General features: G+C 49.9%; 15 protein-coding genes across 15 annotated transcripts; 5 read left to right on the forward strand and 10 right to left on the reverse strand.

The window, feature by feature from the left end:
* Positions 1-874: 874 nt before the first annotated feature.
* B0H18DRAFT_1108583 (uncharacterized protein) lies at positions 875-5,221 on the reverse strand (the record flags this gene model as incomplete). Its single annotated transcript, XM_048032745.1, has 14 exons — positions 4,825-5,221; positions 4,438-4,737; positions 4,272-4,368; positions 4,148-4,225; positions 3,900-4,089; positions 3,802-3,841; positions 3,591-3,746; positions 3,341-3,539; positions 3,043-3,235; positions 2,877-2,992; positions 2,473-2,816; positions 2,048-2,426; positions 1,663-1,990; positions 875-1,628 (listed from the first exon to the last, which is right to left on the reverse strand). The coding sequence occupies exons 1-14, from the start codon at positions 4,891-4,893 to the stop codon at positions 875-877; spliced, it is 3,243 nt and encodes a 1,080-aa protein (XP_047886167.1). The 5' UTR covers positions 4,894-5,221.
* A 13,735-nt stretch (positions 5,222-18,956) lies between these two features.
* B0H18DRAFT_960166 (uncharacterized protein) lies at positions 18,957-20,991 on the forward strand (the record flags this gene model as incomplete). The annotated part of the gene is made up of 8 exons (XM_048042920.1): positions 18,957-19,165; positions 19,385-19,397; positions 19,435-19,538; positions 19,678-19,737; positions 19,838-20,009; positions 20,103-20,272; positions 20,638-20,762; positions 20,897-20,991. The coding sequence occupies 8 exons, from the start codon at positions 18,957-18,959 to the stop codon at positions 20,989-20,991; spliced, it is 948 nt and encodes a 315-aa protein (XP_047886168.1).
* A 252-nt stretch (positions 20,992-21,243) lies between these two features.
* Positions 21,244-23,147, reverse strand: B0H18DRAFT_1087984 (uncharacterized protein; the record flags this gene model as incomplete). The annotated part of the gene is made up of 6 exons (XM_048032218.1): positions 21,244-21,498; positions 21,738-21,804; positions 21,836-22,005; positions 22,056-22,255; positions 22,481-22,670; positions 22,704-23,147. The coding sequence occupies 6 exons, from the start codon at positions 23,145-23,147 to the stop codon at positions 21,244-21,246; spliced, it is 1,326 nt and encodes a 441-aa protein (XP_047886169.1).
* Positions 23,148-23,727: 580 nt separating this feature from the next.
* Positions 23,728-25,776, forward strand: B0H18DRAFT_1126022 (uncharacterized protein; the record flags this gene model as incomplete). The annotated part of the gene is made up of 5 exons (XM_048035104.1): positions 23,728-23,959; positions 25,033-25,173; positions 25,235-25,294; positions 25,348-25,634; positions 25,690-25,776. 5 exons carry the CDS (start codon positions 23,728-23,730, stop codon positions 25,774-25,776), a joined length of 807 nt encoding a protein of 268 aa, XP_047886170.1.
* Positions 25,777-27,750: 1,974 nt separating this feature from the next.
* Positions 27,751-28,038, forward strand: B0H18DRAFT_833357 (uncharacterized protein; the record flags this gene model as incomplete). Its single annotated transcript, XM_048039425.1, has 1 exon — positions 27,751-28,038. A coding segment is annotated over one exon (288 nt), but the record flags the coding sequence as incomplete, so codon positions are not given.
* Positions 28,039-31,989: 3,951 nt separating this feature from the next.
* Positions 31,990-32,502, reverse strand: B0H18DRAFT_960170 (uncharacterized protein; the record flags this gene model as incomplete). Its single annotated transcript, XM_048042921.1, has 1 exon — positions 31,990-32,502. One exon carries the CDS (start codon positions 32,500-32,502, stop codon positions 31,990-31,992), a length of 513 nt encoding a protein of 170 aa, XP_047886172.1.
* Positions 32,503-36,386: 3,884 nt separating this feature from the next.
* B0H18DRAFT_960171 (uncharacterized protein) lies at positions 36,387-38,237 on the reverse strand (the record flags this gene model as incomplete). The annotated part of the gene is made up of 6 exons (XM_048042922.1): positions 36,387-36,617; positions 36,799-37,032; positions 37,083-37,377; positions 37,434-37,555; positions 37,614-37,980; positions 38,191-38,237. The coding sequence occupies 6 exons, from the start codon at positions 38,235-38,237 to the stop codon at positions 36,387-36,389; spliced, it is 1,296 nt and encodes a 431-aa protein (XP_047886173.1).
* An 873-nt stretch (positions 38,238-39,110) lies between these two features.
* On the forward strand, positions 39,111-40,034 carry B0H18DRAFT_829474 (uncharacterized protein; the record flags this gene model as incomplete). The annotated part of the gene is made up of 2 exons (XM_048039380.1): positions 39,111-39,756; positions 39,817-40,034. Coding segments are annotated over 2 exons (864 nt in total), but the record flags the coding sequence as incomplete, so codon positions are not given.
* Positions 40,035-40,772: 738 nt separating this feature from the next.
* On the forward strand, positions 40,773-42,263 carry B0H18DRAFT_887736 (uncharacterized protein; the record flags this gene model as incomplete). The annotated part of the gene is made up of 3 exons (XM_048041196.1): positions 40,773-41,343; positions 41,509-41,826; positions 41,881-42,263. The coding sequence occupies 3 exons, from the start codon at positions 40,773-40,775 to the stop codon at positions 42,261-42,263; spliced, it is 1,272 nt and encodes a 423-aa protein (XP_047886175.1).
* A 16,896-nt stretch (positions 42,264-59,159) lies between these two features.
* Positions 59,160-61,926, reverse strand: B0H18DRAFT_960173 (uncharacterized protein; the record flags this gene model as incomplete). The annotated part of the gene is made up of 13 exons (XM_048042923.1): positions 59,160-59,331; positions 59,396-59,503; positions 59,566-59,627; positions 59,684-59,857; positions 59,917-60,156; positions 60,210-60,287; positions 60,317-60,577; positions 60,627-60,796; positions 60,862-60,993; positions 61,039-61,128; positions 61,200-61,367; positions 61,427-61,588; positions 61,617-61,926. The coding sequence occupies 13 exons, from the start codon at positions 61,924-61,926 to the stop codon at positions 59,160-59,162; spliced, it is 2,127 nt and encodes a 708-aa protein (XP_047886176.1).
* Positions 61,927-62,414: 488 nt separating this feature from the next.
* Positions 62,415-62,746, reverse strand: B0H18DRAFT_830823 (uncharacterized protein; the record flags this gene model as incomplete). Its single annotated transcript, XM_048039390.1, has 2 exons — positions 62,415-62,639; positions 62,690-62,746. Coding segments are annotated over 2 exons (282 nt in total), but the record flags the coding sequence as incomplete, so codon positions are not given.
* A 21-nt stretch (positions 62,747-62,767) lies between these two features.
* Positions 62,768-63,097, reverse strand: B0H18DRAFT_833196 (uncharacterized protein; the record flags this gene model as incomplete). Its single annotated transcript, XM_048039422.1, has 2 exons — positions 62,768-62,863; positions 62,930-63,097. Coding segments are annotated over 2 exons (264 nt in total), but the record flags the coding sequence as incomplete, so codon positions are not given.
* Positions 63,098-63,785: 688 nt separating this feature from the next.
* On the reverse strand, positions 63,786-64,166 carry B0H18DRAFT_887753 (uncharacterized protein; the record flags this gene model as incomplete). The annotated part of the gene is made up of 2 exons (XM_048041197.1): positions 63,786-63,979; positions 64,028-64,166. 2 exons carry the CDS (start codon positions 64,164-64,166, stop codon positions 63,786-63,788), a joined length of 333 nt encoding a protein of 110 aa, XP_047886179.1.
* Positions 64,167-66,909: 2,743 nt separating this feature from the next.
* Positions 66,910-67,913, reverse strand: B0H18DRAFT_1047692 (uncharacterized protein; the record flags this gene model as incomplete). Its single annotated transcript, XM_048030847.1, has 4 exons — positions 67,324-67,913; positions 67,285-67,287; positions 67,144-67,182; positions 66,910-67,097 (listed from the first exon to the last, which is right to left on the reverse strand). Coding segments are annotated over exons 1-4 (344 nt in total), but the record flags the coding sequence as incomplete, so codon positions are not given.
* Positions 67,589-68,281, reverse strand: B0H18DRAFT_157835 (uncharacterized protein). Its single transcript, XM_048036898.1, has 2 exons — positions 68,007-68,281; positions 67,589-67,933 (listed from the first exon to the last, which is right to left on the reverse strand). The coding sequence occupies exons 1-2, from the start codon at positions 68,102-68,104 to the stop codon at positions 67,675-67,677; spliced, it is 357 nt and encodes a 118-aa protein (XP_047886181.1). The 5' UTR covers positions 68,105-68,281; the 3' UTR covers positions 67,589-67,674.
* Positions 68,282-68,697: the final 416 nt, after the last annotated feature.

The following is a 68,697-nucleotide window of genomic DNA, read 5'->3' on the forward strand; positions in this document are numbered from 1 at the left end:
TAGTTCATTTCCACAAGGAGTGAGTCGTCCAAAGGTATAGTCTTATTCACACAAGCTGAATGTGGTACAGAGTTAAGGGGATCATGCACTCCGGCCGGACCATCTCCTATGAGGATGAGGATTGGCCGGCCAGACTGTTACCAATGTAAATGTTTCTGTGGCAAGTGCAATGTGCATGCTGGTACAACATTTCAGTGTGACACCCAGACAGACAATAATCCAAAGTATGTCTTTCACAATATAATGCATATTCACCTTATCTTCATCCCCGAGTTCAGCTTCAAAGAATAAGACTATTCCTTTGGGAGACTTGCTTGTTGCATTGAAATGTGCTACTCTAGATTGTGGAACATTGTGGGGAAAGCATATTAGCTTCAGGAAGTGAACACAGTATGACATGTATACCCATACACCCTTGCCTTAACTCTGTACTACATTCAGCTTATGTGAATAAGACTGTTCCTTTGGAGGATTCACTCCCTATGGGTAAATGAACCATCAGAGGTTGTGAAACAGTGTTTTGAATGTACATTGTCTGCAGGAGTCAACATTGTTCAGCACGGTACCATACCTGTATACCCCTTATCTGTTGTCCTGCATTCAGCTTCAAAGAATAAGACTATTCCTGTTGGGGATATACTCTATGCATTTAAACAACACATCCTAGATAGTCAAACAGTGTGGGAAAAGAAAACTGGCTTCAGAAATTGATTAGCTTGCTGTGCAAAGAAGCCTGTGAGTAAATCTTGTTTTGCACATCCTGGCCTAACTAGACATCTTTGGTCACTAGGGAATTGATACTATAGTCTATCAATGAAGTACTACTAGTCAATACCAAATTTCCTTATATGGCAATCTGACAGCCCGGCTGTTTTCACCGAGCTTCGGCCAAATCTTCGGCCCGAGAAAATGCCCAACTCTTCGGCCCGAGGCAGTACTCAAATCTTCGGCCCGAGAAAATGGTCAACTTTTCGGCCCGAGTCGGTGAAGCAAAAGCTCGGCCGGCAAAATGTCTGGCTGCTTTGGCCGAGTTTTGGCTGTACCCTCGGCCCGAGACATTGTGTTTTCGGCCGGCAAAAAGTCCGGCCGGACCATTTGTAGTGGTAGGGCCTGAGGCCGGCCAGCTCGTTTGCAATGCTATATCTATTGACCGGCCGGACTGTTTGCAGCGTGGACTGCCTGGCCACTTTGAATTCTGCCTGCTCCGGCCGCAACGTTGGGAACGAGGGATGACTGGCCGGCATACCCTCCGGCCGGAGCATTGCAACGTTGGGTGAAAGAGGCCGGGTGGATCGTTGAGAAGTGGGGGGGGCAGCCGGGGTGTAGTCCGGCCGGAGCGTTGCAATGTCCGGTGAAAACAGGCCGGCCGCAACATTGAGGAGGGCGGCGGGGCTGGCATGCACTCTGGCCGGAGTGTTGCAACGTACCATGAAAACAGGCCGGGTGCATCATTGGGGACAGTATTCAGGGATGGCAAGGCTGGCCGCAACGTTGGAGACGAGGCAGAGCCGGCCGGCATGCACTCCGGCCGGACCACTGGCAACGTGCTGGCAATGACAATGTCTGCAACGTTGACCCAGACCCCTCCGGCTGGCGCCGGCCGCACCATTTCAGACGGCCAGATCTCACTCCGGGTTTACCGTTCGGAATGTCAAATCTTACTCAGTAGGCTCGAACGTGTGCAGTCGGCGGGCTTTGACATGACAACACTGAAGTTCCTCCTCTGCGTGAGTAATGCGGCGTGCCTGTTTCATTGCCTCACGGACCGCAGGTTCGGTCCAAGGCTTGGCGCAAATATTGTTGCGAGTATCCTGCAGCAGCTCGAACTCCTCGAGGAAGCTGTAATGCGAGACCCTCGACCAGTTGAGCGTAGGGCGCGGCGGATTGAGGGCAGAGGCAGCAGAGTTCAAGTTGTACTTCGCCACTGCATTCCGAATGGCCTTGCAATGAGTCTGCAGTGACTTTGCAATGTGAGTGCGCACGCGATATGCTGCCAACAAAGAGAATGACATCAATAACAGCATGCCCAAAGTCAAGATGCACGTACCTGTCCCCGGATTCAGCTTATGGAGCTCGAAGAGCCACTGGATCACAAGCCGTTGCAGGCTTTCCAGGGCTTGGCGATACTTCCGCTCCACTATATACTTCATTGTACTGTCGTACAGAGCGTCGCCAGCCTGCCATTGCCTACTGATACCCAGCTTTACCTCCATGGCTATGACCTCATGGTGGATGAGATCGTGACGCTCGCGTACAAGGTGCCGTTCTGACTCCAGGCGACACGTCTCGGCTGCCACGGCATAGTAGGCCTGAGTGCCCGAGCCATTCGAACCAGACGAGTTGTAGTCAGCAGGAACCGCGGCAAGCGAAATGAGAGGAGGCCCCTGCTGCCTGGCTCTCGAGAGCTCGGAGGTCTTGGAGCAGCTCTGCGTACGCAATCACATGTAAGTCGTCATCCCTTTCCTTTCCCACAGTGAGGAAGAACTGCCGCTCCTCTTCATACCACTTCTCCATGTCCTTGGCACTGAAATGGAACACTCGCTTTGTTTCGTCGAGGCCAATGGTGTCCGTGTCGATGATGTCAAGGGCCTGCTTGTAGTTGTTGTAGAGCATCGTGCTGAGGTTTGTGTACTTCCCTTTGTCCCACTGTCTAAAGAATTCCTCAATGAAGAGACGTCGGCGATATGCCGACGCGTATCGTGTGATTGGTGCGAGGTTGTTTGATGCACTGAAGACACGCTCAAGTGTCTCAAGGTCCTCGATCCCCATCTTGGGGATGACATTAGGATGGTTCTTGGCTACTCGCACAACTACGCCTGTCAATCCATGAAACACGTTCACGCAGAACCACGAGCCACTTCACATCCATTCAGCACCAAGCGAGCTGCGCCTCACGGTGCCCTCGAATGTGCACCCGATGTCATAGCCACATAGGATCTTCTCCTTGAAGACCTCGAGTATCTTCGCAGTCATCGCAAGCGGGTACTTTGCGCTGGCATTCTCGGTCAGCTTACGACAGAAGCATAGGTCCTGGCGACTTACAGTTCACCACTCCGTACCATGTCTATCAACCACAAGACGAAGCCATGTCGGCATGCGGTGGTGAAGATCCCGGTCTCGTCAAACATCGCCCATGACTTCTTCTTGTTGTCTGCCGCTGCTGCTTTCCAGTTGGTCGTGCAGAGGGAAACGTCAGTGACACCATCAGTAGGATCACCTTCCTCATCGGCACCGTCTGCAGCCATGGCAGTCGTGTCTGCATCGTCTGCTCACAGCACGACTTCCCCTGTGAGCGGGGCTGCATTCTCGGGTGCGGCTACCTCGGGTGCGGCTACCTCACTGGCCTCTGGTTGTGGCTGCTGAGGACGAATCTTGCCCGTGAATCGGTTGACGAAGGCGTCCGGGATGTAGTAGTTACTGTTGTGGAATACCCGCGCATCACCAACCTTCCGTGTGCTCAGGGCTGCGAGGCGTTTGAGGGAGTTGTTGCCGTCTACACAGAGCATGCGGCTCCATCGCATATTGGGCTCGTTGTCAAGCTGCACAGCATTGATCATCAACATTAAGTCTTGTATAACTATGCAACTCACCTTGTACCCGCAAGGCGGACATCCGTACAGCACACACCAGTTCGGAGAGTCCCGACCCACAGCTGCTTGCACCCGCTTATCAACTTCACGCATGATGGTCAAGTAGATCTCGAACACGTCAGCGATCTTGATGTGTATGCGGCGTTGGAAAGGTACCTGTAGTTCAAAGGAATTGTCAGTGTTACTGCACCGACGACGAGGCTGATCATACCTGATAATAACGACATAGTAGTTTTGTGAACACCTCGACGCTGAACGTAGGGTTAGCAATGGCTAAGCCGAGAGGCATGGAAGTCGTCGCCGACATACCTAGAGCCCGAAATATCCCGCAACGCATGGAGGAATGTGTCTCCACCCTTGTACTCGTCTTCCCAGTCGTCCTCTGCCTCAGCACCTACACCCGCCATTAGGTTCATGTCAACATCGGCACCGCTCTCATCGGGCGGTAGCTCTTCACCCCGGATTTCGGCCAGTGCACGATTGTCAGCGCCGCTCAACCCTCATAGTGAAAAGGAGGTCCGCAACCCCATGGAAACATGAGATGGAGGATCACATACCGGCTGTCAATGTTGCCCTCCTCTCCTCCGTCTCTCGCCTCTCCTGTCTGATCCCTTGTAGAGTGACAACGGTCCTGTCTTAAGCTGGATAGGGGGCAGAGGTAGAAGCTGCGCTGATCCTCACCCGTCGAGACAAGCCTTTGCAACGTGTTGGCGCCATCTTGCCAGCGAGTGAGCTTGGTGTAGTAGTGGACAACAAACAGACGAAGCGCCGCTGTGCACTGGCGGCGTGTGGTTCATGCTTATGTAATGGCTACCATTTTGCTAACAAGTGGGCATTCTCACCGTACGCAGTCGTGTTGTGTAGTCACAATAGAGTAGAACAATCCAGTATCAAAAGCGACAGTCAGATAGTGAAGGTTGATGGGAAATGTCGAGCTTGCTGTCGGCGGCGATGAGCACGCGTGATGGGGCGGCAAGCAGCAATGGGCGCGCTTCGGAAGGTGCCGTGGGGGGAGCGTGCCTTGGTGGTGGCGCCGGCGGAAGATGGCGTCCACGCGATCTACAGCGCCAAAGGGCCTTATCTCAGTGATCAGAGCAATACCGGGGGCCTTTACCTTACTAGGGAATCGTGAGCGGTATTGGCAGTGCTATTGGCAGTGTGTGGGTAAAGCGTGTTAATAGCTAAGTAAGCCTGCCATACCGGGGGGACAGACCAAGCTTATTAGCTAGGGTACACGTGCATCCCAGGTGTTCTGGTCCCACTGAAAATGAGTGTTCAACCCGGTACTGTCGAGAACACTCATTTCGACTGTTTACAACAGTAGTCTATAATCCAAAGACATAAACACTGAAAATCACTGCACATCAGTGGTGAGTAGTAGAAAGCCCTTTTATTAACATTGTCCCAATGGACAAGCTGTTGAAGTGAAAGAGGTTTAGAAGGGCTTGTTAGGCCAGTGGAAGTGAAGGACAGTAGAGTGGAGTGAACAGACCTATCCCAGAGGGAAGACTCTGATGCTAGGCAGGCAGAAGAGAGGAGAGATCGTTATCCATTAGGGGGGAATCACCCCAGTATATATACATGTCTGGGACTGATCACATGCTACATCAGTAAGCAGATCAGTAATCACTAAGTCCGAGTTTTAGAGAAATGAGTAAGCCTTAACTCCAGAGATAGGGATATGCATAAGCGTCCATGTGATCAAGGAATGTACTGGAAGGTCATGGAACATGCCGGAAGGGAGTGGAATGATCCAGAATAAGTCTGGAACAGTGTAGATCGGTCTGGAGCGAGTCACAAGATGAGTCCAGACAGAGTCCATCAAAAGAATGTATGTAATACTACATCGCAGAACACAAGTCCATATATGTACGTAACTGATAAGATAAGATAACACTGGAAAGTCGGAAGTTCAACACTCCCACTTGTTCAAGATGTCAAGTATCTCATCATGCCAACTGAAGACCTGAATTTCTCAATTCCACTGAATGGAACATTCTTGGTCAAGGCATCAGCAAGTTGGTCTTCACTTGCAACGTAGTAGATCTCCATTTCTCCACGTTCGTAGAACTCCCGAATATAGTGATAACAGATTTCTATATGCTTGGTGCGGCGATCCACAGCAGGGTTCACCGCAAGGAAAATGTTGCCTTGGTTGTCAAGACAAAGCGGAGTTGGATGAAACATATTACTTGCTGGGGAGAGGGCCATAGCTGGCAGTACGATCCCTTTGGTAGGATACATGTCAATTTATGAACAACTTCATGCTGCCCGCATCAGAAGTCATGCTTGGCAAGACTGCTAGTATATTGTCTATGCATAGAGTACTGACATATCTTCCACATTTTGCACTTCAGAGTAGCCTGCTAATTTATTAGGTTGTTGTCATATGAGGATCATAGCTTGCAATCATGAGCAACAGACATTATGGATCTGTTTCTTACTTGGTAAATTGCCAAGTTGCTTATCAATATGATCTGAATACTAATGAGCAGTGTTACTGATTTGTATTGATAGTAACATAGAGCAAATAGCTTGGGAATGTTGCAAAGAAGGAAGGAGAGCCTCTAGATCAACTAGAACCCAAGGAAGGGGAATCTGGGGGGTTGACTACAGTAACCACTACTCAGTTGGGACTTGCTGTCAGTGCTGTTGTACAAGTATTAGCCCTTGATCAGAGAAATTCTGATACCAAAGGATGTCTTTCAGTAGATTGTTTACAGTACTTCCCCAAGTCCAAACCAATCAACAGTGGAGGATGGAACCAATATACAGAGGAGAAGTATACCAGTAAGGAATTCTGAAAAAGGCCTGTCAAGAATTGATGTGTTATACAAGGAATACAACCAAAGGATGTGCAGTTTGCTCTCACCATAAGTGAACAGTTACCAGACACTGACCAGTAGTACAAAGCCATACTAAGGTATGTTACTGGATTGGAGCTCAGCTCCTGAGTCAATAGTAATGGGCTCATGTAGTACAATGTGAAGCAATGTATCACCATAGTAAGTGCCATCAAGACTGATAGAGTCATGGGCAGGATTGATCACTGATGAATTGAAGGTACACTGGCATAAGAGTACAGAAGCAAGTGGTAGATGAGATAAATGTTTGGACTTGCTCATAGGGATGCTCCTTTTGTGCATTTATGCACAGCCTTTTAGCTACATAAAATACTTCATAGAATCCTACAAAATAGTAGAAGACTCAGTACACCACTTTCCAAGGCCATTCAAGATGCACAATAAGCTCACAGGCTCATTGTAAGGCAAGGGTAGATGTGCCAAGAATTCTCACTGATCATCAAGGATGTGCTCTGTGATTCATGACACACCACTTGCATGTTGTCCTGAAACACTAGCACAGCCTTATGAACACTAGTCACTCATAGATTGCCTGCCAGCTGGGATAATATATCAATAGATAACATAGTCTGAGCTAATAGAACCCCAGTAATATCTTTCAAAGCATCTGGTCACAAGGGGTCTAAGGAGAGCACTAGAAACTTGGTAATAGTCCAGTCAGAACATACACCAATAGGTGCCACAAAGAATAACAATGTGGGAACAAAAGATCACTGAAATCTGGTCAGAAAGCATTGTGAACCCCAAATGAAGTCCATTAAAAGGATCTAGAATAAAGATAACAAAGCCCAGGAGTGATAACAATTCCTGCTGCCTACCCTATTCAAAGACCATATCTATGGAATTTCTTGTAGAAAAAGGGGTTTCAATGCCTTGTCCCTAACAACAGACTGCATACTAAGACTTGCATATGGGCCTTTCCTGGGTATTCTAGTAATGCCTACTATCAATGGTCATGCTCTCTGATCATAAGTCCAAGGATTTCTATATCTTCAGACATACTCCCAAGATAATCACCAGTGTCATTTTCTGGCTGACTGTTCATTATTTTGTGTGCACATACAATGTATGGTACTATATTTGGATTAGACAATATATTTTTCATGTTGACATTACTCCAGCGCAGATACTGCCCAGGATCAACTGCCAAATGGTGTACTGGTAGGCACACTGCCACATATTTCCAATGCTGTTCAAATATCACACATGTTCACACCTGGGTCTAAAGTGTTATATTTCCACTTTCCATATAACATGAAAGGACCCAACATGAGTAGCTGATATTTCATCATCACATGTAAAAGGAAACAGTTGCAGCAAATGAGAGTACTCCCAAAGTCATATTATTGACTAGAGATCCATAAAAGGACAGCCATATATTGGCTCAGAAGTCCATTGTAATATGCCCTCTTCACTGTTGCTTAGTAAGCAATGCAAGTCTGCATTATTTCCATGGCAACCATGACTTCTTCTGAGCCCAATCAGGAAGAAATCACAGCATACACTGCAATATGAGTGATAGTAGACATTGCACTAACAGACACCACTGTCAATACATTTTTTCCCATATGAACAAACCAAGAGCTGCCTATTCTATCTTCACATACCAAGGGCCATTGCATGAGAATAGGATGATGGTAGTGCATACAGACATTAGATATGCTCCAGGCAAAAATTATATGAGCAATTAACAACCAAGCATAGCACCATCATACTGTATAATTGGCACTGCTTCATATTGATACAATCAGTCAAAGACATGCTTATACTGGACTGGGACAATAGAGCTGCAGACATCAGGCTGTGAACTCTGCATGAGCACATCTGAGATGTACTGTCATGCATTGGCCTACAACAGTCAGCTGATTTTATCTCATTTCCTACCATTTATCTAGCATTGCAGAGACCATCAAAGCATTTGATCACCTATGTGTGGTGTCCCTACTTTATGACATTGCTAGCCTATAGACTTTCTAGCAACAGTAGTAGATGCACAACACAACTTGTACAATGTCTTTCTATCACTTTCTAGGATCAGTACTGTGTCATCAAGCTCTGCAAACCCATAATATTGATAGCTATGCCATTCACATGTGAGACAAAGCCAATATTATGAACATACTCAGCATTAACTGTGGCCTTTGTGCCACAGGTGTTCACCATTTTCTGCATATGCCATTGCCTGCCAAAGGGTTTAGACATGAGCCAATCAATACTTATAGCAAGCAGTACAAGGTGAGTGGAATCATACAGAATATTCCCTTGTTTTATCCGCATTTTCTGAGCCCAGACACAGCAGATAACTCGGACTTTCCATTTTGAGAAGGTCAGGTACCACATATGGCAGGTTTCATTCAGGTCTCATATAGCCACACAATCCATAGGCAGTTGGCAAGCATCACAGGAAACACAAACAAAGTGAAAGAACCAGTGTGTACAGAGGAATATGTATTTTATTTTGCTTTGTGAATGGTGGGTGCCATGTTTATATGAGTCCATGGGAAGGCATACTATGTACAGCCTCTCTGACATCATAGACATGACTGGGAATATTCCCAATTGTTTTTGATTTTTTGGGAGACCATAGCACAGTAAATACAGTGTCACTGATGAGCTTGTGGCTTGCATTCAAACTCAGCCCAATAACCTATTTTTACAGGGCCTATTGAAGAGTTGAACTGAACAGAATAGCCTGGGATCCTGTCTGGAGCTGCCAGTCCCTGAGAATTCCAGGTGATAATGGTGCTTACAAGATGGACCAAGACTCACTGACAGAGTGGCTTGTATCAGGCTATGCATGGGTCATTCTGCACTATCATATGTTTTCTCCCATATGACCTCAACAGTCAACCCAATACAAATCCATAGTACTATCAAATCTTTCTCTGATTTTCCTGCTATTTATCCAGTCCTGCAGAGGCCATGCATGGCCAACTTCCCAAATGGGCAGGGGACTAACCATATATGGCAGTTTTGTATGTTTGATATCCTCCACCTCACAGAGCCCATACATGTGGAACTGTCTTGTACTAGCATCATACACACACCAACATTTGCTTATATCCCCAGTATCACTTGCCAAGGTCAGTACTCTGTGAAAAAACAACAAGAACACCTCTAATCTGGGCACCCCTGTCAGTACTCAGGGGCATTCCATGGAGAAGCAATATTTTGGGATTTTTCCGCATTTAATGGGGTTCTAGTAAGAGCTCAGTTAGTGTGGCTTGAAGCCATCAAAAAACTCGGCATGAAGAGCTGAGATTGAAAGATTACTTTAAAAGGTAACATTTGTCAGCATTCCAGCCAATGGGAGTGCTCCAAAATCCCTTTTGAGTGACCGGAGTCGTCGACAGGCCGGAATTCCGGCCTGTCGACAACTCCGCTTCGGCAACGGGCGCTTAATCAAGCGCTTAGTAAGCGATGTAAGTGCATGCTGGTACTGGAGCACAATTCACTTGTTTTGGGGTCAAGAAAATGCGGATTAATCAGAACATATTCCAGGATATATGTGGAGCATCCCTGAGCATATTCACAAGTGGAGAAGATTCCCTATATAGTCATTCAGTGCTGAAACATCAAAACATGCATGTTATTACCATTTTTCCCCACCAATAGCTGTGCTGTGCAACTTCCAGACACATCCATGCATTGTAAACTATGCGCATATCTATACAGGTCATAGGCAATGTGTTTCAGAGACAACAAGCCATTCATATCTGCACAGTCACTTGTGATTCTCTAAATGTTGTCCTTTGTTCTTCATTCCTCCAATGTATGATTAACCCTTGAAATGATGGGCTATCAAATGAGTTTATCATCTCTATAACCTCTATAAGAGTTGATTAGATTTCAGTCAGTGTATCCCAGTCAAATGCCACATTCATGCATGTGTTTCTCTGTTTCCTGAATTTCAAACAACTGGGCAAGTCATACTAGTGATATATTGTGGGGGCCTCCATACAAGATGAATTGCCTTCATATACAAGGCAATACAGATGAGTCTGATTACACATAATATTCCCTGATTTTATCTGCATTTTCTGAGCCCAGACTGAGCAGGTTAAGAGAAATTACCATTTTAGGAAGGTCAGCTACCCTATTTAGCAGGTTTGAGATGTCAGAGAATCTGTGGGCAGCATATAGGCTTCAAAAGAGAGACTTTTGAGGTGAAAATGTATGCACTCATGTGCACAGAGGCATTTGCATGTTTTTTTGTTTTGTGAATTGTGCCATGACCAGTGAAGGTAATGGGCAAGTCACAGCAGCTATAGACTCTATGACATCATACCTATCACAGAGATTATTTTGGGAATTTTCCGCATTTTAGTGGGGCCACAGTCACCGGGGGCAAGACGCGTTGACCGGAGTTCGAACATTATACGGACATCTTCCGACTTATGACATATTTTCCCTCGATGTCATTCCTCAGGACATCACACGACCATGCGATGTTTCTTTAAGATGTTCGGAGAAAGGAACATCGCATGGACAGCACTTCTGTTTGCGTCTCGAACATGCCAAATGCGTATGTCATGTTCGGAGAGCAAACATTGTACTGTCACAGGGTATGCTAATAGTGTGACCTCGATTAGGACATGTGTAAACCAATCACAATGTTCGTATGCACAACATTGTGCCGACATACTATGACCATGAAGCATCATGTTATCATGTTCATGCACTGGACATTTCGAAGTTTTGGAGAGTGAACATTCCAAGGACATGTGTGATCATTGAAAGAACATGATTAAGAAGCAATGATCTACAATGTTATGACAGATGATGGCTTTCCGAACATTTGAAATGTTTGGCCTACGGACATGCACAGGAAATATATTATGGTCGCGCTATGTTCTCGTGATGTTCCGGGTACGAACATAGCACCTGTTTTTTTAATGTTCTGGTCAGGAACACGCGGAAACCATACCTTGGGACAATCCGATGTTATCTCTCCGAACATGACACGCGCATTCGTCATGTTTGAGCCACGAACAGAGGGGCTGTTGTTGTAATGTTTGGAGGCCAGAACATTACAGGGACATACCGTATGAGCTAGCTATGTCCTGAGGGATAACACCGTGGGAACATATGTCATAAGTCGGAGGATGTTCATAGAATGTTCGTACAACGACCACCGTGTCTTGCCCCCGGTGAGTACAGCAGGTACAGTGCCACTAAGGAGCCTGTGGCTGAGATTCAAACTCAGCTTGGCAGCCTGCCTGATTAGGGCAGAAAAGGGCTTGTTGCACCAATCAGAGCAGCTCGGCATCCCTCTCGTGCCGTTCGGAGGTGCAACCGTGCCAAATTTCCGCACGGTTGCACCTCCGAACGGCATCTGGGCGCTTGATGGGCGCTTAGTAAGCGATGTAAGTGCGGACTGTTACTGTGCTTAAGAGAGCTTGTTTAGACTCAGAAAAAAGCGGAAAATTGAGAAAATATTCAAAATGATCCAGGCAATGTGAGTGAAGCTGTCTATGGCATGAGTTTGACATCAAATCAGATAGCATTCTCAATAACCTGGTAAGATGGTTGCTGTGGCCCCAGTGAGCTTATATGAGCCTGCTACTTCACTCTTGGAACTGCTCATGTACTGGACAACCCTATAAGATGGTAGTGTAAGTACACATTCAGGTATGTATCCCTAGATTGTGTCTGTGAGCAAGACAAAGCCAGCAGTGGATGCATAATTACCATATGGAGTATGTGACCTTCCCAAAGAGGAATCATGCACAAACAGGGGCATGTAGGGCTCAGAAAAATGCAGAAAATCTAGGAAATATACAGACACATCAAAGACAAGTGTATGATTGCCTTGAGCTGCAATGGTTACCATTACATTGTATGCAAGGGCCATAATATGGCAAAAGATGCTCAGATTACCCATTATAGTCCTTGTTACCTGTATTATTGAAGCTACTGAGTAGTCCACAGTGTCTGAACTACACATATACATTGCAGTGTACATATAGACCATATTTGAGTCATAAACAAGCAGATTGAATCTGCAGAGGCACATGTGCATTTTTTTGCTTTGCATTTCCTGGGTTAGCCAGCCACTGTATGCACTCAGTAAAATTCCTGTATACTCTCTGAATGAAGGGCTATCAGATGAGCATACTATGTATACTATGATTTGTTACTGGCTGAGGCTATATAGGCCCTACAGTGTGTGAGTGCTTGGAGCAATGGCCCACCAAGCTGCCAGTCACATGATATGTTTACCAGTTTCCTTATTGGGGGAACTGCTAAGGCGTTTCAATGGGCCTCATATCCATAACTGAGCGCTTAGCCACTGCATTTGTTTGTATCTGTTGGTCCAAGTCGCGTCGTCTGGGAGTCTGAAATTTCAGACTCAGATAAGCAACCCATACTAACAGTTACTTATCTCTGCTTATTGGGGTGGCTGCAAGTCACGTGCACTGTGGGAACAAACTGCCATTCCGGAGGAATTGCTAAGGCGTTTCATGGTGGTCCATCATAAGAACGATACCTTCATACCTCAGGGATCGTAATCTCCCAGTTCTTCTCCAAAATGACGTAGCCACGCCATCTGACGACAGCAGTCAGAGCTGGCCTTATACTCTGCTTCAGTTGAAGACAAAGATACCGTCGGTTGACGTCTTGACACCCAAGAAACGACACAATTGGCCATAAGGAAAGTAAAGCCACTTGTAGAGTGCCTATCATCGCGATCTTCACCCCAGTCAGAGTCTGAATAGGCAATCAGACCAGAATTCGAGCCTCCGTCATAACAGAGAGCGAGTTCCTTAGTCCCTTGAAGATATCTTAGGACATAGTAGGCTAACCGCATATGCTCTTTGGATGGGTTTGAAGAATACTTTGCCAGACGTGTGACCGCGAAAGAAATGTCTGGACAAGTACCGAGCATAGCATACATGATGCTGCCAATAATGCTCTGGTAGCGGGTATGGAAAACCTCAGATGCTGTGTCTGGATTCTTCTCTAGGTCTGCTCCAGCGGGAAGAGGTGTCCGTGCAGGCTTGCAGTTGGACATCTGAAACCTCTCCAAAACTGACTCAATATAGTCTTCCTGATCAACGTAGATGAGACGTGTAGTACACTCTCGATGTATTCTAAGACCAAGGAATCGCTGAACAGCACCCAGATCTGTCATCTGATACTCTAAGGACAACTTCTGCTTGATGTTGTCGATAAACAATTTCGAGTCACCCATGATGAGCAAGTCGTCAACATACAATATGATTAGGCAGGTGTGTCCGTCAGAGTCCCGGGAGAAGACATAAATTCCAGCATCCGAATAAGTCCGTTTAAACCCTAAGTCTAGGAGAGACTTGTGGATCTTAGCATTCCATTGACAAGAAGCTTGCTTTAATCCATAAATTGCCTTCTTGAGAAGACAGACAAAGTTCTCCTTGCCAGGTACAACCCATCCTTCGGGTTGTTCCATGTAGATTTCCTCGTCAAGGTCACCGTTAAGGAATGCCGTCTTGACATCCATAGACTCTATCTCCCAATCTTCAAGGGCTGCATGTGCCAACAAGTAGCGTACAGATTCAAACCGTGCAACCAGAGAGAAAGTCTCAGTATAATCTTGACCCCATACTTGGGTAAATCCATTTGCGACAACACGTGCTTTATAGCGACCATCGTGCTTGATTGCATAAACCCAACGGCACTTGACAACCTTCCGGTTTTTAGGCCGTGGAACTAGAACCCAAGTCTTATTGTCCATGAGTGACTTGTACTCAGAACCTTCAGCAGCAAGCCATTTATCATGGGAAGACCATGGTTCGCTTCCGCCAGCATCCATATAAATTGAGCAGTTTCAGCCTCAGGTTGTTGACGGCCTTGACTATCAGTACGACGGTCAATACTTGCTGGTGGCTCGTCACCATAGGCATTGTCTCTATTCCTCTGAGGGTTCTGTCCAGCACCTTGACGGCGAGGACACTCATACTGAGGTTGCGGAGGAGCTACTGGATCAGGTTGCTGTTGCGGATTATCTCCCACTGGCTCCTGATGTTCTTCAGGTTCATGTTCCGGCGGGACAAGAACAGGGATAGGAATATCCTCAAAATCTAAATCCTCTGAGTTGGCATCCTCAGGAGGTTCATCAAACGGCTCATCCAGGGATTTCGGATTATTGCCTAAGTCCTTTCGTGCAGGAAATGTCTCTTCATCGAAGGTCACATCACGAGACACAACAATACTTCGAGTAGCCGGGTTCCAGAAACGATACCCTTTGGAACCAACTTCATAGCCTACAAAGATCATCTCAACAGCCTTCTTGTCGAGCTTCCCAGATCTCTGTTCTTTCTGCACATGCACAAATGCCTTGCACCCAAAAATCCTAAAGTATGAAATGTCCGGAATTGTGCCATTCCAGAGAGTAATGGGGCATTGCCAGTTAAGGCGTCGCATAGGTTGCCGATTATAAATATGAACCGCAGTGTCCACAGCCAATTGCCAAAAACCATGGCTTAGTCCAGCATGATGCAGCATAGACATAGCCTTCTCGACAATGGTCCGATTCCAGCTCTCCCATTCTGTTGAGGAGAGTACGGCATTGTGAACTGATGTTCAATACCAAATTTGCGCAAATGTTCGGTAAAAGCAGCAGACGTATATTCCCCCCCACGATCCGAGCGTACAGCCTTGATTTTTTCATCTGTTTGGTTCTCAGCCCATGCTTTGAAGTCATTGAACACTTGGATCGAATCGTTCTTGTGCTTGAGATAATAGGCACGACCAAGACCAGTATAGTCGTCAAGAAAACTGATGAAATAACGCCATCCACCTATTGCAGTGGTACGCATAGGACCGTCCTCATCAGTACAGTGAATGAGCTCAAGGGGCTTTGTAGCACGTTTAGCCGATGGGGGAAATGGAGCACGATGAGAATTGCCCCACTGACACCCTGCACAAGGAGAAGAAGTATCCTTGGCACCGATGGAATCCACACCCTTAGTGTGCTTGGGAATCTGACGAATAACATCTTCAGACGAATGTCCGAAGTGTTCATGCCAGAGATGAAAATTCGACTTGTCTGTAGACTTTGCCGATTGCGGTGTCAAAATGTCTAGGTACAACATATAGAGATTATTGAAGGGCTTATGGTGTGCCTCCATGATCATGTTACCACAGACTCGACCTTGCGAAATAGGTTGGTCATAGATGACCATACGACCTCCTCCCTGAACTAGGGTAAAACCTGATTGCTCAATAACACCAGTAGAAAATAGGCGACCAGATGCGGCAGGGATGTAAGCAACATTCGTAATAGTTGCTTTAACATGTTTCCCTTCAATGTGCACAACACCTTTGATGGTCCCTTCTCCATAAGCTGCAATCTTAGACTTGCTGGCTGTACCAAAAATCATGGGTTCCTCGTAAGGAGTATAGTCCCAAAAATCAGCCATGTTGTTGGTGATTGTCTTTGACGCACCAGAATCCATAATCCAGTCAGTCATTCTTCCAGAAGCGGAGTGACCCGCAGTATACCAGGAAGCAGTCATAGTATTAGCTGAAGACGACACGGAGGATTCTACAGTTACAACATTTGTGGAGTCCGAAGTAGTAGCAGTGTTGGAGGAACCAGAACCAGATTGTCCGTTACCATTGCCCTTGCCCTTATTCTTCCCTTTGCCTTTGCCCTTGTTGTCCTTTTTCCCCTTGCCGCCACCCTTATTTTGGGGGTGCAAATGCGGGTACTTTGTCCAACAATTCTCACTGCCGTGATTTCCACCGCAGTGACCACAGGGACCCGATGACTTGTGCTTGACCTGGGATGTCTTGGACGCAGACTGTCCCATACCAGACCGGCGGAGAGATTCTTCGGCAAGAATATTTGACTGAACAGAGTCGACTTTGAGATCCTTGATGTTCTGCGTCGCCATGAGCGCAGAAATCATTGATTGATAGGATTCAGGCACCTTCGACAGAAGGAGAAGAGCCTGGGTCAATTCACCAAGAGTTATGCCACCAGCCATAATCTCCTTAAGCCGAGTAACCAGCTTGTTGATCTGATCCTGCAGAGGTTTGGAATCAGACATCCGGAGACTTGATCACCGGAAGAGACTCCAGACGAATGCCGTGTCGGGTGTACCAAAGGCTGTCTTAAGGGCCGCCCACATTTCCTTAGTGGTCTTGAGTTCACCACTAGATCCCTCGAGCAAATGATGCATCGAGCGATCAGTCCACATAAATAGAACACCCTGAGCACGGGCATTCTGTTTCTTGTACTCTGTGTTGGTAGTTACTGTTGCAATAACAGCGGGCCAGGCCTCTATGAATATTAAATAACCGCACATAGCGGCAGACCAGTCAGCGTATTGGGACGCTGAAGAGAGCTTAGGGATATTGTCTGGCTTGACGTCACCCATGGTTGCGGATAAGAGAATAAATTTGCCTTGTGTGTCGGGCGAAGAAGGAGGTTCTGGTGTAAATAACTCGAAGGGTAATTCCTCCGGTTCAGGTGTTTGAGATCTCGACTCAGGGAGCGAGATTAAATGTTCAGGTTTTGGAGGTGACTCCGAAAATTCGTTGGCGAATAGGAAATTGTCTTGCCAAGCTTCGACAGCGATACCAGCTTTGAAGCCTCGAGGAAAATCACCAGATGGTGTGTGGTAACGGTTTGGACAATGAGTGTTGTCACAGTTCCACCAGGTTTGATCGTTGTCTCTAGTAGTCGTATAGATGGTAGTGGTTTGAACAATCGTGTGAGTCATCTGACTCTTCGCCTGAAGAGACCTGAGTCTCTGCAAATGTCTCCTCTTGAGACGTTGCCACAGTTGTGATGCTTCACTGAAAAATATTCCAGGAACAAAGATAAAATTTGTGACGCGACTACAAATACTTGTCTACCCAAGCCAAGTGATTGCCCTTGTGCAAGTCCCCAACTTCCCTAGTAACCTTAGAAAGGTTCTTGCTAAGCTCCTTGAAGGAGATCTTCCCAATCAGCTCGCAGACAAGCTTGACGTCGTTGAGCGCGTCGTGCAACCACAAATGACCCTCTGTCTCAAAGTGAGAACAGACCCAATTGAACCGACGTCCAAAAGTGTTGAGGTTGTCGGTGAGCAACCAACGAACAGTGTCGCGCAGCTTGTGGGTGAAGAGAGGGTGAAGGTGCTTCTGAACAGCAAAGAGACGCTTCGTGAGGATGGCGGCCTTCTCCCTCGGAGACTTCTTCTCGGCGTCAAACAGCTTAAGGGCTGTGATAGGAAGGGGAAGAGGTACGCCTTCGATGCATGCGATAAGGGAAGCCTTGGCAGCTTCTTTGGTGGTGGTTTCAGTGGCAAGCGTAGCAGCGTACTCCGCACGTCGAGCTTCAAGGAGTGCCCTAGAGTCGTCTGCCTTCAACTGGAGCTCCTCAAGCTGCTGCTCAAGGGTCTTGCGACAGGACACCTTCGGGGGACGAGAGGTGTCAGGGCGACGATAGGTGGGACGGCAAGGGCGCGGGGTAGGAGTGAGGATGATATCGATCTGGCGATCGATGGGTAGATGACCGTATAAACGCTGATGACGCTCAGCAACAGCGCTAGTGTCGGTGTCGCCTACGTCGTATCTCTCACGACGAGACGGTGGAAAAACTTCGTAATTGCTCTTGCGAGCTACCCTGGAAATGCGCTTGGACAAGGCTTTGGGCACTTGTCACAGAGCGGCTAAACAGTAGTCCAAATAAGGACAAAATATGCCAACTCACTCTTTCAAGAGTTGGGCTTTGGTTGCGCAAAAGGTACAGGTGATATAAACGATCAGAGAGCGGGGCTCATAACCTGTTGAAGTGAAAGAGGTTTAGAAGGGCTTGTTAGGCCAGTGGAAGTGAAGGACAGTAGAGTGGAGTGAACAGACCTATCCCAGAGGGAAGACTCTGATGCTAGGCAGGCAGAAGAGAGGAGAGATCGTTATCCATTAGGGGGGAATCACCCCAGTATATATACATGTCTGGGACTGATCACATGCTACATCAGTAAGCAGATCAGTAATCACTAAGTCCGAGTTTTAGGGAAATGAGTAAGCCTTAACTCCAGAGATAGGGATATGCATAAGCGTCCATGTGATCAAGGAATGTACTGGAAGGTCATGGAACATGCCGGAAGGGAGTGGAATGATCCAGAATAAGTCTGGAACAGTGTAGATCGGTCTGGAGTGAGTCACAAGATGAGTCCAGACAGAGTCCATCAAAAGAATGTATGTAATACTACATCGCAGAACACAAGACCATATATGTACGTAACTGATAAGATAAGATAACACTGGAAAGTCGGAAGTTCAACACAAGCTACTTGAGTACAACCGGCAAGTCGGCGGACCCTGGAAGTCGGCGAGTTGCCTAATTGAGGTGAGGACCAGTTCGAGAAGGTGCTGACTTCAATCCAGGCCAGTCATTCTGGTACACTGTACCACAGCCACTAGTTACAGCATGATTCACTGTTAACTGAGACATGGAATCGATTGCGTGTCGCTGTTTTCGGTGTGCATATATATCTATAGTTGTGCATTGACTTGCTCACTGCACGTGATGAAGCGTGACCAACACAACTACAACTTTGGAAGTCTGATGCGCGTCGCTCCAACACTTGTTCACGCTGCGCACAATGTTGTTCAGTCTCCTCTCCCATTCCCTCGCTGTTGCCGTCGTGGTGGCGGCGGCATCCTCGACGCGCTTCCTGACTTATTCTCATTGATTGCGGCCTCTGTCCTGCTGCGATCGTGCGACCGGATCGACCTGTAAGCTCACTGTTGCAAAATCCAGTAAGTCACTGTTCAAGTTCTTTGGTTTATGCCTTACACCGTTTCCGGCCCTTCGTGGATGGTACAGATAGGTAACTGCACACACACATATAGTCACTCTTTTCTTGGCAGATAACACGCCGGAGAACAACATCGTGCTTTGACCATCGGGATGGTGCCCGATGCATAAACTCGAGTGACGCACGTGGCATTTAGGACAAATTTTGCAGTAATGTGGGCGAGTAGCTGATGTCCGTATGATGCAGCCACCACCGCCACCAAAGCCACGCACAGCTAAGCGCAAGCGAGCTTTGAAGCCAGACGCAATAACTCCAGACTCGGACTCAGAACCTCTCGCAGTTAGGACAAAGTGTGTCAAGATCAATTACGAGGACTCCAATGTGCATGTCGCACTGATAAGCAATGAGTCATGTTCTTGTATGAGTTTTGTTTGCAATAGCGACATCGCTACCTTGATGATTGACTCGGTGGTGGCCGTCTTGGTATAGGCTCCCTCTGTGTCCGCCGCCGGGTCTCAGAAGGCTCCGAAAGAGCATCCTTGAACTGATGTACGTGCATAACAATCTCCTTGATGTCTCTGCTGAGCCGTGGCTCGCCCCTGTCCCTCCTCTGCGCCTTGTACACTGATCCATGTCTCATCATCTGCAGCTTATACCCGCCGCCGAATCATCTCGTCTTCGAGTCAGGCTCTGCAGCCTTTACCTGCCGTCTCATCTCTGCACGCTTCAACCTACCAACGGCTCACTTTTGCAAGTTCACTTCCACCGCTTTTGCATCTGTACTACTACTAGCCGCCTCTGTGCCCAAGTCGTCTCTGCAGGTTCAATCCTACCGGGCCACCGTTATTTCGTCTGTCACTCGCTGCTGTCGACCTCTTGTCTGCCCCTTTTGACTCACGGCCGGTGTCTCTCAGCGACCCAACTCACTTGCACTGCTTCTCACTTCAGCCTCTCTAGCTCGCTGCCATGTCTTCTTGGCGACCGAATTCGCTCAAGCTGCTTCTCGCCTCGACCACTGCTTTGCCTCACTGTCTGTCTTTGACCTGTCCTATGTTCTACAACTTCTGAGGCTGCCCGCCGCACCGTAAGTCCGGTGGTGCCTCCTTGACTCGTGTTTATTCGACTCTATGCCTCGTTGTCAGTCTCAAGATTCTCGACATTCCCGTCGCCTTCCGCAATCACTTGACATGATGAACTGTCAAAGTACTACTGCACATCGCCATCTAACTGTATTGCTGTCACTGTCTAACTCACCCATTGTCTTGTTCCCTATTCTGACATCGCCATGGCACCGCTGCCGTATACGTGTCGAGCTGGTGTCATGCTGGTAGATCAAGTATTACAGCTACAGCAGTAGTCATACGAGAATATGAAGCCGCTCTGTACTGCTATTAATGCTACCCATAATCACTAATATCCGGTGTGAATTCCGTGTGAAATCCATTGCAGTGGTGCTATGGGAATGACTCAAAAACATGGTGGAAAGTATGTAGATTTCACAACAAAAATGACCGCGTGTGACGAGGAATTTCAGACATCCAAACACTCATTTACAATAGACAAAATGTCGCCTGGTGAGTGTACGAGAACACTGATTTCCAACACTCATTTTCAATGTTCGACACACTTGTATTGGAAAAATGAGTGCTTAAGGTACTGAAAACAAATGTCGACAGTCACTGAATTTCATACTTCCCCCTTCCCACAGTGTGGGAGGGTCACCTACACGGTGCTAGGAGGTGGAAGTTGACAGGAATGACAGGTGGTAGTGGCGGAGAAACAGCTGTTGGAGACTGTCAGTAGCGTGACCATTACGAAAATAGAACCATATTAGCGTATGGTGCGGGACACCTAGCCACCGCTACTTTTGTACAATGGATATGGTAGGTCCACAAGGCCTCCGATTTCCGTTCTTTTCTGGTAGATCGACTCCGTTTCGATAGAAAGAATTTCCTACCAGAGCAGAATATTTTTAAATCTCATATTGGTGAAGTTGTTAATGCCGAGATTGGCCACATTATGTAATCATATCCTAAAGCAGTAGGTAAATGGGCGCTAAGTTGGTGCAGTATCAAACTGACAAGCGAGGCTCTCCGGAACACGTCTATGGGACTTATACTGCCTCGAGCTGAACTGCTTGATGTGCAGTTGAGCATCCTTTGCACCCATGCCAAGCCTGTATAACTCCATCCATCGAATCATGTGATGCTCCCAGAGACAGATCGTTCTGATGTCAACTGAAGCCATTGCCTTTGGCATGTTTGCCTGTAGGGTGTCAAATGTATAATCACAGTGCTCGCGCAAATAACACTTCACCACACCCCAAAAAACTCAATTGGGTTGAGTTCACAATGAAACTTCGGCAGGAAGAGACACAGATGGCCTGCATCTTCAATTGTCTCTTGCACGAGTGAGTGTTGCACCTTGAAGTCTGGCTGAAGATTGAGAATCTGTCTCGCACAGCATTGGGTACTGCGCACATTGCAACACTCCGGCTTTGGGCACTCCATGCGCAGCATTTGCTGCCACAATCCCTGTTCAATTAAGACCTGCTTCATCCCCTTGGGCTGTCCTGCGTACTTGTTGTGGCCAGGTGGAAAGGTCATTTGACATTGACTGGATGATTTTCTGTCCATTGTGCATATACCATCCATCACGAAGATGAGCCTGCTTGCCGCCTTCCCGAAGGTTCATGCGTGAAGTGAGGAGTGCATCCACAGCATAAGCGGAATGACCCTGTGAGTTGTCAACAATGAGCAGCATGCGGTGACCAGCGCCATGTTGCCGCTCGAATGTGGGGATTATCTTCTCCTTCAGCTGAAACAACAGTCAGCTCTGGATCTGAGCACGTCAATGAGGGTACTCACCTGTTTCACGAATAACTCTCCCGTCCAATATCCTTCATGATTTTTGCTGTATTCAAGTGTTTGGCTTGCCTTGCGCAACCAGCCATATGTCGAGCATATGACCTCGCTCTGGTGAACACCACACCCTTGGCCCTTCTTCTTCAGCGGATACTCGTCTTGAAAGACCCAGCCCTTCTTCTCTCCATCATTGGCTTGTGCAGCTGTCTCGTCATGACAGCATACGACAATTCGGCGATCAACGCAGTTCTGGATGCCCAGGGAAATCTTGTCGGCTTCTCTCTCAACATCGCCAATGACATACTCGACAATTTGGTCATGATATGCAGCCATCTGCGGCAGGAATACGTTCTGGCAATAGTCAACGACGTCTGGCCGCTCATGCCCATTGTAATACAGCACTTTGTGGTGCTCGGTATACCGGAAACCTTCGTGATGGAGCCAGCAATGTGCGGTGTGCAATGTGATGCCATTCCCCGGTTTCCAGTGGATGCGAGGGAACAGCTCCAGCTCAAGGTACTTCTTGAGGCCCTGTGGTATCTCCTTTGACATGATGTCCTTCAGGTATTCAGTTGCAACCACAGGGACCATCTTGTTCTGGCTGAAATTGGTGAGCTTCTGTGGGTTCATCGCTCAGCGATTGGATCGCACGTACGATCGCATTTTGGCACGTATGGAGGGATCACTGAGAAGGGAAAAGGACTTGACATGTTTGCCAATGACAGAACGGGGCAGCTTGTGGTCCTTGATCCACGCCCGGACCCAGGTGCATACAAGGCGGCTACCCCACTGCCCTGAAAAGCCATTCCCTTCCGCTGCAATCTCGGAAGCTGAGATTAGCTTGCGGCCCCTCTCAACATTCATCTTGAGGCATGCCTGAATGGCGCGCGCACAATATGACTGCAGACCATTTGTGCCCGCCTCAAGCAACTCGTGCTTCGACTTGAGAAGCTTTCGGATTGCTTTGAGCACCACCTTGCACTCCTTCTTCTCTGCGGCTTGCCGCTCGTCTCGTGCCCTCCGAGCTGGGACCAACAGCCGTTGTTGCTTCAAGGGCGGAGGAGGACGGACTTTGAATGCGGGCTTCCGAGTCATGGAGTGCGAACTGCCAGTAGGTTGGTGTGAGTTGCCATGCTCTGGATCCGACTCCGAGTCGTCGTTGTCAGAACTTGAGGATTCATCCAAGTCTGATCCAGGCTCGGATTTGTCGGGCAGGTCTGAAAGATAGCCGGAAAAGATGCCAGCCTGAGCTGGCTCCCAGTCCAAGTTGCAATTACTGACTCAGATCCTCTGTTGTGCAATGGGCATTGCAACAGAGGCCGTGCTGCCCCGGGCCACCTGTGCAGGCATGACTGCTGGCACCGTGACAGATGATACTGCAGCTGGTGGGGCAGAGGCAACCAACTTCGATACGGAGTGGTACGGCTGAGGAAGGAGCACATCATGTCCACTCCTGCGCTGCAATGTCTCGGTGAGCAAATTTTAATTGAGTATTGTATATTGGAAATCCTCACGTCTTACGCAGCTTTGCATCCGTCTCTTCCTTTTGGCGCGCTGCGAGTCTGCGATGACACCTGCTACGTTCAGACTGTTTGTTGTATCCCAGCCCTCGGTTTCTCTCAACAACCATCCAGTCTTTCTTCGTCATGGGTCGCATCATCTCCTGGAGCCTCGCATGTTCTGCCCAGAGCTGTTCTCCATGCTCAACAGCTCTTTGAAGGCTCGCCACGAGGTCAGTTCCCTGCAACTCCACAACCTCGTTATCCGACTGATCACCAGCTTCATCCTGGCATCCCGGGCCAGGGCACTCAGGCCGGAGGTCACTGCCAGAAGCTTGATGGTTTACACTCCCATCCCAGATGCACTCTTCGTCTGTTGTTGCGGTGAGATCAACTTCCTGGCCATTGGTAAGGTTTGTCTCTGACTCGGAGTCAGATTGCTCCGAGTTTTCACTGTCTGTGGTAGTGTCGCACCGTCTCTTTGCTGCCGCTTTCGCTTCGCGAGCTGCAGCTAGTTGTTTTCGGTTTTTCTGAGCTGTTTTTGGTTGCCTAGGCATATCTAATGAGCTTCTGTCGCAGACGAGTTTGTACACTACGATCCAGCCTGTAATCATTCTGACACTGCCGAAATAGAGTTTTCGTGGCATTGAACAATGGCGGGACATCGCGGTGACTGTCATACTGTAGGAATGAATATTTATATAATACTTTTGTATTTATGGTGCACTGCCCAACCGATTTGGCCACTGTACAAAAGTAGTGGTGGCTAGGTGTCCCACACCATAGCTCAAAGCTCGGCTATGAACGCAAGGGAGGAGGCAAGAACAATCACTTATGGGCGCTGTGGTGTATTTTTGGCGTACCTGACGAAGAAAAAGTGCGATTAAACCTAGATTAGTGTGACATGACAGTTATAGATGTCCTATAATAGCGCACCTACCCAAGTCCGAGTCCAAATCACATCCTTCCCACTGCTCGCCCTTCCCACTGCTCGAGATGAACCCCTCTGCTTGCGGCGCAACCACAGCCAGGGTACGCTCGACTCGCATCTCGTTCCGCCAGCAGCTAGTCGACCGTGTCAATGAGGGCTACAGCGCCGAATGCCAGTGCCTCATGGAGGCGTGGGCAAATTATCATTGTGCAACGATGGATGGTGTGTGACTTCGCTTACAAACTGTTCCATCCGCGCGCCCGCACGCGGATGCGGGGAAAAACATTGCAGTTGCAGTGACTCCGTGTTGAGTGCTGCGCGGCCGTTCTAAGGGATGGTTTCGTATGCTTCACTGCAGTGCAGGAAGAGTACTCGGAGAACGGCCCCGAAAGGATGGTGTGGCGCATATGGGCACTTATGGGCACTTATGTAACCAACCGACCAAAAGTGGTGTGTTGTACTGCGAATGCTGCACCACCATATTCGCATTGTAGTTGACAGGTCAATAAATCATTCAATTGATTACTGACTTCATGCCTTTATTTGGTAGCTAAGTGGGCAGCCATTAACGAGGAGGATACCGTTGACAAGGAGGATATCAACATGATCATTGAATATGATGAAGAGACAGGTATACCGGTGGATGATTCGATAATGATCATTCCACCTGACAATTGTGAATTTTCACCCTGTATGTCATCTATTTCAGTCCTATTGCTCATTGACCCAGACTGAGAGATGTGTTACTGTAGTGCCAAGTGCTATTGGATATGAAGATGATGCAGTCATGGAAGATATTTTGCCCACCAGTGGTATGTGGTTGATCTTATGTCATTGATAGTTCTTATTGATCTAACTGTGACAGACTCCCAAACCATGGATGTTGAAGATTTTACTGAAGCCCAAGCAGCTCTAAGGGCCAAGATACACCAGTCATTCAAGCATGCTCTGGACAACTTGCAGGCTCAGTGGAAGGAACACCTAGGATACATCACTGAGAGCCGCTATTTGCAGACATTCTACCGCCCTCCTGCAGAGTGTCGTGACATCGTTGCACGCCTCCGCCATCTTGCAAAATATGAAGAGCGCCTATGGCACCATGAAATGTGTATGCCACGATATGCATTTGAGGATATCCTGGAAAGGATACAGGTATGTGTTTAGTGGTATGTAGTCTTATACAAGGTCTCATACAGTCATATTTGAGGATGATCCTGTCTTTCATAACAACCCCAACCAATCCCAGATGGATGTTGAGCGTCAGCTGGCTGTCTTCCTCTATCGAGCTGGATGATATGGCACAGGAGGTGCTGTCCATAGTGCATAGCGTGGGTGTACCCATGGGTGTCTGAGGGCATACCCATACCCATACCCACATGGGTTGCATACCCATGCCATGGGTATGGGTTTTGCATGGGTATCATGGGTACCCTTGGGTATGGGTACTATCATGGGTAGATCTATGTGCAGTTCATGGTACTCATAATTTCGCATGATATGGGATGTGTTTGTTGGTATCATGCTGGCCAGGTGAGTTTCACTGACTGCATGGTCAATCACAACATTGTTGGAGCTTCCACTTTTGCAAGCCAGGACACATTGCTTAGATGGGAGTCACTTACATGAGGGCAGTTACTGTACCTATATTTCCAACATATATGGATATTCAGGTGGGACAACCACAACATTTGGGGAATAGCAAGGCTGTATACACAAATAAGTCTTACACATCACAACACAAAATGTATAGTGATCCCATGGGCAGAACCCTCTAAAGCTCATCATATTGGATCACCCAGATGTAGTGGGATTACAATGGTCAACATTGAGCAGAACAAATGTATCTCAGGGTATACAAAAATTGAACTGAAACACAGACAAGATGTTGCATTGTGTCATGAATATGATAATGTCTGTCAGACTAGCCCCTGAGAAGAGGATCATATTAGAATTATTTGAATTTATTTCTTGATCATCATCACTGAATCCTGTCTTATGTCACAGGCTTCCACTAATATATGATAAGTGGGGCCAGGGGATGAATGTGACCAGCCCATTATGCAATTACTTTCATTCAAGCCTAGTTAATACATTGCCAGGTGATAAGTGACACAATAAGGAGCATGATGTCTTATAAAAAGCATGATCATAGACCTACTGTATTCAATGGCCTGCCACCTGCATGTAACTGTGGCCACTGGTCACTCTGCTGAAATCCTGGATTTAGAAAATTAACTAACAAGGCATCTATGCTAAATGTAGTGCTGGAACTGCAGGTCTAGGCTCACCTCAAGGGGTCCATGACCAGTATTCATACTGATTTTTTAAAATTCTAGAGTGGCCCTGTCACATGTACCTAGCAAGAAACTAAGTATACAGTATTACTGGCTGTTCAGCATGGACAATTGCATGGTAAGATTCAGTATGATAATATTTTGTGCCAGTATAGTATCTCAGCTGCACTGGGCTACCAAGCACATGGCACTGCATTTAATTGAGCATAATGGTACATACACTGTAATGCACTTGTTGTTGTCAATAGGACAACCTCAATAGTCTGTGTATCATTGGTTGGAGCATAACAATAAATGACAAAATCTGTCTTCTGGTTACTTATAGAAGACAGGATGTGGCATAGGCAGGTCTTGCACAAACTTGGTTCCAGTCACTCAGGGTATTGCTTGGGTCAGGAGAGCTAGATAGGTAGATGAGATGGACAAGGAGAGAGTCAGGTTAGAAAGAACAGTGCATTGGTCGAACTACAATGTACAGAGTACTGTAGTTGTTAATTGTGGGTCAAGATAGATGGCAAAAGTGTGTCGTCCATGAGCAAGTTGACACTCCTTATATTCCTGCAGGTTGGCCTTGCTGAATCATCCTCATAATCATAAGTTGAACATTATTGAATGTTTGAAAATGGACTCAAATATATAATGCAATTCTAGCAAGTACCAACTGTATCTTGAAGGCTGACATTACGGAAAGGGAACACTTGTCAACTTTCCCATACTGCTATTGCAAAGTACTTTGAAGCAAGCTTCAGGATCACCATATAGCTGTTGAACTGTGAGAGAAACATAGCACAGACTATCTAATCAACAGTTGCCAAATTTTACCACAGAATTATTACCACAGAAGTCCATGGGTTGCATGGGTACATGGGTCAGATTTTGGCTACCCATACCCATACCCATGCATACCCATACCCATGACCCACATGGGTTATCCATACCCATGCAATGCACTAGCTGTCCATGAAGTTGCACTGGCAGACTGCGCAGGCATGTCTATTGGCTCAGTTTTCAATTGCTCCCGCCGCTGCATGGTCACCATCCTGGGTCATCATGATGTGGAGATCAAGTTTTGTGACGAAGAACAGATGCAACAAGCAAAATTGTATGCTGAGATGAAATCCCTAACTGTGGAGTGGAGAGATGGAGACCTTGCTGCAGATGGCACTCCTATCAAGCTGTACACAAGACCTGGGTTTTTTGGACTGGACTTCTATGGGAAGGACAAGATCTATGCTATCCAACTCACAGTTAGCTGTCAATTTGTTATTACTTGATTTTGTACTGATTCAAGACTTCCTGTAGCTTGTGATTCCCTACTCATTGCCAACTATGCTGTTGGAAAGCCAGGCAGTGTCCATGACGCTACTGCATTCCAGGAGACTCGCTTCTTCCAACACCATGATGAGCTCCTTCGACCATACAAGTGGATCTGGGCTGATTCAGCCTACTCCTTGGCTCCTTGGCTCATTACCCCATACAAGGCACCTCGTGGCAAACAACTCACTGCAGGACAGCGCACTTTCAACTACTATTTGTCAAGAATCTGCATTTCTGTGGAGCATGCAATTGGGCTTCTCAAGATCCGATGGCAGTCACTCAAGGAGCTACAGATCAACATCACTGATGAAGTCAAGCTATCATATGCAGTCATGTGGATCCGTAGCTGCCTTGTCCTCCACAACATGGTCATTAGAAGTGAGCTTGCACATAATCACGACCTCCTTCAGGACAATGTGTGGCGCTCTGTCATGGCAAATCTGGGTGTTCCTGAAGGTGAACAGGCACAAAGGGAAGTTGATATAGAGGATGATGGAGATGGAGATGGGCCAGGATTGATTACAGCCACTGGCAAAGCAAAGCACCAGCAGTTGCTGAGGCTTCTGCTAAAGTCATTGAACAAAGATTACCAACCAGAAGAAGACACAATAGATGATGAGGAGTATGCAGATGAATGATGACTCATATGATACTTGCTGGGGGGTGGGCCATGTATGGCAATACGATCCCAGTTGTGTTGTCTGTGTCTTTTGTTTTCTGGTTCATCAAATTATCACTTCAATCTCACTTATCAATGATTATATGTATTATGTATTGATACATACTAGTCTGTGAGACTAACTTCTGTGCTTGACTAGACCAAGCAGTTGTCAAGCTTTAACAATAATACTAACCTTGCACAAGCCAAATTTTATTCATCAGGGAGTATTATAGTAGTAACAGAGATGTTTACATTCATATGGCTCAGCTCATCATCCTTAATGTGGTAACACAAATCCTGAGTCCTAAGTGTCCTAGACAATCCATAACCTTTCCAAAAACATTTATTGATTCCAGGTAGCTATGCCAATATTGCTATACAGCCATTACCCAATGATATGTGCAGTTGCACAGTTGCTCTTGCCTAACTGTAGCTAAGCTGTCCTGTTATACCATGTCTGGGATATAATTTACTGTCTCAAACACTGAACAATGATACCACCTCAAACTGGCAGACTTTTCTATTACATAATCTGTGTAGAGCATGCTTATGAATGAATAATGATAATTATTAGAGTTCATTGTACCATTTGAGCTGGGTAGGGAGTCATATACTTCCCTACAAATTGTTACTATACTGGCCTAGACCTTCCCAATGTCAAAGTCTGTTCAGGTTAAGTTTGGTACATTCATGATCCTTGTTCCTGAATTTTAGCTCATGCTGTGGAAAAACAGTCAGTCACATGGTCAAGATACAGTATACTGGAATTCTCATCTGTATTCCTCCTCATCACTTGTCCCAACACCATTCCATAGCATGTCTCTGTCACTACAGACATATGTAACAAGTTACTAGCAACAATCTGACCCAGACATTTTTACAAATATTCAATGGAGAGCAAGAACCTGTAAATAAGAATTATATCATCAACATCACTGTTTTTTTCTTGCACAATAGCAGGCAGTCTGCATAAGTCTTTCACTCCTTCAGATGGATCAGCTGTAGTCCAGAGCTTTGGGTGAGCAAAATGACCACATATGTCATTCATTACTTCATTGATTTTCTGGAGTTTGGGATTTCTTTCTGAGCCTACACAAGGAGGTTAAGTGGCCTCAAAATGAATATCCTGCACATGTTCATGCTTTGTTCCATATGAAGGCTATGGAAATTATGAGGAGGTCTGTGAAGAAGCTATCACACAATCATGATTACTACTACATATGGCAGGTGCCCTCCCATTCACAGTCTCACACTGGGCAATGCTTTGTGGGCCTAGTCAGCATACATGCATTTTATGTGTCCTGTGTCCTGTTCTTGAAATGCTATTGTGAGACATTCAAAGTTGCTGATGCTCCTTCTCATGGATCTCAGTGCTTTATGTGACCCATTTTGCATCTTTCCATAGTTGTAGGCATTTGAAAACTTCTCAACTGTGCTCTCTGTCTGTATCAATGACAATTAGCATAGTATGCATTCCTACACTCATTGGCACAGGGTGCTATGTAATGCAATTTCTGGGGAAAATAGTAGACCCATCTGTTGTGATTGTGAGCATATATCAGACATATTGGGAGCACACACATGGGTGTGTCTAGTGATATTGTTAGATGTGCATACTCTCACTTGTCAGGCTACATATGTACTGGTTACCTCAATGTCATACTGTCTGAATCCTCAAACATTAAATGTTGTGCTCTCATCTTTAGCATTCACTCCAAGATATCATAGAGTGGCCACAGGTAACACCCAATGTGGTACTGTTACTATTGTGCCATGAAAGCTGATTGGCATCCTTGTGGCACTTGTAATTGTAGACATATTGGTATCATACAACCTCAAGGTACTTCAAGATAGCTACAGAGAGGTCCTCCAATTTATTGGGGATTTATGCGATTTTCTTGGGCCCAAATCATTAGGTTTTGTCCTCAGAATGAATATTCTGCGCATTTTTGACTGCTTTTTCGAAGTCACATGACCAATGACGTGGGGTCACAACACTCGCAGCGGCGGTGTTTTCGCTGCAACTGCTGCGACCCCACGTCATTGGTCATGTGACTGGCTACTGGCTATTGTGCCTGTTCTGGTACAAAAGAGACATGTATACAAAGATAGTGATGTGTAGCTAATGTGAACCATGGAAATGTACATTTCAGGCAAGTTGTGGGAGGGCTTATTGCACAAGAAGTATCACAAAAGCTCACAATGCCCTAAATGGTGAGCAACCTTCCAAATCCAGTAATTCTTCATAAAGTGAATGTCTGGTGGTTCATAAATTGCAGATAAGTCAGAAGATATTCATAGAGCACTATGACATGTTTATGAGGGATGTGCCATTTACAATATGTTACCATATATGGAAGGTAAGCTATAATACCATGTACAAGCATGAAATCAGCCAACCTTGCCCATTCTGAGCTCTGTTGTGGCACCATAAAGCATTTTCATGATGTCTGACACACATGGCTATACTGTATAGGTCATGTGCTCCACATCTAGGGTGAAAATAAGCAGTTCAAATTCTGCAAAGTCTCTTGTGTTTTTTTGTATTTTGCATTTCCTGGCCTAACTAGCCACTATTGGGGCCCAACAAAATTACTGTAGACTCTATGAAACAAGGGCTACAAGTTGACTATATAATTGCCATATCCATTTGTGGGTGCTTACTGTTGCAAAAAGTGATTGATTATATTGGAGCCCAGTGCTGCTGGTGAGGTCACATGCCATGTTCACCACTTTCCATATTGGGCTCCAAGCTAGATGTTACAGGAGCCCCAAGTCCATGGGGAATTGTCAGCCACAGCATTTGTTTGCAGGTGTTGGTGCAAGTTGTGTTGTCTGGGAGTCTGAAATTTGAAACTCAGCTAATGTAAGCATAGTAAGTGTTACTTATCTTTGATTATCTGGCGCTCAAACAGTCACATGCACTGTGGGAAAAGCCTGCCACATTGGGCTCCATGCTAAGTGTTACATTCTCTCCAGTCATAAGAACGATTCCTTTGTACCTCAGGGATCGTAACATACAACTACATTGTCATGCAATGGAGTAGCTGTACAAGCCATGGTTCAATCAACCTTACCATCATACTATCAGCAAGGCAAACACCTGGTACTCATTGGCACAACACATTCAACAATAGCACAGGTAAAGCATGACATTGATATCACAGGTACAAGTACAATACATCATAGCATTACACATAACAGGCCCTCGACATTCATCATGATACCACAACATCTAATCATCATACGACTGCATGTCATCTCCAGCATCAGCACTGTCATACCACTCCACGCCAGTGTCGAATTCACGGTGAGTCGTCGCATCAGTCGCTGACATGCTCGACGGACCAGAGTAGACAGACGTCGGCCCGTACCCGGTGGGTGGCATCGGATACGCACTGCTAGCGATGGGAGGGAAGAATTGGCTGAATGGCATCATCCCAGCAAACGGCCCAGGTAACATACCTGTACCACCGACACCGGCAGTGGAGGACGTAGTAGTGGTGATAGTGGTGGTGGCAGGCGTAGTGACAGCGGCGGCGGGCCCGAACACAGTGGCGGCAGGGGTGGGGAATGTAGCGGCGGACCCGGGTATAGTGGCGGTGGACGCGGGGGCAGTGGCACGCCCAAACATATTGGTGGCAGCGGCGGGGAGTGTAGCAGTGGGGGCGGCAGGCCCAGATGTATTGGCGGCGGTGGTGGTGGGGAACATAGCGGGGGCAGCACCAGTAGTGGCGGGCCCAAACATATTGGCAGGCTATGATGTCTGAACGTCGAGCGTCATTGTGCTGCTGTGCCTCAGACAGCAGTTGCTGCTCGCCGTGAACACTGTCAGCTAGGGTATCCAGAGTGCGCTGTGACGATTCAAGGTTCGGCGCTGCGGCAGCCCTGTCAGCATTTGCACTAGATCAACTCTTCTTCTTCGTGGCAGCTCCAGATATCCCTCGGGTGCGCGCTTTCCAGAAGCGGTGCGAGTTGGGTTGTTCTTATGATGGACAGGCCTGAAACGCTTCAGTGGCGCCCAATGCGGCAGTTGTTTCCCACAGGTACACTCATTTGCCCCCAGCTTACCATGTATAGTTAACATTTGTTATGGTCAGTTAGCGGAGTTCAAAATTTCAGACTCCCAGATGACGCGACTTGCACCAACACCACCAAATAAATGCTGTGGCTCAGTGCTTTGTCCTGGGGTGAGGGCCCAAGAAACACTTTGAGTGGCGCCCAATATGGCAACTGGTGTGCATATCATGTGACTGGCAGCCAGGCAGCTCACTGCTAGCGCTCACACTTATAGGCTGCCCCATAGCCCTAGTTAGTAACAATAGTGAGTGGACTTAGTATACTGATCTGATAGCCCTTCATTCAGAGAGTATACACTATCATTATTGAGTAGCTAGAGTGGCTGGCTGGTCCAGCAAATGCAAAATAAAAAACCCACATGTGCCTCTGCAGATGTCAAAGTGCCTATTCGTGCCTCAGATGTGTTCCATATGTCTGTGATGACATACATATGTGATTCAGACACTGTACAACTCAGTGGGTGCTACACTACAGCCAAATCAGCCACAATGGGCCATTTGACCCTCTTTTCACATGTTGTAGTCCATGTACATGGTGTAGTGATGTCTATCATAATCCCAAGCACTCAGATTCTCCTATTGGGTGCTTCTGTATATTTGACAGATTTTCTGCATTTTTGTGACCTCCATGGGCACCACATCTTGTCCTACTTCCTCTTTGGGCAGGACACCTACTCTATATGGTAGTTGTGGCATGTAGCTGGCATATAGACACATAGACACAATCTCGGGATATATAATGGTCATCCATACATATGTATCCATGCTACTATGATGTCAGGCTTTGTATGCTGCAGAGACACTGTCTGAAGTGTGATCATAGGCTTATATGAGCTCACTGAGTGTGAATCTCACTGTGTTATTGAGTATACTGCCCTAGTTGATGCAACAATTGTATCATGGAAAGGCTATAAGGATTTGACCTCATTCATTCTGAATATCTTCTGAATATTCCGCTTTTTTGAGTCTATACAAGCCCCTTGAACACAGTAACAGTCTGCACTTACACCACTTACTAAGTGCTCAATAAGTGCCCATTGCCGAAGCAGACTTGTATACAACTGCAGCCTGCATTTGTCTGCAACTCAGCTCACCCAAAAGGGATTTTGGAGCAATGTCATTGGTTGAACCACTGGCAAACCTTGCCTTCTAAGGGAATCATTTAATCTCAGCTCCCCATGCCGAGTTTTTTGATGGCTTGCCCAATGTGGTCAGCAGCACTGTCTAGACTCTTACTAGAGCACATTAAATGTGGAGAAATCTCGGAATATTGACTCTCATGCAATGCTCCTTGCACACAGGTATGGAGGTCCAAATTAGGTATCCCAGTGCTTGTTCACAGTGTACTGACCAATGCAAGTGATGCAGAGGCATATGTACAAATTTGTTTTGCATTTACTGCCCTTACTGGAGAGTCCTACAGGCTGACAATGTTATGCAGGGGTCTATGGCTACCAGATATGAAAAATCACCATATATGGTACATCTCTTGCCTGTTTGGGAAGTTGATGATAGATCACCTTTACAGTGTTGCATAAATGGCCGGACAATGAGCAGAATATTAGATAACACTATTGTCCCATTGTGGGTTGATGTGTGATGCTGAGTACTTGTGGATGAGATGGAAAGGGATAGCAGAAACACAGAGTCTGGGCAATAGGCTCAGCCACATGCCATGTGAGGTTCACTCGTCCACAGGTCAAAATTTTGACCTGTGGATGAGTCATCTTGCAGTGTAGTCTCCCAGACTCCACTGAAATATGCTGTTTAAGGGAATTAGCCTCTGACTGGCCTTGCTGTATTTGGCCAAAGGCTCTCAAGTCTATGTATCTGCTGTACTGTAGCCTTCACAAATACAACAAATCCCAAAATATTCTCTCTGATAGGTATGATGCCACAGAGTCTGTAGCTGCTGTGACTTGCCCATCAACTTCAGTGGTTATGGCACAATTCACAAAACTCAAAAACCCACATATGCCTCTGTACACATGAGTGCACTGCTTTTAACCTTCAAAGTGACTCTATCAAAGCCTATAGACTGCCCATTGATTCTCTGACATCTGGGATCTGCTATATAGGGAAGCTGGCCTTCCAAGAATGGCAGTTTCCATTCAGCTGCTCAGTCTGGGCTCAGAAAATGCTGATAGAATCTGGGAATATTATGTACAATTGAATTAATCCATGATGCCTGCTGTATGTAAGAAATTGATCCTGTATAGAGCCCTCAGAGTCTATAACTAGCATGCCTTGCCTATATATTCATAATCCAGAAAGAGAACCTCTGTGGACAATTGCAAAGTGATTCCAAATATGGATAGGTTGTTGTATGAAGCTCATTTGATATGACCTGTATAGACCATGCACATAGTCCACACAGCATGAGTGTGTCTGGAATGTGCACAGCACTGCTATGAATGGGGAAATATTGTCATAACATGCCTGTGTTGATTTCCCACAACTGAATGACCATGTATTGAGGTTCTCTCTACTTTAAAGATGCTTAGGGATATTCCACAGATCTTCTAGAACATTATCCGATTTTCCGGGACTTTTTTGAGCCCCAAACAAGTCAGTTTTGCTGCAGAAACAGTGTACACTTCCATTGCTTACTGAGCGCGCAAATAAGCGCCCGTTGCCGAAGCGGAGTCGTCGACATACCGGCCTGTCGACGACTCCGGTCACTCAAAAGGGAATTTTGAGCATTCTCATTGGCTGGGATGCTGACAAATATTCCTCTTTAAAGTAATCTTTCAATCTCAGCTCTTCATGCCGAGTTTTTTTGATGGCTTCAAGCCACACTAACTGAGCTCTTACTAGAGCCCCATTAAATGCGCAAAAATACCCAAATAAATACCGAAATATTCCTTCTCCATGGGATGCTTCAGGATACTGATGGGGGTGTCCAGATTAGGTATCTTTGAGAGTACTGACCATGAGAAGTGATACTGAGGCATATGAGCAGATCTTGGTAAGCATGTTTACTAGAGGACTCCACAGGTATGAGGGAGTCTTTGAAGCAGACATAGAAACCTGCTATATATGGTTAGTCTTTTGCCCATTTTAGGAAGTTGACCATTGATGGCCTCTGCAGTGCTGGATAAATAGCAGGAAAATCAGAGAGGAATCCAGGAGTACTATACATTCATATTATGTATTGAGGCTCACATGTGGCAAAAAATCTATGATAGTGCAGAGTTTCCCATGCATGGCCTGATATAAGCCACTCTTTCAGTGAGTCTTTGTATGTCTTGTAACCACCAGTATCACCTGGAATTGTCAGGAACTGGCAACTCCAAACAGGATCCTAAGCTGTTGTGTTTAGTTCAACAGCTCAACAGGCCCTGAACATGCAGGCTGCCAAACTTTGGAGTTGAGCTTGAATGCCAGCTCATCAGTGACACTGTATTTGCTGTGCTGTGGCCTCCAAAAAATGAAAAAAAAACTGATTGGGTATATTCTCAGTCACATATGATGTGTCATAGAGTCTGTACATAGTATGCCTTCCCATACTTTCATATAAATAATATACATATAAACTGGCGGCTTCAATGTGTTAGTGACCCCAATCTTCACCCCCATACATCTCTTGCCTAAACAAACCATCCGCACCATACGGGCCAATACTGCTGCCCAAAAACACCTTGCCTTCATTGCGGGCTATGCCGATGAGTCCGCCGGTGATCTGCTGCGACACCACGTGCACCATGGACATGAGATTGGCACCGATGTGTCCCCAATCTTTCGATCTCGACTGCAGAGGGGGATGCTTCAGCCTGCGTTGCGGCTTCAGATGGTTAAGGTAGTGCGAGGTGAGGATAGATTGGATGCGAGCGTTAACGTGATGAATGCGTCAGGAGGCAGTGTCTTCGGTGAACTTGTTCCTGGCTGAATGAGATCCAGCCAACACTGTTTAAAGAGCCATGGTTACTGCCGTGCAAGCGGGGTATATGACTTAGCGAACTCACCATGAAATTAGTATCATTCTCCCAATCCTGGAACCCAACTGCATGAGCAGCTCGATCCTTGAACCTGACGAACTCCTCTCGTTGGTACGACAGCACACAACATTCTACTCGCATACCGGCATCGAGCTTCAACGCGGGTATGAACACTAGACTGTCATGACCCTCGCCTAGATCTCCTATAAGCACCATCATGAAGCCCTCGAGCTTTTTGAGAGAGGACACGGCGGCGGCCATCTATACATTTTTTGTGAGAATAGAATCAGTGGCAAGACAAGATGGCCTACCGTCTTTGCTTGATACGTGAATTCTGTCCTGCTCTGAGCCACCGTGACAACGGAAACCTCCCTACCAAGTTTGTTCCAGTGTCCATCCACCCTGACCACACCATATTTGATGCAAAACTCGACATCGGGGCTCCTGATTATTGTCCTGGGTGCCACGCTCATCGTGACCTTAGACCAGCCCAACCCAGTCACAGACATGTATCTGTTCACAGTGGACGCAATGGGAAAGGCAAACTCATCATCGAATGTCGGCGCGATAGCATATGCTCGGCGTTCCTGTGGCCAGAAATCAAGACTGTGCTACATCAGCGTCAAGCAGCATGAATGAATGTCACTTCACCTGGTACTCACTGTAAGCAATGGAGGAAAGAGATCCAGTGCTTCAGTATGCCGGTGTGCAAGTCCCACTGCCAGCTCCTGGCCAACACATCTTGGATCAGCCAGAACTGTTGTTCGGGCATCCCGGTAATAGACTGAACAAAACAGCCCGAGTGAGCAAGAAGTGATTGTTTCGTGATAGTATTAACCCACCTTCGTCAAAAACCCATTGCGATTGCTAGCCACCCATTCCTCCTGTAGCTCCCAGATCGCAACGAAGGCCTCGCGCACAGCCTCCTGCTCATCACCATCTGGCAGGACCCGCCTGAAGAGCTCCCAAAAGTCGTGTGGGATCCCCCGGTTAGTGGAGGCCACACCAACCTTCTGCACAGAGCCATAGGGCTCCAGGTCTCGGAGGTTCTGCGTATCCTGACCACGGGGGTCATGTTCATCTAACGAGGTGTCAGCATCGAACGAGGTGTCGGGGGAATAGATCTCTGAGTCCGGCGCGTAAGAGTGAATGCTGTCGTTTGTGTCAGGGACCAACGGCGCAGACCCGTAGTCCGAGTCATAATCACTGCTGTAGTTAGTGCGCCAGGGGGGGGTCGTGGTGGCCAGACATAGTGAGAGTCGGCAGCCCGCGTCGAAGTCAAGAGTGTACCTTCGTCAGCCACTTGTGGGCCATGGGAACAGCCCGGGGAAAACACGCTACAACTCCAAAACCGGAACATGTACCACCACGGCCTTAGTCTCTTCCGTCAAGGTATTCCGAGTCAGAAATGCAACTTACCGATTCAGCCTTGCTATCTTGCGGCATTCTTGCCTCACGACAATCATCCGCGATGTGTTATGTCAAGGGAATAGGGCAGGAGTCGGGCATTGCACTAGCGCGACATTTGATGTGTCATGCAGGCCAAAAAAGGCAGGTCTGCCGTACCGCTCTGAACCACTGTTGGTATCTCAACTGCAATAACAGATCAGCATGTACCCATCTGAGTGCACAAGATGCATGAGTCACCATCTTATGAGTATTAAGGAGGGTCCGCAGGCCATGGGAAAGCCAGTGGGACTGTGCACGGACTCTCATGGGCCGTCCCTTGGGAGTGTGCAACACATTGCACACACCATAAAAGGCAAGTGCATACTATACAACTCTCCACACCAAATATCACCCTGGCAAACGACAGCAACATTACTTACTGGCACAGCAATTGATGAGCGTGGCTTGTCAGACAGTCCATCATGAGTCAGACCATAGTCCATCTATGGTCGATGCAAGCAAATTACTGAATAACTGACACGGTCACTGAACCGGTACTGATGATCCCTAGGATGAAAGACTTACCACACACTTGAGGAACATGCTCATAGATGGTCCAGTGAATGGTAAGAAGGTAATAGCATGGATGGAATGCGGAAACTAGGGAAGTATGACATGGGCGGGAAAGCAAGGCGAACTTTACCTCATAAGTCAAATGAATGGGGATCAGACGCCGGTACAAGTGACTTTACGGTGCTCCGAGAGTGGTGAGCATATCGCTACCTATTCCTTTTGAAGGACATAACACCTCTCCACACCACATGTGAGCATGCTCCAGCGACTACACTCCGGTGCTCTAAATCTTTTTGTATTGACAGCCATATTTCCAGCTCATGGCGAGAGGCAAAGCAAAGTCATGCCATTTGACGCATATTCCCCTTGGTAACGCTGAGGACAACACTTGCCCAGCATGCGACAAACCTCTCAAATCCGCTCAAAGGCTCATGGCCCACCTATCATCTGCCCAGTCTTGCAAGTGGTACAGGAAAGGAAAGAATCCGGAACCAAGGTGCGAAATTCCAGTGCTGGTACACAAGGCTGCTCCTGCTACAGACATGGACGTGGACGTGGATGTGGAAGACTTCCGCGATGTTCTTGAGACCAGGGACTTGTTCTGGTTCACACTTCCCACCTCCGTCAACCCACCCATTCCAACTGAGGGTGAAGCCTCGTCATCATCATCCACAGGGTGCCCTGCAGCCCAGCCATTTCCCAATCCACCTGGACCTGCCTTGGACGATGATGACGATACCAGAGTTGAAGAAGAGGATGAGCTCGCGGGCAAGGCGATACGAATGGAGGAAACAATAGTGGAGACGTGGAGGGCCTACTTCAGAGAGGACAAAGAAGGAGTGGACCTGGACGAAGAGGACCGAATGGACGTGGACGGCGAAGATGAGGCTCAGAAGCCGCTAGACCCGAACCAAAAATGGAGACCCTTCGCGTCCGAGCTCGACTGGCGAGTAGCCATGTGGGTTGTTCGAGAGGACGTTGGTCAGAAGTCACTCAATCGGTTTCTGAGCATACCAGGTGTACGTGTCTCTCCATATCACTCTGCTGGACCAGCCCTAACTCCAAGTGATTGATCTTAGGTAGTTGAAAAGCTCGGTCTTACGTTCAAAGACGTACGGGAGCTCTTCATGAAGATTGATGACATCCCGGAGATGGCAGCGTGGAAAACATTGTCTCTTGTGTTCCCAGACAGGCCGGATGAGAAGCATCTCATTCAATACCAAGACATCCTTGAAGCAATCAAGGCGCTGCTAGGCAACCCGTCCTACGCGAAGTACATCGTGTATCGCCCGAAGCGGATTGGTCGAAGACGAAGCACATTTTCACGGAGATGTGGATGGGACTGTGGTGGAATGCGGTGCAGGTGAGTTGCAATCTGATTATCTGTATTACTACTGACAATTCTGACAAGCGAGTAACAGAAGTTAATTCCCCGGGAGCACGCCGTCGCCCCCGTCATCATTTCCACCGATAAGACCCAACTCACTCAGTTTGCAGGCAACAAAGCGGCGTACCCGGTCTATCTCACACTTGGCAACATCCCTCGGGCCATCCGTCGCAAACCAACAGAGCACACCTGCATTCTATTGGGATATCTCCCTGTGACCAAGATCGGAAAGAAGCAGCTTGGCAAGCGGGAATGCAAGGCAAGGGGTCAGAGACTCTTTCATGCGGCAATGTGTATCATTCTTCAACCTCTCGTGCAAGCAGGCATGGATGGTATTGAGGTCACCGGAGGCGACGGCTCCGTCCGCCACGTTCACCCCATCCTGGCTTCTTACGTTGCTGACTACCCCGAGCAGTGTCTGGTGACGTGCTCGAAGTACGGCACCTGTTCGAAGTGCCTGTGCCCCGTGGACAAGCTGCAAGATGATGCCCTCAAGGAACCGCGCACCCCCGAGGAGACAGAGCACATCATCAGGGAGGCATGAGCTGAGGGGAACACACCCACCGCCGCCGACACCCTGTGCATGGAACAAGAGGTCAGCGGCGGTGTGAAGACACCGTTCTGGACAGACCTGCCATACACTGACATCCACATGTCCATCACCCCGGACGTGTTGCATCAGCTGTACCAGGGGGTGTTCAAACACCTGGTCTCATGGTGCCAGGATCTCCTCAGCCCGGAGGAGCTCAACAACCTTTCCCGTTGTCTCCCAGGCGCATACGGCATTTGGCACTTTAAGAACGGGATATCCTCTCTTGCCCAGGTGTCAGGCAAGGAAAGGAAGGAAATGGCGTGCATCCTCCTAGCCTGTCTTGTCGGCAAGATACCGAAGGCTGTCATGCTCACCTTCCAGTCGATTCTTGACTTCATCTACCTCACGCAGTACCCGACTCATGATGACACCACTCTAGGATATATGACCGACACTCTGAAGACGTACCACAAGAACAAAGATGTCTTGATCAAGCTTGGAATCCGGGAACACTTCAATATCCCTAAGTTTCACTCGCTGATGCATTACGTGGATTCCATCCACCAGTTTGGCACCACCGACAACTACAACACTGAGATGTTCGAACGTCTCCACATCGACTTCGCCAAAAAGGTGTGGCGCACCTCAAATCACCAGGACGAGTTCCCCCAAATGATGAAATGGATCACGTGTCGAGAGAAGATGGCTGCATACAAGGCCTTTCAAAAGGAGTGTCTAGTGGAGGAGGTATCAGAGGACTTGGACGGCAACCCTGAGGACTCAGAAGGGGCAGCTTCTTGTCTAGAAGAGGTTGTGGACATTGGGAACCATGTCAAGATAGCTAAGTATCCTCCAGCGCCTCAGCAGCATCTAACTTGTATCCAGGAGCGGCACAATGCTCCTGGTTTCTCCACTGCCTTGACTGCCTTCATCAATGATATACAGCCATCCGAACTTCGACTGAACCACCACGACCTCTCTCGAACGTGGCTACCTTTTGATTGGCTGGATGTCTACCACAAAGCCCGCTTCAGTCCTTTTGCACTGTCCGATGGTAAAGAGGAGCAAGATGTCATCAAGTCTATCCCCGGCTCAGCTATCAAGGGAAGGATGGCGCGGTTTGACACCGTCATTGCCCTTGAGAACGGGGAAGCCAAATCCACAGGGGTTAGAGGTAGGATCAGTGGTTTCATCCTCACATGTCTGCTGCTCACAAGGCTTATTGTAGGTACACGAGCAGCAAGATTGAAGGTAATATTCAGGCTGCCTGAGAAGCTCCCGGCTCGCCAAGGCGGCAGATGTTCACCCTCATGGTGGCCCAAAGGACCACTGGCTTATGTCCAGTGGTACTCGAGATTTGCAAGTGCCGCTGATCCCATCCACCTCATGTACACTGTAAATCGACCACCACTACGTTCAGATGGCCTTCCGCCTGGGCAGATCATTCTGCTCTCGCAGATACGTCAGTTGTGTCAGCTTGTGCCCGCTTTCCCCGACGGGTCCCGAGGTACAGTGCCCCCAAATTGGACCTCGGAGAACGTGCTAGACGAGGCAAACCGACTCTTACTGAATAACTGGGCTGGGATGTACGCTTATCAGACACTGTGGTAGTATATTGTATCTACATAATTGTATTCCACTGTTTGAGAAACCGCTAGGTTTGCTTGCAAGCGCTTGCGACTGAAACTTCGCCACCATCATAGTGTGAGACACTCCTTTACACGCCTCCGGCGACTTCCCACTTCAGCAGACAGCTCTTCTTGCTTGAGACTTGGATGTGCCACTTACACAACAACCCTCGTGCTTACAATACAGATCACTTGTTCAGCTTGCTTGCCTCACCGTCATGGTTCGCCCAGATCCGCGAGTGCTCCGGCTGCTCGCTCCTGCTCTTCCAACCTATGCAATTGCTGCTCACTACTCCCAACCATGTCTTCACGTGGGGCCCGAGCTCAATCACGTCACTGTGGTGTGCCTGCAGAGAAGGCATTTCGGAGTATTGTTTGACTACGTGAGTGAAGTTTGTTCTGTTACATTCGGATGAATTGACATGCAATTCAATTATAGTGCGTAAAGAACGACTGCTCCGTCTGTCCAGCCACGTGCAGCGTGGAGCAAGGCACAAGGAAGGATCGGATGCAGGCTCTGGCCACAATAGACTTGTTGGATCCTCCAGCAACGCTTGGCGGATGGGTACTCTTGGGGTCGATACTGGAGAGTCACGTCAGGGCTTTTGTACCGAAGTGTTTCCAGGGGCCGTCAGTGAAAGTAGTTGTGGAGACGTTGGTATTTGCCTTGGTGAGTCACAGTAGCTCTGTTATCTTATTTTGTTGTGCTCACGCTGTGCCGTCTGATTCAGGACGCACATCCTCCTCTGTCCCTCCCTCTCATATGGGAGATACACAGTGAGGAGATCGAAATCTTGCTCAATCAGCCCCTCACCATTCAGCTCTTCCGTGGGCTAAATGTGTGGAAGAGCCATCGAGGTCCGCTTGATGCGACTTTTGATTTCTTCCATGTCGACACCAAGAAGTTTATCCCCACGTGTTTGCGCCCCCAAGTCTCCCTCCACCTCACCTTACCTCTGCGGCACACGCCTGTATTCAAAGACACAGCAGTATCCATTACCGTGCATGCCGCCGAATATGCTCGCAGCATGAAACATCAGGAAAAACCTAGGTAACTTAAGCGGTCTTTAAAAGAACCAGTCGTACTCCCAGAGGCTTTACGCCCTTATATATGTACCAAAGTGCATTTAAGGTGCTCTAGAGCGCGTAAGGTGTACTTTCCATTGCTTAAGACACATTAGTCTGGACGTTTTCACTTAAGCCAGCAACGCAAAAGTCAGTTGAGGTCACACAAGCTTCGGAATTTTCAAGGCCGCATTTCAATTCACTTTGAGGTCTTAAACACAAGATCTATATGTATGACTAGCTACCACAGAGTCTGGTATGCATAGGAACTGGCCCAGTTGTTAAGTAGAAACTTCGAAGCAACATCTAGTACAGTATGAGTGTTCCAGTCAGTATTGCTCAGCTTTATCACCTACAGAACCTGGAAATGTAGGTATCAACTGGCAAGACTGACGTATAGTACTGAGGGGAATAATATCTGCAATGGGCTTACCATCCGAACACAATGGTGATTTATGAACTGTGTACATCATATGCGTAGGGTCAGGAGTGGTTGGGAGCTTTGCGAACCACTCTACATAAGCCAGTGGTCCTTGTTCTGCCCATGACGCAGGGACGTTCAGGGGAACACGAGTGCGCGGGTCTTTAATGTGATTCGGAAGCCTGAAGATGACTTTAACACGTCCGATTCTCGTTCCTGTTAGCAGACATCAATAGAAATCTTGGAGAAAGCTGTAGTAAGGCGCACCTTGTAATCCTGTAGCCTCGGCATCATCTTCTCTCAATACTACGACTGTATCGAACCGCGCCGGTTGTTCTCCGAAAGAAGGTCGCGCCCTGACTGCATCAGTCTCTTCCTTGCTGTCTGTCAAGGGTTCCGGCGAGAACTTGAACCCGTGGAACACGTCTACCCGATCGAAGGGCATATGAGATACGGCGGTGAGAAGCTGAGTGGGAGTGAGACGTCAATTGTTTTTGAGAATATAGATGTACTGTGCGAGCGTATTCTTGAAACCAGGTGCGTTGTGTCTGTCTTCAATGCGATCGACGGACTGCATCGCTACCGTTGGATGCTTCGGCAGTTTGATGCTCGTCTTGCCAGTGTGTTCAACAGGGGGCTTGTCTCTGACTCTTCTGCATCTTCTTCTTCATTGTCATCCCTCTGCAATTGTCTTCGCATTGTTGAGCTGAAAATTACCATCTTTTCCTGGCGTGCAAGCCAGATCACCATTTGCGGTCGCGCGTTTCGAGGCCCTCCAGCCATTCTTCGCGTAATCGATATGAAGGTGTTCGAATGCCTCGGTATTGTAGTTGTCTGTTGTACCTAGGAGGCGAATTGATTCAATTGATTCAACGTATTGTAGGAGAGAGTGAAACTTACCTAGGAGGCGAATTGATTCAACGTAATGTAGGAGAGAGTGAAACTTGGGGATATTAAGGTGTTCTCGTACGCCACAATTGACGAGAACTTCCTTGTTTTTGTGAAAGACCTTGAGCGCATCTTCCATGTATTGAAGGGTTGTATCGTCGTGCGTCGGGTATTGCGCCAGGTAGATGAAGTCGAGTATGGCGTGAAATGCGACAATCGCATTCTTGGGGATCTTTCCTACCAGGCACCCGAGGAGAATTCGCGTCATGTACTTCCGTTCAGTGCCAGAGACCTGAGAAAGCACCGAAATTCCGTTTTTGAAATGGCGAGTGCCAAAGGCAGGCGGCAGGCATCGAATGCGACGATCGAGCTCCTGTGCATCAATGAGTTCAGTACACCACTGGATGATGTGCTTGAAAACGCCTTGGTATAGTTGGTGTAGAACGTCTGGTGTGATACAGGCATGGATATCCGTGTACGGTAGGTCTCGCCAGAAAGGACGCACGACGTATCCGCAGACGTTCAGCTCGTTGCAAGCACGAGCGTACGCGGGCGAATCCTTCTTTCCATTGCTGTTCTCGGTCGCGAGACGCAGAACGTCCAGGGTCCATAACAAGGTTCGTGACGTGCCAGGAGTGGGAGATTCAAGCTTGTCTTCTGGGAGCTGACACTTTGGACAAGTACCGTACTTCGAGCATGTAACAAGGCATTGCTCTGGATAGTCTGCCACGTACGCGGCTAGAATGGGGTGCACCCTGCGCACCGCACCGTCCCCTCCGGTCACGTCGATACCGTGCCTTCCGGCCTCGACAAGGGGCTCCAAGATGACACGTACGGACGTGTGGAACAATTGCTGCGCGAGGGCGCGTTGCTTGCGTTTCGTAATGCCGTCCGAATCGATCTTGTCAACAGAGAGGTATCCTATGAGGATACATGCATGTTCAGACGGCTTGCGTCGCAGAGCTCGTGGTAGGTTTCCTAGCGTCATGTAAACAGGATAGGCTGACTTTCCCCCAGAGAACTGCGTCAGTTGCGTTTTGTCTGTCGCGATAATGACGGGCGCAACAGCAGCTCCGTCAGGCAAGAGACTCTGAGAACAACATTAATACAATCGCACTCATATACGTTCAAAGTAACACAAGACAACACTCACCTGCACAGCGTGCCACCAGCGTCCGGTCCACATCTCATGGTAGATGCGACTGGTTCGCGATGCGTCACTGAAGATGCGACGCGGACAATAGATGATCTGACCTGCATGCGCCGGGTTGCCCAACAAAGTCCTAATGGCTTTGATGATGTCTCGAAACTGGACTAGGTGGCGCTCGTTTGGTCGGTCCTTGAAGCTCAGCCAATGCTCCTTCCATTCGGCACGCTCTGGAAGCGAATCCACTCGCTGAAGCAGGGAGCGTGAGTTGTGATAGGACAGACCTAGTCTTTCCTGAAACTAGGGTACGTTGGCCGCACATAGTCGCAATAGTAGTTAGTACTACACACAATCCAACCAGTCTGTAACGCAAGTCAACTCACCCCAGGAATCTCCAAGGCTCGGTCTACAGAGCCTTGGCTCAGGCCCTCCTGAACAGCCCATGACGCGAATCTCCAGTCCATCTCGGACTGGAACGGCGCCCACGGGTTTGCGGTTTCTTCAATATCTTCACTGGGGTCTTTGTCTGTGCAATGAATTCTCACTGTTCAGTAACTTACGAAACTGTAGTACTGTGTGAAGCTGTTAGGATCGTGCGCTCGAGACGAAGTCCGAGGTCGGAGTTACGAAGTCCGGAGTTTCGGAGCGCAGTGGAATGAGGACTTGGCGAAGCTATTAACAACGCCCCTGGGAGAACTCGACGAGGTCCTCTATTTGGACTTGGACGGAGGTGGACTATGACGGAGTCCGGAGATAGAGTCGGAGGAAGGAGGAGGAGAAGACGAGAGCGAGAGAGAGAAGAGAGAAACTAGACAGAGGTCGGACGGAAGTCCGGAGTTCAGACAGGAGTTCGGAGGAAAGGAAGTCGGATTGGTTAGACGAGGATAAACGAGATATTCGAACTGGAGTACAACAGTGCTACAGTTCGGTCTTTTATACTAAGAGTCCTAATTGTGAACGGAAGACAATAAGTCGGAGGAAGGGATACGGAAAACAATAACGGAAGACCGGAGATGTTAGTAACCGGAGTGAATACAATAAGCTAATTGTCCGTGCAAGATAGAGACCATGCGGTACGCTAATTGTAATGCGGGAGAAGATAGGCTAAGCGAATACAATTAGACCGGAGTTCGGAGAAACGGAGACGGAGAAAACGGAACTGGAGTTCGGAGGTGGTCTTGGTGGCACGGAACGTGACAGTGCCTCCCAACTGGATCGAACCCCTGAGATCCATAGGCGATGGCAAGTGGCCGAGATCTGAGATCTGAACGGATATAAGGCTGAAAATTTTCGGAGTCCGCATCTTCACAACTTGACCTCCACTCCCCACCATCTCCTCGCCACTCCCGTACTCCGTTGCCCCCACCATGTCCGACGCTGTCACCCACAACCCCGACCCCGCCGCCGACGACATCGAGGAGCTGGAGAAGAGGCTCAACGCAGCGAAGGCCGCAAAGGAGGCGCGACGTCGCGCGGAGGCCGAGGCGAAGGAGAAGGCGGAGGCCGAGGCAAAGGCGCGTGCGGAAGCGGAGGAGCGGGAGCGGAAGGAGGCGGAGGAGCGCGCTAAGCGCATCGAGGCGGAGCAGAGGGCGAGTGCGGCGGCGGAGGAGAAGGCCGTGGAGGAAAAGAGGGCGGAGGAGTTGAGGAAGGCGCGGGCGGAGAAGCGGAAGGCAACGGAGGAGCCGGAGTCGTCCGGAGTGATCCAGTGAGTACCCAATGCCATGGTCCGGGATTCGGGGCTAAGGGAAAACAGCACGGAGTGCGACCGGTGCCGGGTCAAGGGCCTGGAGTGCGTCTTCGAGAACGTGGGACGCAAGAAGTCCTGCGTCGCATGCCATCGCAACAAGGCGGCATGCAAGGGTTCGACGGAGAAGCCGGAGACGACCCGGAAGAGGACGAAGAAGGCCGAAGAGTCGGAGCCGAAGAAGAGGTCGGCGAAGAAGTCGAAGTCCGTGGTCGCGGACTCCGACGTGGAGATGATGCCGGAGCCGGAGGCCGGATCCTCCAAGAAGATGGCCGTGGCTCAGGAGTATGAGATGCTCCTGAGCGATGGTCGTCGGATCTGGCAGCGGGACTCGAGCTCCGGGATGACGAGCGCGGAGTTGCTCGAGGCCCTCCTGGTGGAGGTCCAGGGACTCCGTCGCGAAGTCCGGGAGGCGCGGACGGAGTGGAAGAAGGAGTCGTACCGGAGGGAGAGGGTGGTCGCCCACCACTTTGCGGGAATGGTGGAGAAGCTGGAGAAGATCGCGGAGCCGGAGAAGCTCCAGGAGATGGAGGAGGAGGAAGCGGAGTCGTCGGACTCCGACAGCGAGTACGACCCGGAGAACGAGGAGAGGTCGGGTAGTGAGGACGAGTAGAATACGGGCACAGCCCCAAAATTGTTTTTCTTTTTCCTTCAATGTAACTCCGGTGTGGTCCTGCCCGTAAGAATTGCAACGGAGTCGGAGACTACGGAAGTGAGGCTAAAGGTCCGGGTTTCGTCGGATATGCGGCGTGAAAGTCTGAGACGAGCTCCGCAGCGTTTTCGAGTTCCGTGGCGAGAATCCAGGAGGTTTCCTCGTCAGTTCCTTCGTAACCAGCCCAGCGTACATAGTATAATAACTGGCAGGCGCGACGTCGACGATCAATCTTGGAGTCCAGGATTTCGGAGATCTCGAACTCCGGTTCTCCGTCGATAAGGACTGGCGGAGGTGGAGACTGAACCCGTCCTGGTATGGTGTTCGGAGTTGCGGGCTCGAGCTGTGAGACGTGGAAGACTGGGTGAACAGCACGCATAGTGTCTGGGAGTCGAAGAGTGAAGGAATGTGAATCGGCTTGGGCGATAATGGTATAAGGTCCTAGGTTCTTTTCGGAGAACTTCTTTGCGGGACGTGTGGAGCGGAAATGTTCGGCTTTGACGAAGACGGTATCTCCGACCTTAAGGTCCGGAGCCGGAAGCCGGTGTTTGTCCGCTTGGACCTGGTACCGGGCTTGGGCCTGAACGATATTCGTCCGGAGCAAGGTATGGAGTTCGTCTAAGTCGACGACAAACTCGCGTGCGCGCGCGGAAGTGAGATCGCGTTCGGGATGAACAGCGAGGGCCGGATTGTAACCCTTGTTGGCGAAGAAGGGCGAAATTCCGGTGGTCGCATTCGGAGCATTGTTGTAAGCAAACTCCGCAAGGGGCAGGAGACGCGACCAGTTGTCCTGCTGGTAGTTGCAGTAGACCCGGATGTACTGTTCCAGGGTCTGGTTGACTCGTTCGGTTTGGCCATCGCCTTCCGGATGATAACCGGAGGTGAAGTGAAGGCGCATGTCGAGGGCTTTACCGAGTGAGCGGAAGAAATGGGACACGAACTCCGAGCCCCGATCGGAGGTAACGTGCGAGGGAACTCCGTGCTTGGAGAATACATGGAGGACGAAGAGGTCCGCAAGTTCCGGAGCGGTAAGGGTGTCGTGCGTAGGTATGAAAATGGACTGCTTGGTGAGGCGGTCGACTACGACGAGGATGGCGGTGAAACCATCGGAGTCCGGAAGCTGCTCGATGAGGTCCATGGAGATGGAGTTCCAGGGTCGCTCGGGATTGGGAGTTGTTTGAGCGTGCCATAAGGAAGATGACGGGGGACTTTGGCTCGTGCACAGACGGTACAGGACTTGCAGTAGTCTCGGACGAAGAGACGGAGTCCGGGCCAGGAATAGTCCCGGAGTATGAGGGCTTGCGTCTTGTTCTGACCGTAGTGTCCAGCGGTCGGATGGTCGTGACGGGATCGGAGTACCCGGAGACGGAGATCGTCCACGTCCGGTACGTAGATGTGACCACTAAGACGCAGGAAGCCTTCTTCGTCGATGGACCAGCGTGCGTTGTCGCCCTGAGAGGCCAGAGCGAGTCCGGCAGCGAGCTCAGAGTCAGGGAAGGAGGCGGACTGAGCAGTCCGGATGTCGGAACGGAGTAGATGTTCGTCGTGGATGAGGGATGCGCGGAGGACTGGTTCCCGGAGAATGGTTGCCCGGAGAGAGGAAGCGAGCTGTTCCTGCGTGAAAACAGGTCGGAAGTTGTGTGGGTTGACGACGGAGTAGTCACTATCCCCCTCTTTTGGGTAGACATCCCAACGGCGCGTGAGTGCGTCGGGTTTGCTTCCGAGTTTTCCGGGGCGGAATCGGATGATCATATTGAACTGCGAGAGGAACTCCGACCAACGCGCTTGACGTCGCGTCAGGAGTTTTGTGGTAGCGAAGTATTCGAGGTTCTTGTGGTCCGTGACAACGTCGACCGGAGATTCGGAGCCTTCGAGATAATGCCGCCACGTCTTGAAGGCTTCAAAAATAGCCAAGAGTTCCTTATCGTGAGTGTCGTAGTTCAGTTCCGCACCAGTCAAGGTTCGAGAGTGAAAAGCGATCGGGTGGATTTCCCCGGAGTCCGCGGTAATGGACAATATTCCGGCGATTGCGTAGTCCGACGCATCGGTCTCGACGGTGATCTGCTTGTCGGGGATCCAGTGGTGCAGGATCGGAGCGGTGGTGAAAGCCTGCTTTAGCTCGTTGAACGCTTTACGGCAGTCCTCGGAGAAATTCCAGGCAACAGATTTCCGGGTGAGTCGGGTGAGCGGTAGGACGATTTCGGAGTAATTGTGAATGAACCGGCGGTAGAAATTGGCGAAGCCGAGAAACGATTGAACGTCTCGGACTTTGCGGGGTTCCGGCCAGTCCAGAATCGCCTTGACCTTAGACTCAGCCATGGTTAGACCGTCAGCGGAGAGGATGTACCCGAGGTACTCGACGGAATCGGCGTGAAATTCGCACTTGTCCGCACGAGCGTAGAGGTGATGCTTTCGGAGCCGCCGGAGTACTTCCTTGACGTGTTTCCGGTGGTCCTCGGGGTTATCGGAATAGATGAGAATGTCGTCGAGATAAACCACGACGTGAACGTCGAGTAGGTCGGAAAAAATCTCGTTGACAAAACGCTGAAACGCCGCCGGGGCGTTGGAAAGTCCGAAGGGCATGACTTGCCATTCAAAGGATCCGTATCGAGTTCGGAACGCGGTCTTCCACTCGTCTCCCGGAGCAATCCGGACAAGGTTGTAGGCGTGCCGGAGGTCGATCTTGGTATAGATTCTGGCCTTCCGAGGACTGTCCAGGAGATCGGAGATGAGGGGAAGAGGATAGCGGTCCTTCCGGGTGATTTTATTCAAACCCCGGTAGTCGACACAGAGACGAAGCGACCCGTCTTTCTTCTTGACGAAGAGGACCGGAGCTCCGCACGGAGAATTGGAAGGGCGGATGAAACCAGAGCGGAGGTTCTCGTCAATGTACTCTCGGAGAGTGTCGAGCTCTAGCTTGGACAAGGAATAGATAGGTCCGAGGGGTGGAACAGCGCCGTCCTCAACGGTGATTTTGAGGTCGTACGGGCGGTGTTCCGGCAAGATATCCGCCTTGGTCTTGCTGAAGACTTCCGCAAACTCGTGGTACTCCTCCGGTATTCCGGTGAGGTCCGGAGGCGAGTCGGAGACGGATGAGCTGCGAGCAGAGGTTGAATCGACGGCCAGATTGAGCGAATAGCTCGTGGATCCGGCAAGCTTGCAGGCCCTAGAGAACGCCACAGCGTTCACAAGAGATACCTGCGGAGCAGTACGCGGAGCAGGCGGAGGATCCGGTAAAGGATCCGGAGGGGTCGGAGGTGGTACCGAGTCAGATACGGGACGAGTCGGAGGTGCGGTTCGGAATTGGATGCTGCGCTTCTTCCAATCAATCAACGGATTGTAGGCGGAGAGCCAGCTGTATCCCAGGACGGCGGAGACCGACTTATCGAGCGGAGTGACGTAGAAGTCGACGGAGAGAACTTCCCCTGAGGGAAAGTGGAGCGGAATCGAGGCGGTCCGAGTGATGGTCTCGTTAGACGTGCCGTCGAAAAGCTGCAGTCGGAGCGGAGTAACAGGCGAGGTGACAAGATGGTATTTCTCCGCGAAGTCCGAATCTACAAAACAGTGCGAAGATCCGGAATCGACAAGAGCGCGAAAGGGTGATGGTACAGAGTCGGAAAATAGTTCAATTGTGAGGGACGAAGGGTCGGAAAGAGCGGACGCGTTGAGTCGGAGAACCTGTTCCGCGCGGGTATCGTCAACGCAGTCCCCACCGCGCGCGGAGGTCGGAGGACTGCGGACTAGTTTTTTGACTCCTTCGGAGCCTCTGGAGTCGTCGCCGGAGTTGCTTCGGCAGCGCGGCCTTTGGCAGCGGACGACGTCTTCTTCGGGCAGGCATTGGCAGTATGTCCGGCACCGCCGCAGAAGAGGCAGAGGTTGTTGTTGAAACGTCGCTGACGCTCCTCCTGCGTCAACTTGCCGTCCTTGCCCAGCTTGTCGGAGTACGGCTTAGCGGGGGCTTTGGACTGCGCCTTCGGAGTAGACGAAGTCGACGACTTGGACGGAGTAGAGGAGGACGTGTTCTGCGAGCCGGAGGAACCGGACTTCGCAGGCTGCGACGTTTTGGAGTCGGACTTGGAGTCGGCTGACTTCTGGCCGGACTTGTGCGAGCTGGGGGATTCCCTAGACTGCTCAGCCTTGCGCTCCCAGTAACGATGGTCGAGCGCTTGGGCCAGGTTTCGGAGCTCCTCCAGAGTGGAGGGCTTCCCGACTTCGGAGATGCGGTCCTTCAGACGCGCCGGAAGACCTTTGTAGAACTGGTAGCGGAGGGCGGAAGTGCCCCAACGAACCTGTGTCGCGAGACGGCTGAAGTTGGTGATGTACTTCGCGATCCGTTGATTCTCGGACATGGACAGGTTTACGAGGTCGTGTTCTGCTTGTCCGGTGGCGTCGTACGGACCGAAGTTGATTCGGAGTTCCTGCTGGAACTCCTCGTAGTCCGTCAGGAACAAGGGAGGGGTAGACGACACTTGCTCCAATAGGTACGGCTCGAACCATTGCAGAGCAGTACCTTTGAGATAGGAGACGGCGTACGTGACCTTCTTCTCGTCGGAGTCGAATGTCTGGGGGCGAGCTTTGAAAACGAGCTCCAGCTGGGTGAAGAACGACCGGAGTTTGGTCGAGTCCGAACCGTCGAACTGGTCCGGCTCCCGGACGTTGTTCCGCTCGCGCGAAGAGGGTTGCGTCGGAGCGGCAGACTGTCGCTGGAGGGTGGTAGCCAGGAGCGAAATAGCTCCGGCGAGCTCGTGGTTGACATCCTGACCCGTTGGAGGCGGGTCACGACGAGGTGACGAACGGATGGAAGGGGGTAGCGGAACCAACTCCGGAAGAATTGGAGAACGATCTGGAATCGGTTGTGGAGGCCAGTTGATTGGTCCGCCCGGACTATAGACCGGGTTTGCTCCTCCTTCACGGAAGGCAGGATCCTCAAACGGATTGTGGCTGGTGCGACGGGAAGAAGGAACCGGAGAACGTGAAACGGTGTCCGGTGGGAGTATTACAGCGGTACCCCTAACTGTGGGCGTAACGGGTGCAGCTCGAGTGGGTGTAACCGGAGTCGGATTGTTGACCAACGGAACATTATAACGTCGGGCGGAGAACCCGCGGAAATCATCGGTCATGTCGAGATCCCAAGAGTCAGTTCGAATATACTGTTAGGATCGTGCGCTCGAGACGAAGTCCGAGGTCGGAGTTACGAAGTCCGGAGTTTCGGAGCGCAGTGGAATGAGGACTTGGCGAAGCTATTAACAACGCCCCTGGGAGAACTCGACGAGGTCCTCTATTTGGACTTGGACGGAGGTGGACTATGACGGAGTCCGGAGATAGAGTCGGAGGAAGGAGGAGGAGAAGACGAGAGCGAGAGAGAGAAGAGAGAAACTAGACAGAGGTCGGACGGAAGTCCGGAGTTCAGACAGGAGTTCGGAGGAAAGGAAGTCGGATTGGTTAGACGAGGATAAACGAGATATTCAAACTGGAGTACAACAGTGCTACAGTTCGGTCTTTTATACTAAGAGTCCTAATTGTGAACGGAAGACAATAAGTCGGAGGAAGGGATACGGAAAACAATAACGGAAGACCGGAGATGTTAGTAACCGGAGTGAATACAATAAGCTAATTGTCCGTGCAAGATAGAGACCATGCGGTACGCTAATTGTAATCGGGAGAAGATAGGCTAAGCGAATACAATTAGACCGGAGTTCGGAGAAACGGAGACGGAGAAAACGGAACTGGAGTTCGGAGGTGGTCTTGGTGGCACGGAACGTGACAGCAAGTTGTCCTGCCCTGTAAGTGAAAACTCCGCCATAAGTGTCCATGTATAACACCTCAACCAATGTACTGGTACTCACACAAATAGTACTCATATACTCATGGAATGCATTTATGCTTTACTCACTACTTACTTGTTGTACGGTCTCAGCAGCAACTGGGGTGATAGAGGTCAAATGTAGGTGGGATGCCACACATATGGCTGGCTCTGTTGCACAGCAGCTAATGCACCTATATACACAGATCTTTAGAGTTTTAGCATCTATAAGTTCTAACCAACAATGCTGGGGTATTAAATCATAACAGGATTGTATGCATACCATGCGATGCGATGATGTTCGCGCTGGTGGCTGACCTAGTGGCTGAGAAAAGGAGTGAGTTGGAATCGTGCACCTCGTCCTTGATTGGTGTCGGATAAAACGGAAATAGGACCCACTAATAGTACATCAATGTTAGTATTTGTCCGAGGTTGTTTGGAGTCAATGGCGTGACAGCCGGGGGTCGGTATGCAGAAGTGGTCGTAGTGGCGTGAAAGCGCCCGTATGCTCGTTAAGTGTGCAATGCACTCGAGCGATGTTCACTCGGGCACCGCTTCGGGCATGTCCCCGAACTGCCCGAGACGATGTTCGTCTCGCTCTACACGACCTCCTGCTTGTCCAATCCCCAAGAGACTTCACACATAGCATTTAGATATACAACACATGTTGCATACCAAGTTTGGAGACAATCCAACCACAGGAGATGATGTGATAAGTTCTTCTCCTTCCTATAGCCCCCTATAGCCAATTGATGAATGCCCTTGTCATCTCATCTCAGAAGCTTATTGTAAGTGTAAGTACATACACATATGATGCCAATGTAAATTCTGAGAAGTAGTCATAATGTCTGGATGCATGTAGAGGCTCCAAATGAATGAATATGCTTTTTGTACATGTGAACATTCTCATGACATTGAGGCACATATACTAGTCCTGATACTGTGAGTATACACAAAACAGTACATGAATGTGCTTGCAACATACTGGTAGAGCTTTCATGAGCTACAGTGGAGTGGTTGTAATGTTATGCATGCCCCCTTGTGGCGAAGTTTCGCATTTTGGGGCCAGTAATCCTTCATCAAGCACTATGTGTTGCTTGTGGATAATCATAGCAGTTTTCTAGAGTTTATTAGAGTATATTATGCCACTTCTGGCCGCTCTATTGATGGGTATTAGGTAGGCATCACTGAGGAGATAGTCATACTATTCCGAGGTAATAACACATTGTATACACTTGGTAAGCTTATATACAGTGTAAGTATCACTACTAAATGTATGACCCAAGATATTGCGAGAAGAAAAGAAGAAGGGAGCGAGATATTCGTGCTCGTCGTCACCGACAGCGAGCACAGCACCCGACGCGGTGGCGAGCGCGCGTGGGAATCACCCGATCAACGACCGTGGGAGTGCCGCGAGGCTCGGGAACGCGCCACCCAGCCGCGCATCAGAGTCAACGCGGACCCGATCTCCGCACGGGCCCGCCATGGTCGTCGACGGTGAGCGCGATGCGATGGGCCCGTGCGCGTGGCGGCGAGCTCAGCGGGCGTGGCGTCGGCTTACCAAACGTCGGGCGCGACGCCCGGGATCGGGAAGATCCGTGATCTTGAGGGGAGCGCCCTCAGCCACGTAGCACGTGCGCTGCTCGAGGGATACCGGACTTGGGCAATGGAGAGGAGGAGGGGGATGATTACCTTAACGAGGAAAGGGGACGGTGGGCAGTGGTAAATTGCGTGTATGCGGGGACAGGGCTAACTGATTCGTTAGCTACGCGATACGATACCCGTATCAAGAGCTTATCAGCCGGGAGATATCCGAGAGCGAGGTGCTCGCTCGTCGGCTACCCCGGCCCACCTGCTCCATTTGGTAGGTGGTCTCAGATTCAGATCGGTCCGATCCGATCCCGGTCCACCTGCCTAACGCGGAATGAACGCGGGGCGAGACATTGATGTCCTCCGTCTGAGTGATTGCAACCCATTCCTCGGTGCTATGCCCAGCCAGAGGCCGCAAGGCAATTGAAGCCATGATGGTTATTCACAATCTTGCCATCGATTGGGGGGATAAGCCAGAAGACATCCTCAGCTTCGATCCACGGGATGATTGGACTGCAGAGGATTTGGATGACGCGGTGATAGACCCTGACCTTGTTCATGTCATTTTCACGACCATGCAGACGTACCCAAGCATGAAACGGAGGCATGGTTGAAGAGAATGGGCCTGCAGAAACGTTTAGATCTACTTGACGAACTCTTTCCATTGTAGTAACCAGTAACGACAGATTATGTATCCAAATTAAAAGCCCTAAGTAAGTATTCCTCCGCCGCCTCCCTGAGCTTCGCAGAGACACCCTGAGAACTGTTGAGTTCGCGCCGCGATCTCGATCTCCGCCACCGGGCACGTGACGTACCGCCGGGGGCGGTTCGTCTTCTCGTCTCTCCCCCTTCCCTTCTCCTCAGTCGAATTGTACCGCGACTGAGGTGAGACCCAAACCATTACTATACGTTAGGATTGTACTGACTACCTACATAGCGTCTGACCGACGATTTAGGTAGATCAATGCTCAGTCAAATTGTACCGCGACTGAGCGTCTGACCGATGATTTAGCTTCTACAGGTTATGAGCCCCGGACGGTGTTTCTGACCCGCCCGCTTACCTGAGGCTTCTCCTCAGCTATTCAGACCTCGGAACAAGTTTGAGGCACCCATCAAAGTGTGCCTACCCCGCATATTCCCCGCATATAGCCACCTTCTCGGCCAACGACGAATACCCCGACCTCGAGTCCCAGGGTCTCGGTGCCCAAAACGCCGAGAGCTCAAACGGATCTATCTCCGGCGCCCAAGATTGATTTCAAGGCGACCGCCAAGGAGAAGATCAAGCTCCTCCACATACCATCGTCTCTACTCAACGGCGGTGTCATCCTCGATCGTAAGAAGGATAACTGGTATGACTGGAAAACATATATCGAGAACTCACTGAAGATCTGCTTCGCGTGGGGCTACCTGTCTGGCGAGGAGATCGTTCCTTCCGACGACGACGACCCCCGCTCGGTCATCAACTTCCGCAGGAACGAGCAGATGATCATCGCTCTTCTTAGCTCGAAGGCCGCGAAGGAGGAACAACACTTCATAGCTCGGTTCACCAACGCGCGCCCTCTATGGATCGCTCTCTGCGGCCGTCACAAGAAGCAGCCCGGGGCGTACGCCCAGGTTCGTCTACTCCAGGACTTCCTCTCCTGTCGCTACACAGCCGAGGAACATTTCTCGGAGACGACCACGCGACTCCAGGAGCTCGCGGAACATATCTTCCATATCGGCATCCCCAACATCGAGGTCTTCATGACCATAGGAATGCTCAACGCGATGAACGGCTACCTTAGTCACCTCCAATCGCAAGTCGGTACGTCCCTCACGACTTCAGTCACCTCGGGCGTCCCCTACACTTCCGTCGACATCGCGAGTGCCTCAATCTCGAGCAGCGCATCATCTCAGACAACAAGGCGTCCTCGTCCGCCACGGCTCTCGCCGCCTACTTGAAGCCCGGGAAGTCGATGCCGTCGCAGAAGACGTGCACCAACGCTAAGTGCCCGCGTCCGAACGGTCATACCGCTCCGGAATGCTGGGCTCCGGGTGGAGGAATGGAAGGACGTCCGAGAGGAGGTGCGGTGAACAAGAAAAAGGGGAAGGGACCGGGCAAGGCTAGCTCCGGTGCCGCCTCGGGACCGACCGTGACAAGATGGGCGGGCGTACATCGTGGATGGTAAGACCGGCCACGCTTATCTCTTGAGCACGGTCCCACCGGCATCCATGTCCTCTACCTCTCAGGTGATGACGCCACGCCGTCCGAGTCCGACTTCGCTGGGCTGACGACTGACGCGTCTCCCGAATGGCTCGTGTCTGTTGCTGTGCCAGCTGACCTCTTCGAGTACGAAGCTCTGGTGTCTGTTGAAGACGAAGAGGCTGTCTCTCTGAACTGGTCCTCACACTCTCGGGCTCCGTCTGATCCCACTGCTTTCTCGGTGGCTCCAGTGCCTGTGGCTGCTCGCCGTGTCTCTACTGCTGGGACTGAGCCTTTCGTATTCGACTCGGGCGCCTCCACGCACTTGTCTCCTCATAAGGCCGACTTCCACGACCTTCGTCCGATTGCTCCGCCGCTCGAAGTCTGGCACCGCCGCCTGGGCCACGTCAACCATCGTACCATTCACAACATGGCTCGTCTCGGGTCAGTCACAGGTATGCCCATCATCCTCTCCCCACCAGCAAAATGTGAACATTGCATTCTCGGCAAACAGATGAGAAGTGCGGTTCCGAAGGTGCGGGTGGGGGAAAAGGCAACTAGGGTCCTGGGTACAGTGTTCGTGGACGTGCAGGGGCAGCGGACGTGCGTTCCGCCTCTGGGAACTTCATCAGGAAAAAACCGCCCGCAGGGCAGGAGCTCTTAGAATTGATTTGAAGATAGCCAAACCGGTTTGAAGCGGTCAAACTGTTCAAACATGACTCAATACAAGTACCCCTGTTTAAAGGTGTCAAAAATATATCGAACCTGTTGCAAGATTGCCTCGTTTGCTTGAATCAAATTGCTATGGTTTGGTCTTTACTATGAATACATCCATAGCAGTGCTTTCCAGGGGGAACATTTGAGTTTGGTATGATTGAAATGTCTTCAGAGGATTGCCAAAATATGTTTAATGACTTTCTTGTTCTCTCTCATTTGATTCAAAGCACACGGTTTCAGGGCCACCGTTCCCTCAGGGTTGTTATTCCTCAATTATTTACCAGCCCGGATAATGCACATTCATGAATTAGCTGTCATAAATATATCAATTTCGTACATGGCGTGATGGGCGACAGTACACAGCGGCAATCCTACACGACGGGTATGCGAATGCGGTGGACATGGATACAACGTGAGGGGGCTGGATATCATTGGAGGGCAGCGGAGAGCGGTACAACAACAGAGAACAATAACACCAGCGGAGATGATAGGCGTGAGGATGACGCCAGCAAAGATGATAGGCGTGAGGATGATGCCAGCAAAGACGATGCCAGCAAAGATGAGGAGAGAGATGAAAGACAGTATCTTACAAGCGACCCTCCAACATCAGAGCCCTGTGGGATAGCTCAGTCTTGCAACCTACTGATGAGATAACCCACGCACCTAGGCCTTATCCTTGGACGCAGCATTTGGACAGCCCAGCCTGAGCGTTGTCGGGAGCACCACCCCTCGACTGCCACCTAGCCTTCACCTTCCCAGCGTTGATGAGAGGGTCTAGGTCCGCATTGGACTTCTCCTCGCCTTGCCCACTCTGCGAATCCACCCGAAGCCCAGCGAACACCCTGAACAATTGTTAGAAATGTAATCAAATAAAGTCAGCCGCCTACCTGATGTTCTTGGACAGACTGGCGTTCAGGGACTCCGAGAGGTTTTCCCCAGCCCTCGTCATAGTCCTTGTTGTTCGGATTGGCCAACCAATGGATCATCTCCACGCCAGACAGCAGGCGATCGTACCTATTGAGTGTCAGAACTATCCTGTGAGATGACTGTAATATGTGGCCTACGCTGGGGCGTACACCTTCACCTGGAATTCCACCGTGTTGTTGTCGTTCATCCACTCGTCCAAGGCCACGAGAATCTGACATTCGGATCGTCAAGCTTGTTAATGGCACATCAGTAGGCATAATTACTCACCGCACTGCACGCCAGGGCAATCATGTTGCTTGGGATGATCTTCAACGCACCGCCAAGGTCAAACCGTTCTTTGCACGCCGGGCGAAACACGTCCGGGTTCTGTCCGCGGAACCATTGGTTAGCGATGACCTCGGCCACGCACAGACCATGGAACAGCATGTCCAGGTCTGGCTCCTCCACAGCTGAGTGGCGTCAGTTAGCAGCACACCGCGAGCTCAAGATCGAAGACTTACCGATGGGTCAACCTCGGGATCCGGTAGCACAAGCTGCCCGTAGTGAAAGGTGTTGTTGTCTTTCAAGAACTTGATGCGATTCTCCCGGGCTTTCTTCACCTTCTGGTTGCGCTCGACAGCATCCACTGGTTTACCATCGTCCCCAACCTCGGGCAGCCTGATAGACAAGAACTCTTTCTCCACCACGCGCTTCGCCTTCTGCTTGAGCTCCTGCCGAAGCTGGGGTGCAGCCTTGTTCACCTGGAAAACATGAATATGGTTAGTACTGAATGATGAGGGGAGCTAACACGTACGTATGCGATGATCTTGTTCTTTGTCTTCTGGAAGGCCCAATTCGGCTCGAACTTCTTCTGGAAGTCCTCCCTCTGGTACTGACATTGCTCGTTATGAGCCGCTCAACGATGTTGGCAGTCGCCGCATGCTTCTCGGAGACACCTTTCTTCATACGAGGCCAAGCATTCTCCAGAGCAAGGTACACCCTAAGCTCTTGTTGGGCTTTCCCCAGAAGGCTGCGGACATCGACGTCCTCCATGAGCTTCTCATACGCGCCAGCGGTAGGCTCATTCTTGCCCGCCTCGGACTTCTTCGAGTCTGCCTTCTTCCGTGGTTGCCTCCTCTTCCTACCCTTCGACTCGGACTCTTCCTCCATCTTCACAATGATCTGACCAAGAAAGTTTCAGCCCACAGTTCAACTAGCGGAGATGGCTTACCTCGTTCGGAGCTTCCTCGTCTTTCGACAACAATTGGTCCGCGCTCTCATCCTCGTCCTCGCCATCCCCGTCGGAGCCCTTGTACGAAGAGCCTTCCCCGTCCTGCGAGTCATCCACGTCCATCGGAGACGGCTCTCTCCTGCTGGAGTTGCCCTTTGCCACATGTTTGCCTGTAAACGGTCTCTGAATCTGTTGACCGTACGCAGGTACCTTCTCCGATATGTGTGGTACTCACCTTCATCCTTCGACGACCGTGTCTCCTTCCTTCTGGGAACCCCCTCCTTGTCACTGGTCTCCAGCTCATCCTCATCTTCGCTGCCAAGAACGATGGGAGCGGCTTTCTTCTTCGCCTTCACAGTCCTCGAGCCTGAAAATTGTTAGGCTATCCCGGTGCTGATGTATGCTCTCTCACCAAGGTGCGCAGCCAGATCATCCTCGTCCTTCGGAGCCTGCGTTCTCGGCGCAGAACTAATTGCGACCTCCACAATCTTACGTTTGTTACCTGTTGATAGCTCTTATGAATGTTTTCTTACCAGTGCATGCGCAATCCTGAAACTTATCTGACAAACTCACCCGCTGCTGTTGCCTGTTCCGCCAACTGATCCTGGCGTTGAGTCCTGGTCTTCTTCTTCTCCGGCTTCTCTGACCCAGATTCGCCATCACTGTCCTCGTTGTCGGAAGAAGAAGGGACGTTTTTTCTCTTACGCGGCGTGGTAATGGGTGTGGACTTGCCCGGTGACCCTGGAGCAGCCTCAGACCATCCCTCGCCACACGAACTGATACGAACTGATTTTACTTACTTCGATTCTTCCCTTTGCTCTTTGACGGTATCACTAGCTCATCCTCATCAGACCCCCCAGCCTTCGACTCTTCCTCAGCAATGGCATCGTCATCGTCCCCTCCTGTTCCATCATCGCCTTGCTCTTGGCTTGCACATCTGCATGTCTGTGTCTCATTGTGTACTGTGAGAAAGTAATGTAGGGGACGTACCATCCTGATGCTCCTTCTCCCCAGAGATCCCCTTTGATCCCTTGGCTAGGTTCGACCGAGCCATTGCGTCCAGCTCTTGCGCTGTCAGGTTGGGCAATAGGGATCGTAGCGACTCCTTCATAGCCTTGAGCCGAGCTGCATAGCTCAGCACCGGTACAGCATCAGCTCCGGAATCTGCTTTGCTGGACGAAGACTTGGTTGCCACCCCGGCACCAGCAGACTTTCTCGCCGCCGGGGTCTTGGCCTTGCTCGCCACCGGGGTCTTGACCTTGTTCGCGGCTGCGGATGAGCGGGTGTTGCGGGGACCCATGTTGTGAGATGATGAGCGTGAAAAGAGTGAGCGCAGACGATGAAATAGAGGTTGAAAGTCTACCTTCAAAGTTTCGCCGATAACAGAAGACCTTGAGCTTCTAAAACAGAGATGCGGAGATGCGCGGAACTGAGGTCCGCACCCTCCGAAGGACCGACGAAGAGGTTATGGTCTCAAGCGATTCAAAGAGCTATGGGTAGAGGTAGAGCATGAGGGCAGCGTTCCACAACATAGTTAAAGTTCAAGGTGACGTGGTTCTATTGCAGGGTAGGTAGTCAAGGTACATCCGAGGAACATAACATACGTACAGGGCGCTAAGGCTACCAAAAATGTGCATTGCCGGCCCAGCCGTTACGGCCTTCCTTTGTCCACCTGTCTATCTCTTTGTCCGTGTGCAGAACGATGGAGGCGCGACACCCAGTAAAGTGGAGGTTAAAATGAGTAACGCGCAATGAAGGAAATGCGACGAAATCGCCATTTCGAAGAGGAAGGGCCAGGCCGGGCTCATACAGACACAGCTCGCCTCCCTCAAACTCTCCCACCGCCAAGACCACACAGAGTGATTTATCCTGCTTGTCTCTGTGAGCCAGAGTGGCCACATTCAGGTTGACAACGAGTGACAGGAAGGGATGGACCAGAGAACTGGCATTCCCCGGTAATACCTCCGCGTCCATGCGTAGGTCGTCATATTCCAAGCAAAGCGAGTCCTTGAGCTGTATATATATTCAGCCACTCAGTTCAGTGGGTAGATAGAGAGACGTACCTGCTCAGCCATCCATTCAAACAATTTTTGGAAGACGGATTGCAGATTATTGTAGATGTCTTTGTATTTACCGGTGTCTTGCGACGGGTAGGGAAGCATTTGACCGTAGTTCGTTCGAGTGTTGTCGTCTTTCTCAATGAGTATGGGGTGTGCGTCGACCGGAACATCGTGTCCCTGTGATAGCCCATTCTCAGCACGAAGTGACATACCAACAGTAGAACGTTAAACGGATTCACTGACCCTTGTCCTGTGCCGGTTATACCAGGCGAAATGAAGTGCCGCGAAGCTGAAACCTCTTCCCTCCGATGAGGAGCACGTTTCTTTGAGATTCTCCGCCTGGTCTTCAAAACAAGCGAGCAAGTTTACAGTGAGCATCTCGCGGATCTCTTGCGGCATGTTGTTGAACACGCATGCAACGAGAGATCCTCTACTATCCTCGATTTGAATGGGACCCCTTTCAAAGGGTGAGATAGACGCAGTTGATAGTTGAGGAACTACTCACGATGCCAGGTCAGGCTTGATGGCAACATATTCCTTGACTTTCCGTCCACTGGGGCCTTCTGGAGCAGCCGGTGACAGCTACAGACCAGTTGCTACAGGTGAGAAGGAGCGTACACTGTTGTATGATCAAACGAAGGGAACATACCAGGGCCTGCAATGCCGTGGGCGTTTCTGGTTTCAGCGCTGCTGCAGCCAGCAAACGCTGAGTCTCCGTCCAAGTGAAGGCTTCTTCAGGTAGATTGGGCACCGGGTACGCACGATGCACATCGAGGCTGAGATCGAAGTCCTTCATTACAACGCATATGCCTGGTATGTTGTGATTCGTCATCTCAACATCGGACTGTTCAGCGAGGATCTCGTCCTCATCTTCGTACACATCGGACAAGGGAGAGGGGGATCAATCGCGCCCTCAATGTCGCCATTTCGACGGAAGAGATTTTGACTGGCCCGGGTGAGCGGAACCGCATCGCTGGCCGGATCGGGATTGGGAAGCAGGCAAGCTGCCCATATTTCCAGGTTTCTATCCACGGAAGTAAAGTTACTAGCACACCACGTATAATTAGCAGAGCACAAAGTTCAAAAGGTCTGTGGACGCTCACTTGAGTATTAGGGAGCCGAACAATTTATCGGAGTGCTCAAGATTGGAGCAATCAAGCGCGTCCAATGCCACGCCAAGTTCTACCAGCATGGGAGGAGAGTACAGTGCGTCAAATTGCAGAGGTAGCTGCGCTCGCACGCGGTCTATAGCCGGGATGATACGCTGAATGACTATACTACCTGCCACAGTATCTGCAGACTAGTGTGAGGTGAGCTGCGCCGGAGTGAGTTAGTACTTACTTGGGTCGGGATCACGTAGAACGTTGGCGACCGTCCAAGCAAAGTCACCAACGGATTGTATGACGTCTTTACGCAGATCGGCTAGAATAACCAGCAGGACAGCATAGATAGATCCTGCCAGAGAGGGTGCATAAGCCATATTGCTTGTTTACTGCAACATTAAGGACATATACGGGCAACCTACCCCCTGTTGCGATCACCAAGAATCTGCTTCCAATCTCGTTCCAGTGGCAGAATGTTCGCTGGCTTGGCGAGGAAGGGCGACCGCTGATGTGCTTCTCATACACCTGGCATACGCTCAGATTGCTTGCACGTCTTATGCTATCCAAGCAACTTCAGATTAATAAACGCGATGACCAAATATGTTTCACTGACTTAGAGGTTTTGCAGACCAACTGCATGTAATGCACAATGACGAGGAAACTGACACATTGGTCAGCGGTTGTAATTCGCGTACATCTTTGAACAATCAATTCAAGAGTGTTGTCCAGGAATCCGGTTCCATCGTCTCCTTGTTCTAGCAGCGCCCGCACGGATGATAGCTGAGAGCGGCTGCGGTCTGAGGCTAAGTCGATGGATGCAGAGAGACGTGCAAAGAACACTCTGATGGCTGGCGTTGACTGGTTGAACGGGTCTCGACGCCTCACCCATTTCTTAACTGAGGAGCCGCTCTTGCAGTGCGGGGGAGGTAGCACTCCTCTGTCTGCTCTTCTCCCAGGTTTGGGGGGTTGCTTGTCAAGCTTTGCGGTCTGAGAGACCCGGTGATGCGTCGACTTCTTGGAGTTCTGGCAGCAATTTGAACGACGCAGACTGGGTTCTTCATGGCCATCTGAGTTCGGATTGCCTGCAATATGTTGTCAGACTACTACGTACAGCACCTGAGTCAATTGCACTCACCGTTGGGTATCTCCTCCCCATCGCCCTTCAAGGCATCGCTGATCAATTGAAGTCTATCCCGCACAGCAGGCAGAGCAGAGTGAAAGTCTTCGTACTTCGTCAAGAGCAATTGAAGCGCCTGACTCTCTTCTTCGGAGAGCTTCAGAATGTGTTGTAGTGTGGGAGTCATGACGACGTAGAAGTTATTAGGCGCCGATGTCCCGAGGGTAGTATGAGTTGGAACACATTTGGAACACGTTACAAGCAATACATTTCATGCTACAAATACGTACAGCTACATCTATGGCCATCCAAACCACTGTCTGAGTTGAGCTTGAGCGAGAGACTGAGCAAAGTACACCATGCTTTTCGACCAGTCCATGGATAGCCACTGCAGGCCGTCAGCCCCCAGCCTGTTGTACAATTGGCTGTCTTCGAACCACCCTCGATCGTCCGTATCAGATTCATCGTCGTTGAAGGCCGCGAAATCGTTGACCTCGCCCAGTAGGACGTTGATTCGACGTCTGTCAGAGGTGCTGAGGTCGTCTTGTAGGTCATCGAGGTCGTCAAGGTTGTCGAGGTCGTCGATGGAGTTGAGGAGGCTCAACTCCTGGGACATGATGGTTATGTTGTACCTAGCCGCGGCCAGGTAACCTTTGAAGACATTGTAGAAAAACGCCCTGGCCTTCCCAGAGCATTTTTCGAAGTCGAGGCTTTCGCCGTTTGGCGTGATGGCCTGCTGAACGTCAGTTCAGCTCAGTCTAGATGGAGAGGGGGCACTCACCATGTGCCCAAAGTAAAGCTTGAGTTCCCTCGCTGTCCACTTCTCGCATCCAGGGTATGGAGGGCGTTGTCGTAGCGCGTTGTACGACACCGATGGGATGAAGATGGCGTACCCGCTTAGAGCTCCTACGATCGCATGGCGATTGAAACTGATGTGGGGCGTGGTATGCTCCCTGTTGACCTTCCTCAACGCCTGAACCTCCCGTGCCCTATGCAGATGCCATGTGGCGGCGCTGCTGCCAGTCCCTTCAGTCCCCATGAAGCCCCAGAGGCCCCAGGAAGAGGGGTCCCTTTTGTCCTGGTTGCCTGCCTGCTCCTTCCACTGCCTCAGCACCTCAGGCTCAGGCTTCTTCATTTGGCCCTCCGATGCAGCGAAGAAGATGGTCCCAAGAACGGCATGGGCGCCGGCGTCGCATTCCTCTACCAGCTGCTCAACAATCAGTGGGCAAGGTGGCTCAGTTCCGATGGCGGCTCACCTTGTTGACTCCATGGGCCATGCTCTCCGAGGAGTGAACCTCCACATAGAGGCCCTTGGCGGGGTGTAGGCCCACCATGAGTCTGACCACACAGTCTGGCCGGAAACCGCCAACAGAGAGCTCATCGTTGGTGGTGGTGGGCTCTGTCATGCCCGCCAGAGATGCGCAGTCCTGGGAGCACAGATCAATGAATCTGTGAGCGAGGTGCTGGACACCGATGTGAACATCGCCTACCGCCATCGCGGGTGTGAAGGAGAGGCGGACAGGCCATCAGGAAAATCCAGATTCCGCAATGTGTAATAAATTGTGTCAAATTGTTGCTAACACGTCTCATGAGTACTCACCGAACTCCGCGAGCTAATTCTGTGATAATAACATCTACTGGATACAGTATTAGTACATGTATGATCCTATTAGACACAGTGACGAGGTTGTTCCCTAATTGTTGCTAAAGTGGTACATCATACAACGTGCACGATGCTTGTTACGAGTAGTTCAACAATGATTCTATTGCTGTGTGGTATGACTGAATACAAATGCTGTATGCTACACTAAGCAACGCAACAGTCAATGGTCGACAAGGCCATCTTCAACATAATGACGACAACTCCTATGTGTTAGCTATTCTACGAATCCCCATAGCATCTCACACCCAAGCCATTACTCGTGACGGTCACCATACAGATCACGCACGAGTGCGGGTCATGCAAACCACGAGTGGGGTTAATGGGCGCCAGGTTCGTACACATGGGGGATGCACAAATGAGTATGCGGGCGCGCGGGCGGTAGCGGATATTCCGGCGCGTGGTCAGGTCAATACGCGGGTGGGTAGGGTAGGCAAGCATGCAGGCGGGCGTGCAAATATGTGGGCAGGTGGATAGGCAAGTGCATGAGTAGGCCAGAGAATGGACGGGCAAGCCAGGGAAGTAAGTGGAGTGATACTACGATGAGCAAGTTGTGGATGAGTAGATGCGTAGACAGACGCACGACTGGACAGGCAGCAGGCGGGCGGGCGAGTGAGTGGCGCACTGTGGCTGCTGGCGGATGGGGTGCGGGGACGTGAGATGTTGGCAGGGAGGGCGACAGGAGACCTGTGCAATGTGGCCGTGTGTGGTCCAAACTCTGATGAGGCGGCGGACGGTGTGAGACGGGGATGCAGTCGCGCATCGTGGCTGCTGGTGGGCAGGGCGCGGGGACGTGAGACTGCGACGGGACGACGAACGGAGTGAGAAGAGACGCCAGGTAGAAGCCAGGACTCGGGAGCGAGTAGACGGTCGAAGATGGCGTGAGGGAGGTAGGGAGAGTGTCGAGGGCGGAGGGTGGCGAGCGGTCGCCATCCATTTTCGGGATGGCGAGACGGACCGGATTAGGCAGTGTTGTATCGGATATGACAGGAGGCGGGCGCGGACGAGTAGATTTGGACGTGAGGAGTGTGGCGGGGACCTGACGGGGGGTAAGATGGTTGTGCAGACAGAGTAGAACTATGATCAGGAGGTCAACAAGTGCCGGGTACTAGTCGAACGAAGAGGCAGGCGGGAGGGCAAACAATGCGGCAGGCAAAAAGGCATCCATATGAGTGAGGAAGGGGCAGGCGAGTAGGTAGATAGGCAGAGCGAGCGAGTGGGTAAATGCCGGCGAACGAGTGAGCAGACCATCAAAAGGCTGCGGATAACCAGACGAGCAGGCACACTGGCCGGTGGCGAGTAGGCGCGATGAATTGACTGTTCGTCGATATGCCGGGTCGCACGGGCGCACGGGCAGCACTAGGGAACTGTGACAAGTAGGGCGGGGAGTATTAGAGTCCGAGTCAGGAGTCAACAAAGGCGTACGTACCTCTGACTTACAAGCTGTTGTGCGCACCCTTGCTATGGTCATCCCTCTCCTCGTATTCGTCATTCAATCTGCCGCCCCTCCTCGTCCTTCGTCTTGCTGTCCCTTCCATCCCACGCTCGTCATGTTAGATGCGCATCGCGCGAGCCCGAGTTCGCCTGGCCAAGTTGCATGCCCCAGAGACACGCAGGTTCGAGAAGAGGCGGTCGAGCGCGCAGTAGATCTGCTGAGATAGACCACAAGTCTCTTGAGGTGCGGTTGGGCAGGCGTCGTGAGGCGTCGTGGCTGGTCGTAAGTAGCTCAGAACTTACGCCGGCGCTTGCTGCTAGCGCGAACCACATATGCGCGGGAAAGGCCGGAACCGGCGCTTGGGACTTTGTGCTCTCACGGCGCGACGACGTTTGCGCCCATTCTCTCATCCTAACCTTCGCCACAGCATTCAAAAGCTGAAGCTGAAGATTTAACGGCCCCGAGACGACACGCCGCAATGAGCGCAGACAAAGGAAGCGGAGGACGAGGGGTTGGAGTGGTGAACAAAAGGAATGCGGAGGCACGAAAAATACTTGAAGGTGAGTCTTCAGCGCACTCACTGATGATTCTTGTTCCCAACTCTTCGCTGTGTGAGTAGGTGCATCAATGAGCAACGAGCTCGCGGTGCCTACTTGCCTGCTCGTCTGCGCATCCCGCGTATTTGTGCTTCCCATC

Source organism: Fomitopsis serialis (genome assembly GCF_022376445.1).
Source record: "Fomitopsis serialis strain Sig1Antser10 chromosome Unknown B0H18scaffold_178, whole genome shotgun sequence".
NCBI classification, from domain to species: domain Eukaryota; kingdom Fungi; phylum Basidiomycota; class Agaricomycetes; order Polyporales; family Fomitopsidaceae; genus Fomitopsis; species Fomitopsis serialis.

Bases quoted from the DNA above. Each gene is read 5' to 3' on its own strand.
- B0H18DRAFT_157835 (XM_048036898.1), bottom strand. From the start codon at position 68,104: ATGGAAGGGACAGCAAGACGAAGGACGAGGAGGGGCGGCAGATTGAAT. The intron at 67,934-68,006 runs GTAAGTCAGAGG...TACTTGTCACAG, and splicing joins AAGGGTGCGCACAACAGCTT to TTCCCTAGTGCTGCCCGTGC.